Source organism: Amphibalanus amphitrite, unplaced genomic scaffold (assembly GCF_019059575.1).
Source record: "Amphibalanus amphitrite isolate SeventyFive unplaced genomic scaffold, NRLGWU_Aamphi_draft 000007F_arrow, whole genome shotgun sequence".
NCBI lineage: Eukaryota > Metazoa > Arthropoda > Thecostraca > Balanomorpha > Balanidae > Amphibalanus > Amphibalanus amphitrite.
In genome coordinates this window covers 1,277,431-1,349,173 of record NW_024881503.1, presented here as the reverse complement: position 1 = coordinate 1,349,173, position 71,743 = coordinate 1,277,431, and the positions used below count along the sequence as shown (strand labels likewise).

The following is a 71,743-nucleotide window of genomic DNA, read 5'->3' as shown; positions in this document are numbered from 1 at the left end:
ACATTACCACAGCTCACTGGGACCGGTAAACACCGGCAGGACAATGGTGCATTACCACAGCTCACTGGGACCGGTAAACACCGGCAGAAGGACAATGGTACATTACCACAGCTCACTGGGACCGGTAAACACCGGCAGAAGGACAATGGTACATTACCACAGCTCACTGGGACCGGTAAACACCGGCAGAAGGACAATGGTACATTACCACAGCTCACTGGGACCGGTAAACACCGGCAGAAGGACAATGGTACATTACCACAGCTCACTGGGACCGGTAAACACCGGCAGAAAGACAATGGTACATTACCACAGCTCACTGGGACCGGTAAACACCGGCAGCAGGACAATGCTACATCACCGGCCACCCAAGATATCCAACGAATACACATGTTTGATTATAAATAAGACAAGCAGCGCTGGAAACTATCATTCTAGCAGGACTTACTTAGTGCAGCTTAGTGTGTTAAGTTTAGCAATTACTCCGCTGTCTAATATCGGAATGCGGAAGGCCGTGGCGCGGTACTCACTCGAACTTGACGACGCGTTTCCGGATGAATCTGTTGGGGATGATGTTATCCGGCGAGACGTCCGTCTGGTGGCACTCGGGGCATTCGCTGTTCTCCGACTCGACCAGCGCCGTGCGCAGACCTGAGGGAAGGCAGAGGTAGGGGGTTATAACGGGGTGATAGTGTCGGACGTCCACAAACCGGCGGCGGGTCTGGCACTTACTGTTGCGGCAGGGAGGGGTTACTCTACATAGTGTCAGTAGGGCAGTCAGACCGGTTGTTTTACAATTTCCCGACTCCCGAGTCCAATTTTGTGGGTGTACAGCTCAATGAACGCGCGATTAAGGGCTTACATTACAAGCAAATTGATCCTAAGGAAATGTATAATGATGAAATATATAAATGAAATATTTATAGACTGATCGTGTCAGTACCGAAAGCAGTCCTGTTGTTAACAAAAGCACAACAAAACGCAGGCTTGTCCACCAAACTTATGCCTGTCCCTTCGCGTCCGTCAGTCGAAATAAAACAATACCGTCATACGAGTCATGCACTCACCACACCCGGCCAATCACCCGACACAAAACACTCGTCACATACGCTCCCTCAAACACACTACAACACTTACATTCGTCGCAGAAGTTTTCGCCGCAGCACGGCGACATGACGGCCTCGCGGATCAGGTCCTTGCAGACCTTGCAGCAGAGGTCGTCGGGCACCTGGGGACGCGTGCTCGGAGGCGGCGTGTCCATCCGACCCTGCTGTTTATCCTTGTACGTGGAGCTGACGAGGACGGAAACGAACGGGTGCTGTTAGATGACAAACTCGGGCGTATGGTGACTAAGGCTGGCCCGCTCAACAACAGTAAATACTAAAATAGCGTACGATAAATTAACTTAAACTTAGAGCTCCCCAAGGACAAATAATAGAGTCTACTAATTAATTTAGCAAAGTCAGAAAAAAACTCGCCTCGTTACTTGGGCTTCTGAATTAATTATGAAACATTTCGTCAGCCAGTTTCCATAAAATATAAGATACCTTCCTTGGCATTCAAATAAGTTAAACAAACTACCACGCTAAAGCCCTACCAAATCTAGGATATTCCTCTAACAACCTCCAGCAACTACTTGTATCAATCCCATTTATCAGAGAATCCTTGAATTTTGAATGAACGACTTGACGCCCTGGCTTATGCCAGCGCTACGTGACATTGGCAACAAATGGACTAGGAATGCTATATCAAACGCCAGCGTTGGCGAAAAAAAAAACTTCCCAAAGACATTTATAAAGAGTGACACGACGAAAACACATCACAAAACACTCTGCGACAGCGTCGCCCGGCGACGAGCGCCGGTCGATCGCGGTACTCACTAGTCGACCCTGTGTACAGCCAGACTGCCGTCGGGCGCTATCATGGCGCCCGGCATCTTGGGGTCGTTGACGGGCACCATGAAACTGCGCGGGATGCCGGTGGCCTTCTTGACCTCCGCCTGCGGGGACAGGAGCACACGGGGTCAGACAGGCGGCCAATGAGAAACAAAGGAGAATAACATGCAAACGAGTTCAAACTATAAAGAACCAAAACAAAAGCTAGTTCAATGAAAGTTCACATTCACTAGGACTAGGCATTGGACTAGGACTTGGCGTCATATATATTTACAGTGGTCTGTGGCCCGGCAGATGCCAGAGGTGGAATAAGTAAGTTTCTTTGTTTGGGGACTCCCAGCTTTTACGAAATGTTGAACTTCCAGAGCACGACTCCTGCACAGCGTAAAGGCGAACTGCCCCGTCCAAGCAATACATCAGCTCCAATTCCTATCCAAGGCAGCGCACGAGCACTGCCGGCCTGTAGTTTATTAAGTCAGTAGTAAAAAAAAAAATATCGTATCTGCACCCACGGCCACGGCGGGCAAAACGCTGCTGATATACGGGCACCCGGCTACGAGTCCGATTGGACGGTATATACTTACCGCCGCGAGCGGACAGTTTTGTGCGTAGTGGCCGAAGTTGAAGCAGCGGTAGCACTTGTGGCTGGAGGGCGCCGGCGTCAGCAAATGGGCGCCCTTGTACTTGACGTATCTGTCGGACAGGAGGCACAGTGTTCAGTCACAAACAGTCACAGACACAGTGTTCAGTCCGCGCCAGGCGCCGGCCGCCAGCCACACGTGGTGACCGACGGCCGGCGCAACTCCAGTTACGTAACACACGATAAAGTGGTGGCGAAATGACTGAGCATACACGAAATTCTGCGACTCGAACAGTCAGCAAAAACGATAAATCACAGCTTCTACCGACACCTTACGGGTATTCGGGGTTTCTTACCTGGAAGGGTCGTACTGGCTGGTCGACTGACTCATCATGTGCTTGATCTTGTCCTCCTCTGAGCCGCCAATCTTGGTGAGATCACTCTGTCAAAGCGAAAACGCACATGTAAATGAAAACGTTGATGTAGAAGATTGGCAGCTCGCATGTATTTATATCTCACAGACAATACAACCAGTAAAACGCCTTTTGGGCGAACAGCGAGCGAGCGAGATAGTGAGCCCTGCACGTGGCGAAGGGCGAGAGGGTACTTCCAACGGGCATGTGCAAAGCACCCTTCTAACCGGTCGCTAGCGGTGTGCCCAATTTGAACGCAATCGGCCCAGCCGTTCCTGAGATCTGGAAGCGGCATTCTGCACGTGCGCACGTGCAAATGGGGTCCAAAATGACTTTTGCACTGCACCCTACTAACCGGTCTCCAACCGTGTACCAAATTTGAGCTCAATCGGCCCAGCCGTTCTCGAGATCTGGAAACGCCCCCTGCACGTGCGCACGTGCAGTAGCACCCTAACCGCAACACATGGGAATGCATTGCCTGGTGGGTGCCTACCTGTATGCCAAGTTTCAGCGAAATCGCCCCAGTAATTACCGAGTTACTGAAATGGGAACAAATTTGGCACCTCTTCTTTTTGTATTTTGCACGTGCAGTGGGGGTCACTCACATAGATCAAGAGTATCCGACCTTTGGTAGAAGGGATGCAGCTACACTATAAAAATTACCGCAAGACAATCGCTCAAGCCGCTGCTGAGATATGGGCCTATCAAAATCATTACTTTTGCAAAACTGCTTGAACACCTTTGACTTTTCACGGTCACTGAGATGTATCAAAAGTAGTCAATTACGGGGTAGAAGGGATGGGGCTACCCAGCAAAAAAGACCGCAGGCCCATCGGTCCAGCGGTTGCTGAGATATAAGCCTCTCAAAAGCGTTACAGGCCGGGCCGGGCCGGGCCGGGCCGGGCCGCTCATACTGAGATTTTTCCGTTATATTGAAAAGACTTCGCTTCGCTCGCTGCGCTCGCTCGCTCGTAATCAGCCATGAGGACGGTTATTTGTTTTGTGCCACAAAACTTAAATACCGAGTACTTTTCATGACTTGCCACGGTGAAACCTGTGTCCGACGGAAGTTGGTTGTGTCTGATAGTGTCGTCGTCCGTCGACGCGGGAAGTCCCCGACGGTCCCCACTCGGGCCCGTCCTATCCCCCACCCTACCTCAGCCGCCCATTACTCACCCCCGAGAACACAGCCGAGCCGGAGACCGCGTCACTGCTGGGCATCTGTGGCGGCTGAAACACACACAGACAGCAGCAGTTAGACGCCACGTTACGGTTCACCGACGTACTGGGACATACATCCCGTCCAATCACCGGAGTGTGCAGGTCACTTTCAGTTACAAAGCGCAATTTCTGGACGAAGAACAAAATACGATAAAATGACACCCCCCCCCCCTCCTCCCGCCCAGAGAAAAACTACAACTGCTTTGATAAACATGTTCCGTTCCAGCTTTAGGTAGAGCTGAGAGAGCTCTCTCCGCTTTCTCTTTAGCACTGGAATAGCTGATAAGTTGCTTCACCAGAGCCCCGACCGGAAACCTTGAGCGTGACGGTTTTTACTGTGAAAGTATGCTGCGGAACAGCCGGGTACCGGTTTGACCGACCAACCGACCCACCTACGGGCCAACGAACTGACCGGGACCGCACTCACCAGCACGGCAGCAGCGAACGACGCCGAAATGGTGGGCGTCTTGTTGGCGTTTGGATCCCTGTAACAGCAAAGTCAACATCAGTTGTCGTCACAAAGCCAATTTCTCCATGCACATGTATGTATATTGTATGTGACTACGAAAATTATCCGATTTCAATTACCATAGTAAGCCATCACTTTTCGAGCAAGATTGAACAGGACATTTGACGGCTAATCTGCAAATGAAAGGCTATGGTCCATGTCAAATAATGATTATATCATCCGAAGATCAGAAGCTCTTTACGTACCAGAACTTTTGACAGGTGCTCAATTGGTGGCCGGAACACGCTTTACCACCAGAGAGGTGTTCTTAGGGATCGCGTGTCGTTCTTCTTGTCCTCTGCAACAGAGGAAAGCAGGCCCCGTCGTCAACCACACACACACGGCTGCTGGACCCCGAAACACGTCACTGGATGTCGGTGGGGTCCGGCTCCAAGCAGTGGCGGATCCAGGGGGGGGGGGCAAAATGGGCATTTGCCCCCCCCCCCCAAAACGGCATAGTTTTAACATTAGCCTATTGACGATGCATGGAAAGAATCGATAGATTGTTATGGTTTGCCCCCCCCCCCCGCAAAAAAAAAACTCTGAGCTGGATCCGCCTCTGGCTCCAAGTGGGGTCCAGTGGGTGGGGAAAGTAGTCGTCTCTGTGCAAAGGTTATACACATGAGTAACTGTTTTGTACGATTGCCAGTGGAACTGCGAAGCAGATTTCAAGTACTTCAGCACGATAACATTTGTTATCATTAGTGGTGTGTAAAGTGGTTAGCAAATATGTAGAATGTTCTTCGTCCTGTTGTGAGTGTAAATAAAGCGGTACCGTAAGGTGGGGCTATTTGAGACAGTGGGGCTATTTGAGACTGTATTTAAAATCGCTATAAAAGAAGATCTTGATTTTTATGTATTTTTTGCTCAGGGAGGTGTGGAATCGAGCAGTAAAAAGCCTGAGCAAAAAATTAAGCATTAATTTCAAGTGGTTTTTCTTTTATAGCAATTTTAAATACTGTCTCAAATAGCCCCACTGTCTCAAATAGCCCCACCTTACGGTACCGCTTTATTTACACTCACAACAGGACGAAGAACATTCTACATATTTGCTAACCACTTTACACACCACTAATGATAACAAATGTTATCGTGCTGAAGTACTTATGAAATCTGCTTCGCAGTTCCACTGGCAATCGTACAAAACAGTTACTCATGTGTATAACCTTTGCACAGAGACGACTACTTTCCCCACCCACTGGACCCCACTTGGAGCCAGAGGCGGATCCAGCTCAGAGTTTTTTTTTTGGGGGGGGGGGGGCAAACCATAACAATCTATCGATTCTTTCCATGCATCGTCAATAGGCGTAATGTTAAAACTATGCCGTTTTGGGGGGGGGGGGCAAATGCCCATTTTGCCCCCCCCCCCCTGGATCCGCCACTGCTTGGAGCCGGACACCCACCGGACATCCAGTGACGTGTTCGGGGTCCAGCAGCCGTGTGTGTGTGGTTGACGACGGGGCCTGCTTTCCTCTGTTGCAGAGTACAAGAAGAACGACACGCTGATCCCTAAGAACACCTCTCTGGTGGTAAAGCGTGTTCCGGCCACCAATGGAGCACCTGTCAAAAAGTTCTGGTACGTAAAGAGCTTCTGATCTTCGGATGATAATCATTATTTGACATGGACCATAGCCTTTCATTTGCAGATTAGCCGTCAAATGTCCTGTTCAATCTTGCTCGAAAAAGTGATGGCTTACTATGGTAATTGAAATCGGATAATTTTCGTAGTCACATACAATATACATACATGTGCATGGAGAAATTGGCTTTGTGACGACAACTGATGTTGACTTTGCTGTTACAGGGATCCAAACGCCAACAAGACGCCCACCATTTCGGCGTCGTTCGCTGCTGCCGTGCTGGTGAGTGCGGTCCCGGTCAGTTCGTTGGCCCGTAGGTGGGTCGGTTGGTCGGTCAAACCGGTACCCGGCTGTTCCGCAGCATACTTTCACAGTAAAAACCGTCACGCTCAAGGTTTCCGGTCGGGGCTCTGGTGAAGCAACTTATCAGCTATTCCAGTGCTAAAGAGAAAGCGGAGAGAGCTCTCTCAGCTCTACCTAAAGCTGGAACGGAACATGTTTATCAAAGCAGTTGTAGTTTTTCTCTGGGCGGGAGGAGGGGGGGGGGGTGTCATTTTATCGTATTTTGTTCTTCGTCCAGAAATTGCGCTTTGTAACTGAAAGTGACCTGCACACTCCGGTGATTGGACGGGATGTATGTCCCAGTACGTCGGTGAACCGTAACGTGGCGTCTAACTGCTGCTGTCTGTGTGTGTTTCAGCCGCCACAGATGCCCAGCAGTGACGCGGTCTCCGGCTCGGCTGTGTTCTCGGGGGTGAGTAATGGGCGGCTGAGGTAGGGTGGGGGATAGGACGGGCCCGAGTGGGGACCGTCGGGGACTTCCCGCGTCGACGGACGACGACACTATCAGACACAACCAACTTCCGTCGGACACAGGTTTCACCGTGGCAAGTCATGAAAAGTACTCGGTATTTAAGTTTTGTGGCACAAAACAAATAACCGTCCTCATGGCTGATTACGAGCGAGCGAGCGCAGCGAGCGAAGCGAAGTCTTTTCAATATAACGGAAAAATCTCAGTATGAGCGGCCCGGCCCGGCCCGGCCGGCCCGGCCTGTAACGCTTTTGAGAGGCTTATATCTCAGCAACCGCTGGACCGATGGGCCTGCGGTCTTTTTTGCTGGGTAGCCCCATCCCTTCTACCCCGTAATTGACTACTTTTGATACATCTCAGTGACCGTGAAAAGTCAAAGGTGTTCAAGCAGTTTTGCAAAAGTAATGATTTTGATAGGCCCATCTCAGCAGCGGCTTGAGCGATTGTCTTGCGGTAATTTTTATAGTGTAGCTGCATCCCTTCTACCAAAGGTCGGATACTCTTGATCTATGTGAGTGACCCCCACTGCACGTGCAAAATACAAAAAGAAGAGGTGCCAAATTTGTTCCCATTTCAGTAACTCGGTAATTACTGGGGCGATTTCGCTGAAACTTGGCATACAGGTAGGCACCCACCAGGCAATGCATTCCCATGTGTTGCGGTTAGGGTGCTACTGCACGTGCGCACGTGCAGGGGCGTTTCCAGATCTCGAGAACGGCTGGGCCGATTGAGCTCAAATTTGGTACACGGTTGGAGACCGGTTAGTAGGGTGCAGTGCAAAAGTCATTTTGGACCCCATTTGCACGTGCGCACGTGCAGAATGCCGCTTCCAGATCTCAGGAACGGCTGGGCCGATTGCGTTCAAATTGGGCACACCGCTAGCGACCGGTTAGAAGGGTGCTTTGCACATGCCCGTTGGAAGTACCCTCTCGCCCTTCGCCACGTGCAGGGCTCACTATCTCGCTCGCTCGCTGTTCGCCCAAAGGCGTTTTACTGGTTGTATTGTCTGTGAGATATAAATACATGCGAGCTGCCAATCTTCTACATCAACGTTTTCATTTACATGTGCGTTTTCGCTTTGACAGAGTGATCTCACCAAGATTGGCGGCTCAGAGGAGGACAAGATCAAGCACATGATGAGTCAGTCGACCAGCCAGTACGACCCTTCCAGGTAAGAAACCCCGAATACCCGTAAGGTGTCGGTAGAAGCTGTGATTTATCGTTTTTGCTGACTGTTCGAGTCGCAGAATTTCGTGTATGCTCAGTCATTTCGCCACCACTTTATCGTGTGTTACGTAACTGGAGTTGCGCCGGCCGTCGGTCACCACGTGGGCTGGCGGCCGGCGCCTGGCGCGGACTGAACACTGTGTCTGTGACTGTTTGTGACTGAACACTGTGCCTCCTGTCCGACAGATACGTCAAGTACAAGGGCGCCCATTTGCTGACGCCGGCGCCCTCCAGCCACAAGTGCTACCGCTGCTTCAACTTCGGCCACTACGCACAAAACTGTCCGCTCGCGGCGGTAAGTATATACCGTCCAATCGGACTCGTAGCCGGGTGCCCGTATATCAGCAGCGTTTTGCCCGCCGTGGCCGTGGGTGCAGATACGATATTTTTTTTTTACTACTGACTTAATAAACTACAGGCCGGCAGTGCTCGTGCGCTGCCTTGGATAGGAATTGGAGCTGATGTATTGCTTGGACGGGGCAGTTCGCCTTTACGCTGTGCAGGAGTCGTGCTCTGGAAGTTCAACATTTCGTAAAAGCTGGGAGTCCCCAAACAAAGAAACTTACTTATTCCACCTCTGGCATCTGCCGGGCCACAGACCACTGTAAATATATATGACGCCAAGTCCTAGTCCAATGCCTAGTCCTAGTGAATGTGAACTTTCATTGAACTAGCTTTTGTTTTGGTTCTTTATAGTTTGAACTCGTTGCATGTTATTCTCCTTTGTTTCTCATTGGCCGCCTGTCTGACCCCGTGTGCTCCTGTCCCCGCAGGCGGAGGTCAAGAAGGCCACCGGCATCCCGCGCAGTTTCATGGTGCCCGTCAACGACCCCAAGATGCCGGGCGCCATGATAGCGCCCGACGGCAGTCTGGCTGTACACAGGGTCGACTAGTGAGTACCGCGATCGACCGGCGCTCGTCGCCGGGCGACGCTGTCGCAGAGTGTTTTGTGATGTGTTTTCGTCGTGTCACTCTTTATAAATGTCTTTGGGAAGTTTTTTTTTCGCCAACGCTGGCGTTTGATATAGCATTCCTAGTCCATTTGTTGCCAATGTCACGTAGCGCTGGCATAAGCCAGGGCGTCAAGTCGTTCATTCAAAATTCAAGGATTCTCTGATAAATGGGATTGATACAAGTAGTTGCTGGAGGTTGTTAGAGGAATATCCTAGATTTGGTAGGGCTTTAGCGTGGTAGTTTGTTTAACTTATTTGAATGCCAAGGAAGGTATCTTATATTTATGGAAACTGGCTGACGAAATGTTTCATAATTAATTCAGAAGCCCAAGTAACGAGGCGATTTTTTTCTGACTTTGCTAAATTAATTAGTAGACTCTATTATTGTCCTTGGGGAGCTCTAAGTTTAAGTTAATTTATCGTACGCTATTTAGTATTTACTGTTGTTGAGCGGGCCAGCCTTAGTCACCATACGCCCGAGTTTGTCATCTAACAGCACCCGTTCGTTTCCGTCCTCGTCAGCTCCACGTACAAGGATAAACAGCAGGGTCGGATGGACACGCCGCCTCCGAGCACGCGTCCCCAGGTGCCCGACGACCTCTGCTGCAAGGTCTGCAAGGACCTGATCCGCGAGGCCGTCATGTCGCCGTGCTGCGGCGAAAACTTCTGCGACGAATGTAAGTGTTTGTGTGTTTGAGGGAGCGTATGTGACGAGTGTTTTGTGTCGGGTGATTGGCCGGGTGTGGTGAGTGCATGACTCGTATGACGGTATTGTTTTATTTCGACTGACGGACGCGAAGGGACAGGCATAAGTTTGGTGGACAAGCCTGCGTTTTGTTGTGCTTTTGTTAACAACAGGACTGCTTTCGGTACTGACACGATCAGTCTATAAATATTTCATTTATATATTTCATCATTATACATTTCCTTAGGATCAATTTGCTTGTAATGTAAGCCCTTAATCGCGCGTTCATTGAGCTGTACACCCACAAAATTGGACTCGGGAGTCGGGAAATTGTAAAACAACCGGTCTGACTGCCCTACTGACACTATGTAGAGTAACCCCTCCCTGCCGCAACAGTAAGTGCCAGACCCGCCGCCGGTTTGTGGACGTCCGACACTATCACCCCGTTATAACCCCCTACCTCTGCCTTCCCTCAGGTCTGCGCACGGCGCTGGTCGAGTCGGAGAACAGCGAATGCCCCGAGTGCCACCAGACGGACGTCTCGCCGGATAACATCATCCCCAACAGATTCATCCGGAAACGCGTCGTCAAGTTCGAGTGAGTACCGCGCCACGGCCTTCCGCATTCCGATATTAGACAGCGGAGTAATTGCTAAACTTAACACACTAAGCTGCACTAAGTAAGTCCTGCTAGAATGATAGTTTCCAGCGCTGCTTGTCTTATTTATAATCAAACATGTGTATTCGTTGGATATCTTGGGTGGCCGGTGATGTAGCATTGTCCTGCTGCCGGTGTTTACCGGTCCCAGTGAGCTGTGGTAATGTACCATTGTCTTTCTGCCGGTGTTTACCGGTCCCAGTGAGCTGTGGTAATGTACCATTGTCCTTCTGCCGGTGTTTACCGGTCCCAGTGAGCTGTGGTAATGTACCATTGTCCTTCTGCCGGTGTTTACCGGTCCCAGTGAGCTGTGGTAATGTACCATTGTCCTTCTGCCGGTGTTTACCGGTCCCAGTGAGCTGTGGTAATGTACCATTGTCCTTCTGCCGGTGTTTACCGGTCCCAGTGAGCTGTGGTAATGCACCATTGTCCTGCCGGTGTTTACCGGTCCCAGTGAGCTGTGGTAATGTACCATTGTCCTGCTGCCGGTGTCTGCCGGTCCCAGTGAGCTGTGGTAATGTACCATTGTCCTTCTGCCGGTGTTACCGGTCCCAGTGAGCTGTGGTAATGTACCATTGTCCTTCTGCCGGTGTTTACCGGTCCCAGTGAGCTGTGCTGACCGCGGCCGTCCCCCGCCAGAAAGGAGACTGACTACTGGGAGGTGGCGGCCCGGGAGCGGGAGGCGGCCGCCGCGGCGCCGCCGGCTGCCGGGACACCCCCACCGGCCGCGGCCACCCCGCCACCGGCCGAACTGCCGCCGGCTGTGGAGCCGCCGGCCGCCCCCGCCCCCGCTCCCGCTCCCGCTCCGGCTCCCGCTCCGGCTCCGGAGGTCGCCGCCGCCTTCCAGACGCCGCCAAAAGAGCCGATTCAGGTGAGGAGCGATACACTGGTGGACTGTAACTGGAGGAAATTGATGGGGCTGTGACATTCGTGTTTTTGGATCCGTTGGAAGTTCATGCTACGAACGTCTTATTTTAACGTCCAATTAATTTTCGGTAATACCCATTTGGAACTATCATCTAAGCGGACGATAGATGTTCACAGCGAAAGACGATCTGATTTATTGCTGAAGCCACTAATTATGTGCATGTTTCGTTTCTGTTCATTATCAGTAACGTGCCTCCGTTGGTTCGTGTTTCAGGCGTCGCCGGTGAGACAGTCTCAGCCGCGCTCTCCGTCTCCGTCTCCGGCGTCTCCGCCGCCGCCGCCGCCGCTGCCAGAGAAGGTCCGAGACCGCGAGAGGGAGCGAGTCGCCTCGCCGGCCGGCGGCAGCCCGCAGCGGCCGGCCTCGCCGCCCCCGGCGCGCCGGCCGCCGGCGCGTGCCGCCGCTCTCTCGCCGCCTCCGCACCGCTCGACACGATCTCCTCGCTCAGGTAACGGTATGGACGGCTGGCAGCGGCCGCCCGCGCCGCTGCGCCGCGCCTCCCGAGCCCCGGCGCCGGCCGCACCCGCCGGCCGTCTCTGACGCCGCCGTCGCGCCGCCCGGCAGACGCCTCCTGCGCCGACGCCGAGCTGGAGCTCATCTCCCCGTCCCGCATCCTGTCCGGCTCCTGTGACTCCTGTCCGCCGTCGCCGCGCCGGCGCCGCCCGGTCGCCGCCGCCTGCCGCCGCCGCCACGGCGTCCTGTGAGTACCGGTGGCCGCCCGCGGTGGCCGGCCCGCCGGCGCGGTCGCCCGGCGCCACCTGCGACCGGCCGGCCGGCCGCTCTGTGAGCCGTACCGTATGTGTGTGCACGCCTAGCGCCGGCCACTGAGGCCGGTGGCATCTCTGGTGCCGAGCTCGTAGATGTAGATGAATATGTGTCTTGCTCGTTGCTGATTTGAGAGCGTCGATTGAAATGTGTGGATTCCTTGCCGCTGTGATATAATCGTAATCCGTCTGTGATAGGGGGATATAGTCCTGTGATAGAGGGGTCGGCAGTGCCGACTGGCTGTGGCTGGCGGGCGCCGAGATGTGCACCGATCAGAGCCAATAAACGTCTGGGTGTGACGTGTTTGCCATCGGTCCTGCTGCGTGGCGCGAACGGCCCGGCGTGCGTCCGGCTGCAGGCGCCTTCGACTGCGCTCTACACCTCTCAAGAAGGGTCTCAACGGGAGTTAGCTGAGAGGATTTAGCGAGCCCTTTGTCCGTTCGAAGTCGAGGCGATTTTTTCGTAAATCGTGCGCAGGAAGAAAACAAACGGCGGGCTTATTTTCGGAGAACATTTTATGATACACCGGGCATGCCATTCACTAGGCACACAGGTGGTTATCCGTTATCCGCAGCTTTTGTGCACCTTGCATCTTCAACTTTCACAATAGTTCACGTGAAAAAATAATGAAGTCAAAATGAAGTGTTTCTGAGCGCCCTTCGGCGATCTTTGAGGGCAATACCGGCTTCTGAGGGCCTTCGTCATTCTTCGATGGGCCACACGTCAGCCTGAGGGCCCTTCCCCGCCTCAGATTGATCAACGCTGGTCTGAGGGCCCCACCTAGGTTCTTGAGGGCCCCTATCGCTTTTTTAGCCCGCTGACTTCTTAAGGCCTCATGTCGAGGGCCCCGCATATGCCTTTGGTGAACCACATGGGTCTCCGTGGGGTCCACGCCTGAGGGCCCCCGCCCTCTTAGGACCTACGTCAGCCTTTTACCCAGCCAGCGAAATTGGTCTGGGCCGCATCTGGTTGTACTCTGGGTAGATTCGGCAATTACCCCGGCTGAAGTACGGGTAAGGTCTGGAGCTCTACTGGAGCTGACACACGATCCCGGAGCTCGCCCACAACACAGCCGGACTTATGCCGCATCAGCCGCAGGGATGCGGAGCCGTGGAAATTTCAGACAGCTCCGGCTCCGGCTCTGGCTTTGGAGAAAAAATCGGCTCCGGCTCCGGGCAAAATGTGTCGGCCCCGGCGGCTCCGGCTCCAGCTCCGGCTCCGGCTCCGCACCTCTGATCAGCCGTGCCGTGCCTCAATCGTACTTCAGTCACAATAACCTAGCCCGCGCCCCGCTGGGGGGGGGGGGCAGAATCTGCCCCCCCCCTCCCGTTTTTCGCCAATAACTTCTAAACGCGTTACGCCAGCGACGTCAAACTTTCAGTACCTTATCATACATCAATTTGACACGTTCCCTGAAAATTTGAACGAAATCCGTCGGAAATTTTTGAGAAATTGACGTTTTAGTGACGTCATGTTCGCCATTTTCGCCTAAAAAACGGCAAAATTTCAAACGCCGCTAACATCTTCATTTTTAAAGGAATCAAGACGTAACATAAAAGGTTATACGTGATTCCACGTTGTCTATCAAATGGCTATCTCGGTTTTTTGAAAATTTTGGATTTTGGCCCAAAATTTTTCAAAAAACTGATTTTTTTGGAAAAATAGTTATAAAATCCAAAATTTTGAGTGTATCGAAAAAACCGGAATATATATCAGAAGTGGTCAATGTGCATCTACATACCAATTTTCAGAAGAATCGGTTCAAAAATGTGGGAGTTATTCAAAATTTTATGACGTCACGACACACAAATTTTTTGAAAAATGATTTTTTTGGAAGCTCTAGACCTCGTACGGAAACAAAAATAGCACCATTCGATTCGCCGTGAAAAACTGCATCAGATAGACACCTTTTTGGGCCTTAACAACCAACTTCAAAATTTGATCTCACTTGACCTGACCTTGACCTGACCTCGACCTGAAATTCATCCAGAGGTGGTCCATATCACTTATTGAGTGTGCCTATTGAATTCTATGAGTAAAATGAACCATAAAACATGTGTCGCACATGTCCTTTTCTATATTTTGTTTTTGGTGACCTGACCTGACCTGACCTGACCTTGACCTTGACCTTTGAATGACATTGTATGCAACGAATATTGTCTTGGTAGTCTAAGAACACGTTTTGGGCAATCAGTCTCAGTCCATTCTTCGGCAACTACGGTGCAAGGCCGATACTGTAGAAACTTGCATTTTGTACCCTTGACCTGACCTTGACCTGACCTCTGACCTACTTAAGCAAAAAATTTTGGGCTCTTAAGATCCGCCTTGTTGAGAGCTTTCGATTGCCGTTTTCCCCGTCTTTCTACGACCATCGGTTCGGAAGTTAGACAGGGGGGGCAGAATCTGCCCCCCCCCCCCAGCAGGGCGCGTATGGCTGAATAGCCCAGCGGGGGCGGGCTAGGGTAGCTACGAGGCAGCCGGACCTGGCCGTAGCACGCCTTGGCAGGGAGCCGGTCTTTATCCAGACTTGGCGGTCCGAAACCATACCAACTCCGGAGCGCTACGGCAAAGGCTGGCTAACCGGAACAGAGCCATATCGACGCAAACCCCCTGTTATGACGGCGTTCCGTTTACACTGCCCCAACTCTGGCATGTCGGAGCTGCCGGGGCAAAACGGACTTGAGCCGAACCAAATTGCTGCTGGGTAGAGGCCATGCCGCTAACCTTTCAAACGGTATTTTTTCAAGTCTGATGGCGGGGAACCAGAGACCCTTAGTGGTAAGCGTAGCCCCTCAGGGACCCCATGCTGGCTTTATATGGCCCAGTTGCCAGTTATCACTTGTGAGGCGCGTTCCGGACACCACCCAGCTGGGCCTACGGTCACCCACAACGGGAGCATGCTCCAATAGGAGCTATTCTCACATAACGGTAGCTGCCCAGCCAGGCACCAGGTGTTGCATGGTGGCCGTGGGGATGACAATGGAAGGCATTTGAGCATGCCCCGAGGATGGGCACAACATATTAACACGCGCCCTGGTGTTGGTGAGGGGGGGGGGGCTATTTTTCGCCCCCCCTCCAGATTTTTCGATACCTATATCTCCAGAACCGCGGCGCCGGTCGTCACCAAACTTTCAGTACCCTCCCGGGCATCAATTTTACACATGGCGACCAAAAATATTTTCTAAAGGTTATGATAGTTTGATCGCAAGAGTGACGTCATGTTTTGTCATTTTCGAACCAAAAAAAAAAAAATGTTTCGCGGGAAGAGTCGTGAGGCCTAGCTTTGAAGATACATAAAAATGTTTAAGTCATAAAAGGTGTAGAATTACCAGGGCTACTAAACCGCTGTCTCGAAATTTTGAAATTTTTGGATTTTGACCCTATAAAATCAAAACAATTTTTTCGGCCAAGCTATAGCTAAAAAACTTCAAAATTGATTCCGTCAAATTTTCAAGCTCAATTTTAGCAATCCTAGACAACGTAGCGCAAAACAAAGACCACCATTAGACTCGCCGTGACGAGCTGCATCGAATCAATACCCATTATATGCAAAAATATCAACTTTGAAATTTGACCTAATGTGACCTTTTGACCTTTAAATTTGGTCTTTGACTCAGCAAGGGTGGGGGATTGGGGGTGAGGCATACCCCCTGGCCTAAAGGTTTCTCCCCCCAAAAAATATTGGGTTTCGACTTTTTATTGCTGTCTGCATTCCAGTTTAAAGAAAGTTTTTGTGGATTCGTACTACTGCTGAAAGCGAAGACACTTCTTTATTGCAGCACTATATTATTCCTCGCCGTGCTGAGGGCGTTTTTGCACCCCGTACTTACTCAGTTTCTTATGCCGGCTACTCAAACTATCATCAAACTATCAGTACCTACCTGTTGGGGCATAATGTCTCCAGCATGTGCTAAAATTTCAAGCTCAGGTCATGTAAGGTCAGGTCAATAGGTCACTTGGATTCACCCAACCTCAGATAAATATTGCAGTCTCACCGCAGCGAGAGTTGTGAACAGATCAAGCTGGAAACTTTCAGGGTCTCATTAGCTATTGCTTACATTCTGTGTGTCTTTTATTGTTGTCCTAAAGTCAGGTCAGTTTTGCCACCTCCCCATCATAAGTAAACGGGGGGGGGGGATTTAACTGCTTCTTTTGGACGAAAGTCCAAAAGCACTCTTACAATTAGGCTGGAGACTTCCAGTTTGCGGTTAACTCGCGTTTATTTTGGTGGCTAACTTCCTTACACGCGTGTAGCTGCCCACCAACTTTTACCCGGGGACTTCCATCCGCGGTTAACTGGTGGGTAGCTACACGCGTGTAAATATTTAAATGCCGACTTACACGCCAGTTTAAAGGGCTTCCCGATCAGCTGATCGGGATGCGGCGATCAGCTGGTCCAACGAACAAGTGCGTAATTCCGTTATTTATGGGACCGGTGGCCCCCAATCAGCGTTTTTACACATGCAATGAGTACAGCCGTAACAATGGGATGTGGTGATGCATTAACCTAACCAGAACAGCGTTTGAAGCCGTGCCAATCAGCATCAATAATGCTAATCGCCTTGTGTTATTTCACTCTGTATGGCCGACCGCCAGTCTACTGCATGATCTTGCAACAGCCGTATCTCAGATTACTCGTCTGCCCTCGTCGGTTCGTCTCCGTCACCCCCGTCCCCACCCCGCCCCGTCACTTCACCGGTGAGGCGTCGTCGGTGTCCAATTCAATGCCACAAAGGACGATTATTACCGAGTGATCAGTTTAATATGTGCGTGTCGCGGGGGTGGCTGACGTTCCAACGGCGCAGGATCCGGTCCACCACCAGTGCCCATTTGCTGCCGTTTAAACCGCTAATGGTTCTTTTTGGCCGTCCTTTTCATATCTCTCCAGAGCTGTGTCAGCTGTTTCTAGTCCCATTTTCTTCTGACCTTGCATTACAGGCTGTAACAATGTTCTTCCAAGACCGTTTTCGTTCTTCATTACTCCTTCCATCGTGTCGCTTATTTTCGATGACTTTTACTTCAGTGTTCATGACATCGGCTAACAAATGCATGTCTCTACTACTGAAATTTCTGCTCCTCTTCTTCCTGTCCATGGTTGTTGACCGGACACTCGTATTGTTTCCACTGAGCTGGTCCTCGCCCCACTGACACGTAACGCGAAGTGCGACGACAGGGGCCCGACACTAGCCGGCTGGCTCGACGATCACATTATTTCGGATGCGATACGAATCCCATCTCACTATCCCGAAGATTACGAAATAGCAGCTGGTGGCAAGGAGATAGGTGCGATGGAAATAGACTAATACCTCCGTATTTGAAAATTTGAGTCCTACATCCTCAATTCTGTCAACTCAAATATTGCTCTGATTACTCATGTATGACTTGTCGAAAACATCTGGATACTTGCAGTGATGAGATACGTATTTGTAACCCCTCAACAAGCACAGAGGACAGTTTAACCAACAGAAAAATAGCCGCCTGGCGGAATTTTTTGCCTAAAGACCGTTTCACATACGGAGTGTAAACGCGATAAGCACGTAAGCGGATAGGGCTTTACCGCTCTCGATCCGTATGTGAATCGGCCTTTAGGCGAAAAATTCCGCCAGGCGGATATTTTTCTGTTGGTAAAACTGGCCTCAGTACTATGAAAAGGTGACCTCAAATTCGTCTAATCTTAACAGCCGAACGGCTAGGCCGAACTGGCTGAAAAAGCCAGAACTAGATGATTGCACTATTGTCTATCACTTGCACATAAAATTTGCACAGAAATAAACTTTTAAAACCCCTAAGGACCAAAAAAAGCACCACCGAAAAGATACCCGCGAACTTAATACATGGGGTGGCTCGCGTGTAAGTTCGTTCGCTAACTTAGCGAACAAACTATTTACCCGCAGATGAAAGTCTCCGGGCAAAGTTACCCGCCGACTTAAACGCGAGATAAACGCCAACTTACCCGCAAACCACTTACACGCGACTTACCCGCGTGTGGAAGTCTCCAGCCATAGGGTAACAGGTAAACATGACGCATTGAATTGGAAATTGCGCCGTGCCCCCTCTATGTCCCTGAGGTCATCTCAGGTCATGAAAGGTTTCCGGTAGTTTTTGAACAAAACTTTTGATAGAGACACTAGAGCGATGAAGAGACGTTCGGTGTGTTCAGCTCAGCGATACTGGCATGATCGAACATGCTTTTCCGCGGCGCTCAAGCTTTATTTGTTCCGGAGTTCCCTAGAGAAGATGACATCGCCAGGGTACACAAAGCCGATTTTCTCACACTGTCGCAAAACTTTCTTTGGGGAGGGAGGGCTAACCCTCGCTGTACGGGCTCTAGGGGGGGATCAGATTTGCTTTTGTAGTTTTTGTAGTTTTGCTTGCTATGTTCATCCATGGTCTACTCTTCAAATTCTCAGGAGACATCTTCAAACGTTAAGACGCCTTGGTTACATTAAAAAGCAGTTAAGTTTTTACAAATTACTAAAGATTTCACACTTTATTGGCGCTATGAACGGAGGCGGTTTCCCGATCATGTGTGAGTGTGGATTTCGGAGTGACTGGTTGACCAATAAATGGTTTGATGAATGTTGCCTTTTCTCCCTCTCTCCCTTTTCCTTCTTTCGGGGGCCGAAGGGGATGGTATGGTAGACAGTGTGACTGAGTTTAGCGCTGCAGCCGACTGCCACTGCCATTCTGGTCCGTCGTATGTGCCGACTCGCTCTGTATGCCTCTGATTGTATGCGATATGCGGTATGCATTGATGCGACGCCCATTTGGGCAAACGATATGTATGCACTCGTTTTTAATGTGTGTCAATATTGTTCGCGCTGCCATGGATATTAGTGCTTTGATTCATAGAGAAACTTTGTTTTGTTTGCATTTAGAGTCGCTATTTACCTAATATGAAACACTTGCCTGTCCTATTCATGACGAAACGTAAGTTGTTGAGCTGCAAAGATGAAAAACGTAACGAATCGCCAATTCTGCTATAGATTAGATTATTTGCTTGCCAGTTTTGAATTAGCAATGTTTTGGCTTGCTTCGACAACTGATTTTAGAAATGGGTTAGATCTAGGAAAAAATTAAAAGCTGTTGACTGCCACATGACTATTATTTGTTGTTGTTGTGTATAAGTTCGTATGTTTTGCGAATGTTTGTTCCCCATTGTCCCCCTCCGCTCATGAGGATTCTCAATAAACTGGAGTTGTGTGTTGACAGCACCCAGTGTCCTTTTTCAGTGACGGCAACGGCCTTGTGTAATAGTTGTGTAATGCTCAAAAGTGCAGCCATGTTGTTAGAATTTTTATATTTAAATTGTTCTTACTTTCATTATTCCTCAAACACAGGTAACATAATTCATGTTGTCTATGCCTCGATTTATACCTACCTACCATCAGCATTACCTACAAGCTTGGAAATAACCCCCCCCCACACAACACACACGTGCATATTTAGATAGCACATACATATTCGCCGAGCTGCAAAAATCGTCTACACCGCAATTACTTTCCTACCTTTGAAATAGCTTTACTTTTACATGTACTTTCAAACTCAAGACACGAAAGTTCTGTCACGCTCGTTGGAGGTAGTGAGTCACTTTCCCGTTCATTCGAATGCAGGGCTGAGCTCTGTGTTGTGTTTCAACTGCTATATCTTCGAGGGTGTTTATCAAGTCACCTATCATTCTCAGCATATATTACACAATACACATGGCCGTAGCTGATAAAGGATGACTTCTTATCGTTACCTCGTCACATTTAACGCCTTTTTCAGGAACTCCTGTGCCTCTGGAATCGTCGAAATGTTTCAGTCTTTGTGTTTTCCGGTGATTCTTCTACGGATAGCTCTCATACTATACCTTCTGGCATGCGATGCACGGTCCATACCTTCAGAGGGATTCAAACACCTTCAAAAAGAGAGAAATCGCCATAGATATTTCAATTTCCGCTATTTCACCGTGTGATGGTTGACTCGAACTATAACTGCATATAAGTGATGCTTGCCAGTTGCCCCATTGGATTTTAGCGTTGTCAAAGTATCTAAGAGGGGCAACTCGCACCAATGAGATTAAAATCACCGATAACACACGGTTTCCTGAACAAGTAAATGCGTATATTGTGCGTGTCTGCACTTATTACTGATGTCCTGGTCTTCAAAGCCCTAAGATATTCTTGCGAAACACATTTTGAAGCACCTGCATGCCACTGGCGGATCCAGAAAGGCGGTCTTGGACCCTGCATACGCCGAAAAAGTTAATCCGATTTTCAAAAACTCTTCGGCTTTCGATTTCTTACACACTGCAGCGCAGTTTGAAATCAAAGTTTCCCTTATAAAAGTTTTGTTTTCTTTTTATTCCGAAGAAAAGTATTCGTCGATTTTGGGCGCCGCGGAGGGGCATTTGTCCTATAATGTCTCCCTGCATCTGCCAGTGCATATGCATACCCAATTGCATGCATATGCCTAAGCAAACACAATACACCTTACACACTTAAGCATTACCTACTTGTAATCATTCATTGAAGCGTCAGTGCGCAAAGGAGGTTTGGATGAAAAAAAATAAGTTGCATTACAAAGCTTTATTACCTGGAAAAAGGAAGTTTGTGGGGTCCCACTAGGTACAGACTTCGTCTCACTGCGTGGTAACTGGTAGGTGTTCCTTCTATTTCAACAAAACAGGATAATTCGATGACTGCTATCGATCACTAAGAAATCAGTATACCAAGACGCGCGAGCCCCCCCCCCCCACCACCTTAACCCGTGCCCTGCTGGGAGGGGTAGGGGTGTTTGAACCCCCCTGTGGTTTTTCGTGATCTATATACTCCTTATCCTACATCGTTTTACACATGTGAAAATTTCAGACCAGTCTTTCAAAATAAATTCCAATGCTTGCTGTAGCTACACCGAGGGACAGATCGCTCTGAAGCTTTTATCGGTTCATAAGGGGACCCGTATATATAAATATATAAATGTATATATGTTACAGGCAAAGTGAAAAAACGGGCATTTTGCAAAATGCCTAGGCATTTGCAAAATGCCTGACCCGCAGGCATTTGCAAATTGCCTAGGCAATTTGCAAACTGCCTGACCCACCAGGCATTTTGCGAATGCCTAGGCATTTTACAAAATGCCCGGTTTTCACTTTGCCTGTAACATATATACATTTTATATTTTATATATACGGGTCCCCTTATGAACGATAAAAGCTTCAGAGCGATCTGTCCTCGGTGTAGCTACAGCAAGCATTGGAATTTATTTTGAAAGACTGGTCTGAAATTTCACATGTGTAAAAACGATGTAGGATAAGGAGTATATAGATTCACGAAAAACCACAGGGGGGTTCAAACACCCCTACCCCTCCAGCAGGGCACGGGTTAAGGTGGGGGGGGGGGGGGGGCTCGCGCGTCTTGGTATACTGATTCTTAGTGATCGATAGCAGTCATCGAATTATCCTGTTTGTTGAAATAGAAGGAACACCTACCAGTTACACGCAGTGAGACGAAGTCTGTACCTTAGTGGGACCCCACAAACTTCCTTTTCCAGGTAATAAAGCTTTGTAATGCAACTTATTTTTTTCATCCAAACCTCCTTTGCGCACTGACGCTTCAATGAATGATTACAAGTAGGTAATGCTTAAGTGTGTAAGGTGTATTGTGTTTGCTTAGGCATATGCATGCAATTGGGTATGCATATGCACTGGCAGATGCAGGGGGAGACATTATAGGACAAATGCCCCTCCGCGGCGCCCAAAATCGACGAATACTTTTCTTCGGAATAAAAAGAAAACAAAACTTTTATAAGGGAAACTTTGATTTCAAACTGCGCTGCAGTGTGTAAGAAATCGAAAGCCGAAGAGTTTTTGAAAATCGGATTAACTTTTTCGGCGTATGCAGGGTCCAAGACCGCCTTTCTGGATCCGCCAGTGGCATGCAGGTGCTTCAAAATGTGTTTCGCAAGAATATCTTAGGGCTTTGAAGACCAGGACATCAGTAATAAGTGCAGACACGCACAATATAGCATTTACTTGTTCAGGAAACCGTGTGTTATCGGTGATTTTAATCTCATTGGTGCGAGTTGCCCCTCTTAGATACTTTGACAACGCTAAAATCCAATGGGGCAACTGGCAAGCATCACTTATATGCAGTTATAGTCGAGTCAACCATCACACGGGTGAAATAGCGGAAATTGAAATATCTATGGCGATTTCTCTTTTTGAAGGTGTTTGAATCCCTCTGAAGGTATGGACCGTGCATCGCATGCCAGAAGGTATAGTATGAGAGCTATCCGTAGAAGAATCACCGGAAAACACAAAGACTGAAACATTTCGACGATTCCAGAGGCACAGGAGTTCCTGAAAAAGGCGTTAAATGTGACGAGGTAACGATAAGAAGTCATCCTTTATCAGCTACGGCCATGTGTATTGTGTAATATATGCTGAGAATGATAGGTGACTTGATAAACACCCTCGAAGATATAGCAGTTGAAACACAACACAGAGCTCAGCCCTGCATTCGAATGAACGGGAAAGTGACTACCTCCAACGAGCGTGACAGAACTTTCGTGTCTTGAGTTTGAAAGTACATGTAAAAGTAAAGCTATTTCAAAGGTAGGAAAGTAATTGCGGTGTAGACGATGTTTGCAGCTCGGCGAATATGTATGTGCTATCTAAAATGCACGTGTGTGTGTGTGTGGGGGGGGGGTTTTCCAAGCTTGTAGGTAATGCTGATGGTAGTAGGTATAAATCGAGGCATAGACAACATGAATTATGTTACCTGTGTTTGAGGATAATGAAAGAACAATTTAAATATAAAATTCTAACAACATGGCTGCACTTTGAGCATTACACAACTATTACACAAGGCCGTTGCCGTCACTGAAAAAGGACACTGGGTGCTGTCAAACACACAACTCCAGTTTATTGAGAATCCTCATGAGCGGAGGGGGACAATGGGGAACAAACATTCGCAAAACATACGAACTTATACACAACAACAACAAATAATAGTCATGTGGCAGTCAACAGCTTTTAATTTTTTCCTAGATCTAACCCATTTCTAAAATCAGTTGTCGAAGCAAGCCAAAACATTGCTAATTCAAAACTGGCAAGCAAATAATCTAATCTATAGCAGAATTGGCGATTCGTTACGTTTTTCATCTTTGCAGCTCAACAACTTACGTTTCGTCATGAATAGGACAGGCAAGTGTTTCATATTAGGTAAATAGCGACTCTAAATGCAAACAAAACAAAGTTTCTCTATGAATCAAAGCACTAATATCCATGGCAGCGCGAACAATATTGACACACATTAAAAACGAGTGCATACATATCGTTTGCCCAAATGGGCGTCGCATCAATGCATACCGCATATCGCATACAATCAGAGGCATACAGAGCGAGTCGGCACATACGACGGACCAGAATGGCAGTGGCAGTCGGCTGCAGCGCTAAACTCAGTCACACTGTCTACCATACCATCCCCTTCGGCCCCCGAAAGAAGGAAAAGGGAGAGAGGGAGAAAAGGCAACATTCATCAAACCATTTATTGGTCAACCAGTCACTCCGAAATCCACACTCACACATGATCGGGGAAACCGCCTCCGTTCATAGCGCCAATAAAGTGTGAAAATCTTTAGTAATTTGTAAAAACTTAACTGCTTTTTAATGTAAGACCAAGGCGTCTTAACGTTTGAAGATGTCTCCTGAGAATTTGAAGAGTAGACCATGGATGAACATAGCAAGCAAAACTACAAAAACTACAAAAGCAAATCTGATCCCCCCCTAGAGCCCGTACAGCGAGGGTTAGCCCTCCCTCCCCAAAGAAAGTTTTGCGACAGTGTGAGAAAATCGGCTTTGTGTACCCTGGCGATGTCATCTTCTCTAGGGAACTCCGGAACAAATAAAGCTTGAGCGCCGCGGAAAAGCATGTTCGATCATGCCAGTATCGCTGAGCTGAACACACCGAACGTCTCTTCATCGCTCTAGTGTCTCTATCAAAAGTTTTTGTTCAAAAACTACCGGAAACCTTTCATGACCTGAGATGACCTCAGGGACATAGAGGGGGCACGGCGCAATTTCCAATTCAATGCGTCATGTTTACCTGTTACCCTATGGCTGGAGACTTCCACACGCGGGTAAGTCGCGTGTAAGTGGTTGCGGGTAAGTTGGCGTTTATCTCGCGTTTAAGTCGGCGGGTAACTTTGCCCGGAGACTTTCATCTGCGGGTAAATAGTTTGTTCGCTAAGTTAGCGAACGAACTTACACGCGAGCCACCCCATGTATTAAGTTCGCGGGTATCTTTTCGGTGGTGCTTTTTTTGGTCCTTAGGGGGTTTTAAAAGTTTATTTCTGTGCAAATTTTATGTGCAAGTGATAGACAATAGTGCAATCATCTAGTTCTGGCTTTTTCAGCCAGTTCGGCCTAGCCGTTCGGCTGTTAAGATTAGACGAATTTGAGGTCACCTTTTCATAGTACTGAGGCCAGTTTTACCAACAGAAAAATATCCGCCTGGCGGAATTTTTCGCCTAAAGGCCGATTCACATACGGATCGAGAGCGGTAAAGCCCTATCCGCTTACGTGCTTATCGCGTTTACACTCCGTATGTGAAACGGTCTTTAGGCAAAAAATTCCGCCAGGCGGCTATTTTTCTGTTGGTTAAACTGTCCTCTGTGCTTGTTGAGGGGTTACAAATTACGTATCTCATCACTGCAAGTATCCAGATGTTTTCGACAAGTCATACATGAGTAATCAGAGCAATATTTGAGTTGACAGAATTGAGGATGTAGGACTCAAATTTTCAAATACGGAGGTATTAGTCTATTTCCATCGCACCTATCTCCTTGCCACCAGCTGCTATTTCGTAATCTTCGGGATAGTGAGATGGGATTCGTATCGCATCCGAAATAATGTGATCGTCGAGCCAGCCGGCTAGTGTCGGGCCCCTGTCGTCGCACTTCGCGTTACGTGTCAGTGGGGCGAGGACCAGCTCAGTGGAAACAATACGAGTGTCCGGTCAACAACCATGGACAGGAAGAAGAGGAGCAGAAATTTCAGTAGTAGAGACATGCATTTGTTAGCCGATGTCATGAACACTGAAGTAAAAGTCATCGAAAATAAGCGACACGATGGAAGGAGTAATGAAGAACGAAAACGGTCTTGGAAGAACATTGTTACAGCCTGTAATGCAAGGTCAGAAGAAAAATGGGACTAGAAACAGCTGACACAGCTCTGGAGAGATATGAAAAGGACGGCCAAAAAGAACCATTAGCGGTTTAAACGGCAGCAAATGGGCACTGGTGGTGGACCGGATCCTGCGCCGTTGGAACGTCAGCCACCCCCGCGACACGCACATATTAAACTGATCACTCGGTAATAATCGTCCTTTGTGTGGCATTGAATTGGACACCGACGACGCCTCACCGGTGAAGTGACGGGGCGGGGTGGGGACGGGGGGTGACGGAGACGAACCGACGAGGGCAGACGAGTAATCTGAGATACGGCTGTTGCAAGATCATGCAGTAGACTGGCGGTCGGCCATACAGAGTGAAATAACACAAGGCGATTAGCATTATTGATGCTGATTGGCACGGCTTCAAACGCTGTTCTGGTTAGGTTAATGCATCACCACATCCCATTGTTACGGCTGTACTCATTGCATGTGTAAAAACGCTGATTGGGGGCCACCGGTCCCATAAATAACGGAATTACGCACTTGTTCGTTGGACCAGCTGATCGCCGCATCCCGATCAGCTGATCGGGAAGCCCTTTAAACTGGCGTGTAAGTCGGCATTTAAATATTTACACGCGTGTAGCTACCCACCAGTTAACCGCGGATGGAAGTCCCCGGGTAAAAGTTGGTGGGCAGCTACACGCGTGTAAGGAAGTTAGCCACCAAAATAAACGCGAGTTAACCGCAAACTGGAAGTCTCCAGCCTAATTGTAAGAGTGCTTTTGGACTTTCGTCCAAAAGAAGCAGTTAAATCCCCCTCCCCCCGTTTACTTATGATGGGGAGGTGGCAAAACTGACCTGACTTTAGGACAACAATAAAAAGTAGACACACAGAATGTAAGCAATAGCTAATGAGACCCTGAAAGTTTCCAGCTTGATCTGTTCACAACTCTCGCTGCGGTGAGACTGCAATATTTATCTGAGGTTGGGTGAATCCAAGTGACCTATTGACCTGACCTTACATGACCTGAGCTTGAAATTTTAGCACATGCTGGAGACATTATGCCCCAACAGGTAGGTACTGATAGTTTGATGATAGTTTGAGTAGCCGGCATAAGAAACTGAGTAAGTACGGGGTGCAAAAACGCCCTCAGCACGGCGAGGAATAATATAGTGCTGCAATAAAGAAGTGTCTTCGCTTTCAGCAGTAGTACGAATCCACAAAAACTTTCTTTAAACTGGAATGCAGACAGCAATAAAAAGTCGAAACCCAATATTTTTTGGGGGGAGAAACCTTTAGGCCAGGGGGTATGCCTCACCCCCAATCCCCCACCCTTGCTGAGTCAAAGACCAAATTTAAAGGTCAAAAGGTCACATTAGGTCAAATTTCAAAGTTGATATTTTTGCATATAATGGGTATTGATTCGATGCAGCTCGTCACGGCGAGTCTAATGGTGGTCTTTGTTTTGCGCTACGTTGTCTAGGATTGCTAAAATTGAGCTTGAAAATTTGACGGAATCAATTTTGAAGTTTTTTAGCTATAGCTTGGCCGAAAAAATTGTTTTGATTTTATAGGGTCAAAATCCAAAAATTTCAAAATTTCGAGACAGCGGTTTAGTAGCCCTGGTAATTCTACACCTTTTATGACTTAAACATTTTTATGTATCTTCAAAGCTAGGCCTCACGACTCTTCCCGCGAAACATTTTTTTTTTTTTGGTTCGAAAATGACAAAACATGACGTCACTCTTGCGATCAAACTATCATAACCTTTAGAAAATATTTTTGGTCGCCATGTGTAAAATTGATGCCCGGGAGGGTACTGAAAGTTTGGTGACGACCGGCGCCGCGGTTCTGGAGATATAGGTATCGAAAAATCTGGAGGGGGGGCGAAAAATAGCCCCCCCCCCCCTCACCAACACCAGGGCGCGTGTTAATATGTTGTGCCCATCCTCGGGGCATGCTCAAATGCCTTCCATTGTCATCCCCACGGCCACCATGCAACACCTGGTGCCTGGCTGGGCAGCTACCGTTATGTGAGAATAGCTCCTATTGGAGCATGCTCCCGTTGTGGGTGACCGTAGGCCCAGCTGGGTGGTGTCCGGAACGCGCCTCACAAGTGATAACTGGCAACTGGGCCATATAAAGCCAGCATGGGGTCCCTGAGGGGCTACGCTTACCACTAAGGGTCTCTGGTTCCCCGCCATCAGACTTGAAAAAATACCGTTTGAAAGGTTAGCGGCATGGCCTCTACCCAGCCAGCAATTTGGTTCGGCTCAAGTCCGTTTTGCCCCGGCAGCTCCGACATGCCAGAGTTGGGGCAGTGTAAACGGAACGCCGTCATAACAGGGGGTTTGCGTCGATATGGCTCTGTTCCGGTTAGCCAGCCTTTGCCGTAGCGCTCCGGAGTTGGTATGGTTTCGGACCGCCAAGTCTGGATAAAGACCGGCTCCCTGCCAAGGCGTGCTACGGCCAGGTCCGGCTGCCTCGTAGCTACCCTAGCCCGCGCCCCGCTGGGCTATTCAGCCATACGCGCCCTGCTGGGGGGGGGGGGCAGATTCTGCCCCCCCTGTCTAACTTCCGAACCGATGGTCGTAGAAAGACGGGGAAAACGGCAATCGAAAGCTCTCAACAAGGCGGATCTTAAGAGCCCAAAATTTTTTGCTTAAGTAGGTCAGAGGTCAGGTCAAGGTCAGGTCAAGGGTACAAAATGCAAGTTTCTACAGTATCGGCCTTGCACCGTAGTTGCCGAAGAATGGACTGAGACTGATTGCCCAAAACGTGTTCTTAGACTACCAAGACAATATTCGTTGCATACAATGTCATTCAAAGGTCAAGGTCAAGGTCAGGTCAGGTCAGGTCAGGTCACCAAAAACAAAATATAGAAAAGGACATGTGCGACACATGTTTTATGGTTCATTTTACTCATAGAATTCAATAGGCACACTCAATAAGTGATATGGACCACCTCTGGATGAATTTCAGGTCGAGGTCAGGTCAAGGTCAGGTCAAGTGAGATCAAATTTTGAAGTTGGTTGTTAAGGCCCAAAAAGGTGTCTATCTGATGCAGTTTTTCACGGCGAATCGAATGGTGCTATTTTTGTTTCCGTACGAGGTCTAGAGCTTCCAAAAAAATCATTTTTCAAAAAATTTGTGTGTCGTGACGTCATAAAATTTTGAATAACTCCCACATTTTTGAACCGATTCTTCTGAAAATTGGTATGTAGATGCACATTGACCACTTCTCTGATATATATTCCGGTTTTTTCGATACACTCAAAATTTTGGATTTTATAACTATTTTTCCAAAAAAATCAGTTTTTTGAAAAATTTTGGGCCAAAATCCAAAATTTTCAAAAAACCGAGATAGCCATTTGATAGACAACGTGGAATCACGTATAACCTTTTATGTTACGTCTTGATTCCTTTAAAAATGAAGATGTTAGCGGCGTTTGAAATTTTGCCGTTTTTTAGGCGAAAATGGCGAACATGACGTCACTAAAACGTCAATTTCTCAAAAATTTTCCGACGGATTTCGTTCAAATTTTCAGGGAACGTGTCAAATTGATGTATGATAAGGTACTGAAAGTTTGACGTCGCTGGCGTAACGCGTTTAGAAGTTATTGGCGAAAAACGGGAGGGGGGGGGGCAGATTCTGCCCCCCCCCCCCAGCGGGGCGCGGGCTAGGTTATTGTGACTGAAGTACGATTGAGGCACGGCACGGCTGATCAGAGGTGCGGAGCCGGAGCCGGAGCTGGAGCCGGAGCCGCCGGGGCCGACACATTTTGCCCGGAGCCGGAGCCGATTTTTTCTCCAAAGCCAGAGCCGGAGCCGGAGCTGTCTGAAATTTCCACGGCTCCGCATCCCTGCGGCTGATGCGGCATAAGTCCGGCTGTGTTGTGGGCGAGCTCCGGGATCGTGTGTCAGCTCCAGTAGAGCTCCAGACCTTACCCGTACTTCAGCCGGGGTAATTGCCGAATCTACCCAGAGTACAACCAGATGCGGCCCAGACCAATTTCGCTGGCTGGGTAAAAGGCTGACGTAGGTCCTAAGAGGGCGGGGGCCCTCAGGCGTGGACCCCACGGAGACCCATGTGGTTCACCAAAGGCATATGCGGGGCCCTCGACATGAGGCCTTAAGAAGTCAGAGCGGGCTAAAAAAGCGATAGGGGCCCTCAAGAACCTAGGTGGGGCCCTCAGACCAGCGTTGATCAATCTGAGGCGGGGAAGGGCCCTCAGGCTGACGTGTGGCCCATCGAAGAATGACGAAGGCCCTCAGAAGCCGGTATTGCCCTCAAAGATCGCCGAAGGGCGCTCAGAAACACTTCATTTTGACTTCATTATTTTTTCACGTGAACTATTGTGAAAGTTGAAGATGCAAGGTGCACAAAAGCTGCGGATAACGGATAACCACCTGTGTGCCTAGTGAATGGCATGCCCGGTGTATCATAAAATGTTCTCCGAAAATAAGCCCGCCGTTTGTTTTCTTCCTGCGCACGATTTACGAAAAAATCGCCTCGACTTCGAACGGACAAAGGGCTCGCTAAATCCTCTCAGCTAACTCCCGTTGAGACCCTTCTTGAGAGGTGTAGAGCGCAGTCGAAGGCGCCTGCAGCCGGACGCACGCCGGGCCGTTCGCGCCACGCAGCAGGACCGATGGCAAACACGTCACACCCAGACGTTTATTGGCTCTGATCGGTGCACATCTCGGCGCCCGCCAGCCACAGCCAGTCGGCACTGCCGACCCCTCTATCACAGGACTATATCCCCCTATCACAGACGGATTACGATTATATCACAGCGGCAAGGAATCCACACATTTCAATCGACGCTCTCAAATCAGCAACGAGCAAGACACATATTCATCTACATCTACGAGCTCGGCACCAGAGATGCCACCGGCCTCAGTGGCCGGCGCTAGGCGTGCACACACATACGGTACGGCTCACAGAGCGGCCGGCCGGCCGGTCGGCAGGTGGCGCCGGGCGACCGCGCCGGCGGGCCGGCCACCGCGGGCGGCCACCGGTACTCACAGGACGCCGTGGCGGCGGCAGCAGGCGGCGGCGACCGGGCGGCGCCGGCCGGCGACGGCGGACAGGAGTCACAGGAGCCGGACAGGATGCGGGACGGGGAGATGAGCTCCAGCTCGGCGTCGGCGCAGGAGGCGTCTGCCGGGCGGCGCGACGGCGGCGTCAGAGACGGCCGGCGGGTGCGGCCGGCGCCGGGGCTCGGGAGGGCGCGGCGCAGCGGCGCGGGCGGCCGCTGCCAGCCGTCCATACCGTTACCTGAGCGAGGAGATCGTGTCGAGCGGTGCGGAGGCGGCGAGAGAGCGGCGGCACGCGCCGGCGGCCGGCGCGCCGGGGGCGGCGAGGCCGGCCGCTGCGGGCTGCCGCCGGCCGGCGAGGCGACTCGCTCCCTCTCGCGGTCTCGGACCTTCTCTGGCAGCGGCGGCGGCGGCGGCGGAGACGCCGGAGACGGAGACGGAGAGCGCGGCTGAGACTGTCTCACCGGCGACGCCTGAAACACGAACCAACGGAGGCACGTTACTGATAATGAACAGAAACGAAACATGCACATAATTAGTGGCTTCAGCAATAAATCAGATCGTCTTTCGCTGTGAACATCTATCGTCCGCTTAGATGATAGTTCCAAATGGGTATTACCGAAAATTAATTGGACGTTAAAATAAGACGTTCGTAGCATGAACTTCCAACGGATCCAAAAACACGAATGTCACAGCCCCATCAATTTCCTCCAGTTACAGTCCACCAGTGTATCGCTCCTCACCTGAATCGGCTCTTTTGGCGGCGTCTGGAAGGCGGCGGCGACCTCCGGAGCCGGAGCGGGAGCCGGAGCGGGAGCGGGAGCGGGGGCGGGGGCGGCCGGCGGCTCCACAGCCGGCGGCAGTTCGGCCGGTGGCGGGGTGGCCGCGGCCGGTGGGGGTGTCCCGGCAGCCGGCGGCGCCGCGGCGGCCGCCTCCCGCTCCCGGGCCGCCACCTCCCAGTAGTCAGTCTCCTTTCTGGCGGGGGACGGCCGCGGTCAGCACAGCTCACTGGGACCGGTAAACACCGGCAGAAGGACAATGGTACATTACCACAGCTCACTGGGACCGGTAAACACCGGCAGAAGGACAATGGTACATTACCACAGCTCACTGGGACCGGCAGACACCGGCAGCAGGACAATGGTACATTACCACAGCTCACTGGGACCGGTAAACACCGGCAGGACAATGGTGCATTACCACAGCTCACTGGGACCGGTAAACACCGGCAGAAGGACAATGGTACATTACCACAGCTCACTGGGACCGGTAAACACCGGCAGAAGGACAATGGTACATTACCACAGCTCACTGGGACCGGTAAACACCGGCAGAAGGACAATGGTACATTACCACAGCTCACTGGGACCGGTAAACACCGGCAGAAGGACAATGGTACATTACCACAGCTCACTGGGACCGGTAAACACCGGCAGAAAGACAATGGTACATTACCACAGCTCACTGGGACCGGTAAACACCGGCAGCAGGACAATGCTACATCACCGGCCACCCAAGATATCCAACGAATACACATGTTTGATTATAAATAAGACAAGCAGCGCTGGAAACTATCATTCTAGCAGGACTTACTTAGTGCAGCTTAGTGTGTTAAGTTTAGCAATTACTCCGCTGTCTAATATCGGAATGCGGAAGGCCGTGGCGCGGTACTCACTCGAACTTGACGACGCGTTTCCGGATGAATCTGTTGGGGATGATGTTATCCGGCGAGACGTCCGTCTGGTGGCACTCGGGGCATTCGCTGTTCTCCGACTCGACCAGCGCCGTGCGCAGACCTGAGGGAAGGCAGAGGTAGGGGGTTATAACGGGGTGATAGTGTCGGACGTCCACAAACCGGCGGCGGGTCTGGCACTTACTGTTGCGGCAGGGAGGGGTTACTCTACATAGTGTCAGTAGGGCAGTCAGACCGGTTGTTTTACAATTTCCCGACTCCCGAGTCCAATTTTGTGGGTGTACAGCTCAATGAACGCGCGATTAAGGGCTTACATTACAAGCAAATTGATCCTAAGGAAATGTATAATGATGAAATATATAAATGAAATATTTATAGACTGATCGTGTCAGTACCGAAAGCAGTCCTGTTGTTAACAAAAGCACAACAAAACGCAGGCTTGTCCACCAAACTTATGCCTGTCCCTTCGCGTCCGTCAGTCGAAATAAAACAATACCGTCATACGAGTCATGCACTCACCACACCCGGCCAATCACCCGACACAAAACACTCGTCACATACGCTCCCTCAAACACACTACAACACTTACATTCGTCGCAGAAGTTTTCGCCGCAGCACGGCGACATGACGGCCTCGCGGATCAGGTCCTTGCAGACCTTGCAGCAGAGGTCGTCGGGCACCTGGGGACGCGTGCTCGGAGGCGGCGTGTCCATCCGACCCTGCTGTTTATCCTTGTACGTGGAGCTGACGAGGACGGAAACGAACGGGTGCTGTTAGATGACAAACTCGGGCGTATGGTGACTAAGGCTGGCCCGCTCAACAACAGTAAATACTAAAATAGCGTACGATAAATTAACTTAAACTTAGAGCTCCCCAAGGACAAATAATAGAGTCTACTAATTAATTTAGCAAAGTCAGAAAAAAACTCGCCTCGTTACTTGGGCTTCTGAATTAATTATGAAACATTTCGTCAGCCAGTTTCCATAAAATATAAGATACCTTCCTTGGCATTCAAATAAGTTAAACAAACTACCACGCTAAAGCCCTACCAAATCTAGGATATTCCTCTAACAACCTCCAGCAACTACTTGTATCAATCCCATTTATCAGAGAATCCTTGAATTTTGAATGAACGACTTGACGCCCTGGCTTATGCCAGCGCTACGTGACATTGGCAACAAATGGACTAGGAATGCTATATCAAACGCCAGCGTTGGCGAAAAAAAAACTTCCCAAAGACATTTATAAAGAGTGACACGACGAAAACACATCACAAAACACTCTGCGACAGCGTCGCCCGGCGACGAGCGCCGGTCGATCGCGGTACTCACTAGTCGACCCTGTGTACAGCCAGACTGCCGTCGGGCGCTATCATGGCGCCCGGCATCTTGGGGTCGTTGACGGGCACCATGAAACTGCGCGGGATGCCGGTGGCCTTCTTGACCTCCGCCTGCGGGGACAGGAGCACACGGGGTCAGACAGGCGGCCAATGAGAAACAAAGGAGAATAACATGCAAACGAGTTCAAACTATAAAGAACCAAAACAAAAGCTAGTTCAATGAAAGTTCACATTCACTAGGACTAGGCATTGGACTAGGACTTGGCGTCATATATATTTACAGTGGTCTGTGGCCCGGCAGATGCCAGAGGTGGAATAAGTAAGTTTCTTTGTTTGGGGACTCCCAGCTTTTACGAAATGTTGAACTTCCAGAGCACGACTCCTGCACAGCGTAAAGGCGAACTGCCCCGTCCAAGCAATACATCAGCTCCAATTCCTATCCAAGGCAGCGCACGAGCACTGCCGGCCTGTAGTTTATTAAGTCAGTAGTAAAAAAAAAAATATCGTATCTGCACCCACGGCCACGGCGGGCAAAACGCTGCTGATATACGGGCACCCGGCTACGAGTCCGATTGGACGGTATATACTTACCGCCGCGAGCGGACAGTTTTGTGCGTAGTGGCCGAAGTTGAAGCAGCGGTAGCACTTGTGGCTGGAGGGCGCCGGCGTCAGCAAATGGGCGCCCTTGTACTTGACGTATCTGTCGGACAGGAGGCACAGTGTTCAGTCACAAACAGTCACAGACACAGTGTTCAGTCCGCGCCAGGCGCCGGCCGCCAGCCACACGTGGTGACCGACGGCCGGCGCAACTCCAGTTACGTAACACACGATAAAGTGGTGGCGAAATGACTGAGCATACACGAAATTCTGCGACTCGAACAGTCAGCAAAAACGATAAATCACAGCTTCTACCGACACCTTACGGGTATTCGGGGTTTCTTACCTGGAAGGGTCGTACTGGCTGGTCGACTGACTCATCATGTGCTTGATCTTGTCCTCCTCTGAGCCGCCAATCTTGGTGAGATCACTCTGTCAAAGCGAAAACGCACATGTAAATGAAAACGTTGATGTAGAAGATTGGCAGCTCGCATGTATTTATATCTCACAGACAATACAACCAGTAAAACGCCTTTTGGGCGAACAGCGAGCGAGCGAGATAGTGAGCCCTGCACGTGGCGAAGGGCGAGAGGGTACTTCCAACGGGCATGTGCAAAGCACCCTTCTAACCGGTCGCTAGCGGTGTGCCCAATTTGAACGCAATCGGCCCAGCCGTTCCTGAGATCTGGAAGCGGCATTCTGCACGTGCGCACGTGCAAATGGGGTCCAAAATGACTTTTGCACTGCACCCTACTAACCGGTCTCCAACCGTGTACCAAATTTGAGCTCAATCGGCCCAGCCGTTCTCGAGATCTGGAAACGCCCCCTGCACGTGCGCACGTGCAGTAGCACCCTAACCGCAACACATGGGAATGCATTGCCTGGTGGGTGCCTACCTGTATGCCAAGTTTCAGCGAAATCGCCCCAGTAATTACCGAGTTACTGAAATGGGAACAAATTTGGCACCTCTTCTTTTTGTATTTTGCACGTGCAGTGGGGGTCACTCACATAGATCAAGAGTATCCGACCTTTGGTAGAAGGGATGCAGCTACACTATAAAAATTACCGCAAGACAATCGCTCAAGCCGCTGCTGAGATATGGGCCTATCAAAATCATTACTTTTGCAAAACTGCTTGAACACCTTTGACTTTTCACGGTCACTGAGATGTATCAAAAGTAGTCAATTACGGGGTAGAAGGGATGGGGCTACCCAGCAAAAAAGACCGCAGGCCCATCGGTCCAGCGGTTGCTGAGATATAAGCCTCTCAAAAGCGTTACAGGCCGGGCCGGGCCGGGCCGGGCCGGGCCGCTCATACTGAGATTTTTCCGTTATATTGAAAAGACTTCGCTTCGCTCGCTGCGCTCGCTCGCTCGTAATCAGCCATGAGGACGGTTATTTGTTTTGTGCCACAAAACTTAAATACCGAGTACTTTTCATGACTTGCCACGGTGAAACCTGTGTCCGACGGAAGTTGGTTGTGTCTGATAGTGTCGTCGTCCGTCGACGCGGGAAGTCCCCGACGGTCCCCACTCGGGCCCGTCCTATCCCCCACCCTACCTCAGCCGCCCATTACTCACCCCCGAGAACACAGCCGAGCCGGAGACCGCGTCACTGCTGGGCATCTGTGGCGGCTGAAACACACACAGACAGCAGCAGTTAGACGCCACGTTACGGTTCACCGACGTACTGGGACATACATCCCGTCCAATCACCGGAGTGTGCAGGTCACTTTCAGTTACAAAGCGCAATTTCTGGACGAAGAACAAAATACGATAAAATGACACCCCCCCCCCCTCCTCCCGCCCAGAGAAAAACTACAACTGCTTTGATAAACATGTTCCGTTCCAGCTTTAGGTAGAGCTGAGAGAGCTCTCTCCGCTTTCTCTTTAGCACTGGAATAGCTGATAAGTTGCTTCACCAGAGCCCCGACCGGAAACCTTGAGCGTGACGGTTTTTACTGTGAAAGTATGCTGCGGAACAGCCGGGTACCGGTTTGACCGACCAACCGACCCACCTACGGGCCAACGAACTGACCGGGACCGCACTCACCAGCACGGCAGCAGCGAACGACGCCGAAATGGTGGGCGTCTTGTTGGCGTTTGGATCCCTGTAACAGCAAAGTCAACATCAGTTGTCGTCACAAAGCCAATTTCTCCATGCACATGTATGTATATTGTATGTGACTACGAAAATTATCCGATTTCAATTACCATAGTAAGCCATCACTTTTTCGAGCAAGATTGAACAGGACATTTGACGGCTAATCTGCAAATGAAAGGCTATGGTCCATGTCAAATAATGATTATATCATCCGAAGATCAGAAGCTCTTTACGTACCAGAACTTTTTGACAGGTGCTCCATTGGTGGCCGGAACACGCTTTACCACCAGAGAGGTGTTCTTAGGGATCAGCGTGTCGTTCTTCTTGTACTCTGCAACAGAGGAAAGCAGGCCCCGTCGTCAACCACACACACACGGCTGCTGGACCCCGAACACGTCACTGGATGTCCGGTGGGTGTCCGGCTCCAAGCAGTGGCGGATCCAGGGGGGGGGGGGCAAAATGGGCATTTGCCCCCCCCCCCCCAAAACGGCATAGTTTTAACATTACGCCTATTGACGATGCATGGAAAGAATCGATAGATTGTTATGGTTTGCCCCCCCCCCCCCGCAAAAAAAAAAACTCTGAGCTGGATCCGCCTCTGGCTCCAAGTGGGGTCCAGTGGGTGGGGAAAGTAGTCGTCTCTGTGCAAAGGTTATACACATGAGTAACTGTTTTGTACGATTGCCAGTGGAACTGCGAAGCAGATTTCATAAGTACTTCAGCACGATAACATTTGTTATCATTAGTGGTGTGTAAAGTGGTTAGCAAATATGTAGAATGTTCTTCGTCCTGTTGTGAGTGTAAATAAAGCGGTACCGTAAGGTGGGGCTATTTGAGACAGTGGGGCTATTTGAGACAGTATTTAAAATTGCTATAAAAGAAAAACCACTTGAAATTAATGCTTAATTTTTTGCTCAGGCTTTTTACTGCTCGATTCCACACCTCCCTGAGCAAAAATATCACATAAAAATCAAACGATCTTCATTTTATAGCGATTTTAAATACAGTCTCAAATAGCCCCACTGTCTCAAATAGCCCCACTTTACGGTACTTCTTCTTTCAAAATCAGACTGATGGCTCATAATCTTGTTATTTCGTCGCCAACCTGACGACTGTATTAACACGCACCGGGTCGGGATGTTTGAACCCCCTCCCCCCGTCTAACTCGCATCCTGGGCCACGCAGCGACACGCGGTAAGCGGCGTTCGAAAGAGCGTCAAAAGTCATGAAAAAGTAGCTAGGTCAATTGGTCAGGGTAAATGTCAGGTCACCAGAAGTTATCAAAGATCAAATTTCGCCTGTTTCAACACTCTGCCAAATCAGTGAAGAGCTTGGGAAAGAATAGTTACAGCACCACACCACGGTCATTCGATAGCTCTTTCACAGCTCCTTCTGGGTAACATTCTGATATCTGACCTTGAGGGAAAAACTCTTGAATTGAGGATTTACGGAACGTTTTTTTTTTTTCAAATAACTTTGGACACCAAGTTACCATTACGTTTATTATAACGGCATCAAGCTTCTCTCCTGAGATACGTAGAATGAACAAAATTGAACATTAAAAAGCAAAAAGTTGAGCAAATATTACTCAAGGTCGTGAACAGACAGGAAAAGGTCATGTCGCACACCTGTCAATCCGTATCGTCGAGCTGAACACATTCAAGATGCTTTTATCCCTTTAAAGTGTCTCTAGTAAAACTTATTGCCTGGTTCTAGAGATACGCACCCAGTTGTGAAAATTTGTCAAACTCGCAAAGATTTGCATTTAATGACCTGAAATGACCAGAGCTGCCTAAGTGCAAAAAATACCTCATACTTCTGAAAGCACTGATGGAGAGCTATCGATTGCTTTTATTCCCGCGTCTTTTCTAACATTTTTAGCATACGGGATAAACCGTATGGTCAAATAATAATTAAAAAAAAAACGATCCGAGGGAAAAATGATAACTCGGATCGAAGAGTTGGACCCACGTTGGACCCCTATACCATCGCGAAGTTGGCTGAGGTCCCCAACAGGGGCGTGTTGACCCGCGCATGACTGGGGGGCTCTACAGAGCCCCCCCCCCCTCCAGTTTTTCGGCAATATCTTCTGAACCGTTTGACGGATCAACACGAAACTTGCGGTACCTTCAGAGGCATCAATTTGACACCTGGTGTTAAAATTTCAACTTTCTAGCTACCATAATTTGGCCGGAAATGCCGTCAGAGTGACGTCATGTCGGCCGATTTTGATGCAAAATATTGAATTACGGCAAACGCTCCCAAAAGTTCAGTTTTAAGGCTAGATCCAGTTTCTTTGCATGAGTGGACTACAAATACACGTAGCTATCAAACTGCTATCTCGAATTTTCAATTCTTTATTTAAATTTTGAAAAACGTATTTATAATAACAAATATATTTATAATAACGAAAATATGTTTTGATTTAAAAAAAAAATTAACCGGAATATATGATAGAACACACACTGATAAACCCCTCTAGCAAGTGTTAGCCCAAGATCTTCAAAAATAGCCAAGTTATTTGCATTACTGTCAAAATTTTATAAATCATATATTTTTCAAAACCATTTTTTAGTACGTTTTTGAGACCGTACAGCAATATAAAGGGGCAACATCGTGTTGCTGAGCTCAAACTGCATCTGATGGGCACCTTTTTTTTTGTTGAAAAAAAATTGTTATTTTCAAAATTTTACCTTTTCTGACCTTAAAGTGACCTGACTAACGGTAAATTCAGCTGAAAATGACCTCAAATGACACAGACGACATTGTTTTCTAAATCTAGGAGCAAAATGGACCAAAAAACAAGCGTCACGTGACCGATACATGATATACATACAATTTTCGTGACCTAGGATGACCTGACCTTGACCTGAAAAAAAAATCGACTTAAAAGTTCAGTACCCTCAGGAGTACTGAACTATCTATGGCATATATTAAGGAGTACGTAAACCAAAAATGAGCCTGATCGGATTTGTCAGCCGGCGGTCAGAGCCTAAATTGTGAATAAGCAAAAATACTGATAATTTTTTCTTTGATCTGACCTGTGACGTCATCGGTGACCTCGAGGTCAATGAAAATAAGCTTCGCTGGACAGTTTTTTCAGGGCTATCAGACGCCGTTTGAATTTTGACGATAGGCCAAGTAGTTTCGGAGATAGGAGGGGGGCTCTGGAGAGCCCCCCACCCCCCCCCCCCCGTCACTCGCGTTATGCAAAATACCCCAGTCATGCGCGGGCTAACTGACTTCTTCCTTGAAGCCCAAATGTATCGAAAGCGATAAGGCACAATGATGAAATGACATTCGCTCCTCCTACAAAATATTTCTGGAAATTCTGAGATACTTGAATGAAGAGGCAAAACAATTAACGTCAAAACTACCGAAAACGCCCAAGTGCTTTCCCGTGCAACTCACAGCGACCTGGGAATAGCAGCTAACAGCTTGCTTTCTGCGTTTGGCACTGTTTTCAGTAGTGACCAACGGAAGGGTTTTTTTTACAAGTTATATTGACGTTGTAAGTGCTATTGCTCATAAGCATTCAAAGCTCGTCTAAATATTAGGCATTTACCAATTGAAATATATTTGAAAGCTCCGCTTAGACCAACTCCAAAGAGAAATCGGGCCTTATTTAGGCCTACATTGAAATGAAAGTAAGTGATGTTCTTGAACACCAGTAAGATTATAGTCCAATGAATATCACGGTTCGTATTTTCTCGAGTTCCACGTCAACATCCTATTTTAACAAAATTCTAATGAATACAGTTTAGGTCTGACATTCATTTCGAAAGACACAGGACGGATATTGGAGCGCTCATATAACTAAATCCAGGAGGATGTTTCACTAACTATAGAATGGCGAACCGAATGAAGTCTTGAACTTGAAGCAGGATTTTTTTTTGGGGGGGGGAACTTTAAACTGGAAAAACTGAAAACTTAATCTGAAACTGAAAACTGGAAAGGGGAAACACGTTCTCGATTTACGCTGAGAGCCCGAACTCTGAACTTCAGTATGAATCATACCACTGACGTTTATTTCTTTTGACTTTTGATAGCACAAACTTCATGGGCTGTTTTCGTCCTGATAGGGATTGTCAATAAGAGTGATGCAGCACGGTGGTTTCGCATGCTGATGAGCCTCACATCGTGCTGGTCCTCAAAGATGATTTTCTTCGAATGATGTAGCGAAACAGTTTTAGTGTCACGCTGCCTACTTGGTCCAAAGTATTCTGACACTTCCGGATAGATATATGTTGAGTAAAAAAAACACATACAGCACACGTGTGGACGCGTTTCGTCAAACTTTAACACCCGAATATCTTGATATTGTTTGTGATTGTTTGAGATTGTTTGTGAATATCTTGAGATTATTGGTGTGTTCGTACTGTTTTGTCTCAAGATATTCGGGTGTTAACCCGCGCCCCGTTGGGCTCTGCCGAGCAACGCGCCCTGTTGGGGGGGCCAATTTGCCCCCCCCCCCCCCCCTAAGATCTCGAGAACCACGCAACTAGCGACAAGCGGCAAACGGTGTTGGATAGCCCTATCAGGGAACTACCTTGTGACCCAATTTTATTGACCTAGGTCAAACCGATGACGTCACAGGTCAGGTCAAAGGTCGAATTTTCACCGTTTACAGGAATTTCAAGAAATGCGTTGTAAAATCGAGTAAAATGCATTTCATGGAAAATCATTGATGGGGAAACGTTCTTCAAACACATATTTTGCTATTTGAGGTCACTGATACCAGGTCAGGTCACAGAGGTCAGGTCACTGGGGGGTCACAATATGAAAGTGTCGTGTAATCAGACTGGTTTTTTATTCACCTTTTTTTGGATCGGTTCAATCATTGATTCATTTGATTTTTGTTTGATTCAATCACCGTTTGATTCATTCAAAAAAATTGGTGAATCGATTCCTTTTGATTCAGAGAATCAAAAAACAATAAACGGAATGATTCACGTTTGATTCAGCCAAAATTTTTTGAATGATTCTTTTTTGATTCAATTAAAAAATAAAATATACAAAATATCAGGGACAGTATTGTATCTGTTGTGTTCTTTTTGTTGTCATGTAATGGCAGTAGTGTTAATATTTGTTGATGTTCGTTCACTTCAATTTTTTAAGTTCATGGATCATTATTTTTTTTGATTCAATCAACCCTGATTCCCAATGCGTTTGATTCTATCATGGCTTGTGAATCAAACAATCCTGACGGTGAATCAAACCTTTTTAATTTAACAAATTTTGTTTGATTCAATCCAATCGATTCAATCAAAGATGAATCAAACACCAGTCCGCGTGTAATACATGTTTTATGGTCCATTTTACATGACAAATGCGATTATGTGGGTCAGGCAGCCTTTGGGGCCAGCTTAGGTACCGTTTTGGTCAAGGTCAGGTCAAGGTCAGGTCAAGGTCAGGTCAAATTTCAAAGTTGATATTTTTGCATAAAATGGGTATCGATTCGATGCAGCTCGTCACGGGGAGTTCAATGGTGGTCTTTGTTTTACCCTACGTGGTCTAGAATCGCTAAAAATAGAGTTCAAAAATTTGACGTCATCATTTTTGAACAGTTTTTTCGCTATAACTTGGCCAAAAGACGATATCGATCTGAAATTTGGTATGTATATAGAAGAGCGCAGGGACTATCAAATATATTCCGTTTTTTTCGAAATTCGGAAATAATTGGATTATTTTGAGTTTTTCTAAAAAATCAATTTTTTGAATTTTTGGGGGTCAAAAACCCAAAATTTTGAGAATCCGAGATTGCAGTTTTGTAACGCCGCTTTTTGTCTATTAGACCATATAAAGAACTTTGAAATTGCTTGGTAACTGTAGATTTGGTGAGCGTTTCAAGATTGCATGTTTTTTGCTCATTTTTGCTCGAACATGACCTCAGTTTGACCTCAATAACTCCTGACCTAAGGTGACCTAAGACTTGAAATTTGGTGTGAAGGTGTCAAATTGATGCCCGGGAAGGTACTATAAATTTGGCGGCGCTGCGCGCCGCCGTTTTCTTGCTATTTAGGAAAAACCACAGGGGGGGGGGCCAAATTGCCCCCCCAACGGGGCGAGGGTTAAAAAAGTATCTGACGAAACGCGTCCACCATTGTGCTGTATGTATATTGATAGAGACAAGTAGAAAAACACGGAACAAATAGTGCATGGACGCGTTTCGATTATTAAATCTTCTTCAGCATGACATAATCACAGAGAAAACAAGATATAGCACACAAACATTCGAGCTCGTCACAGTGCGTCTTGATTTTAAAAATTCATGCATATGACATACAGGGTGTCCCATAAGTTCGTTCTCACATTATGTTTGCATGTGAAACAGAGTACATTGCGTTTTGATATATTTACGACCCCTCAACGTGCTCCCCATTTAATAGGCAAACACATGAATACATGCTGCGGCATGCCAACCGGCATGTTTGGCTGCATAGCAGGCTTAAAGTTAACCCAGACTGACTTGACATGCGCCGTGAGCTCCTCGAGGCTGGAACAGCGCTACGCTTCGACGAGCCTCAATTTCAGCATAAACAACAAATTTTTATGAAATTTTGATCCAATGAGGTGCCTGGCATGTGATCTTGCCAAAAACGCCTGTCACAGTCTCCTTGCACCGCTTTTAAGCTTTGCTTGACCTATGCACTGATGCACTGTCTTGCCTGAAGATGGGTCTACGACCTCCCGGATGCCATTCTCTCCTCTATAAATATGTTCATACTCGCGGTTCGAGTTCAGCTTGAGGGCTGAAACTCCTCCTAGATGTTCTTGGAAAAGCATTCTGCTTCCCAAAACTGTTTCTGGGTTGCCACTTGCAACTTGGTCAACTCCAGAACGCCTATAACCCCACAACACAGTGACCCTGTCCTTTTGCATAGAAACATAACGAGACGAAACGGAGGCCTCCTCCTTCGCCCTTATGGGGTTGTTTTCGGGTTTGGACGGGTGTTTCATCTCGAACGTGGACTAGTTAGTCCTGATGACCTGGTTGATGTCATCAGCCCTCTGTTTTGTTTAGCCTCAGGCATTACGAAACTCATGTTTGGCCATTTATAGACGTTTTTGACTGTTTTGTGCCCTCCGGTAAGCAAAGCTTAAGTCACCTTGAGTTATGTACCCCGAAAGGACACTCTTAGACAGCTGGTAATCCATCCTGAAAAGTCTGCTTGCCAACTTTGTAACCCTTTGACCTTTTTGATGGCCACTTTGGCGCGACACAGTTTTGGCCACTTGGCTCACTCCTGAGGGCTGACTGGAAAAAGGATAAACTTGCAATGACTGACTCCCGACAAATCATCGGCGTCACTTGCTGACTGTGCGTTTAGTTAGCGATGGACATTGGCTACAGACTGGTAGGCCTCAATCAACCTCAATCGTCGCGAATGGTCACGTGCTGACTAAATACTGAGACGTACCCGTATCGGAGACCTCTATGTTGCTGCGTTAGCCGTCTCTGTAGGAAGCGGGCTCTATAGCAAAAACTATTTTGTCTACAGAAATTAGCTACTGTGGAGCATATTTCTACCAGCCATGGCAACCACGTAAGCTCAGTTACGAACCAATTTCAGCGTGCCTTTAAGCAAGAGAGCCTAAAAATGTAAAATTTAGGTGAGAACGAACTTATGGGACACCCTGTATTCACTACTAATCCACCTGTAGGAGAATATCCACGAAAAATGATAGCAAAATAGATCACTGACATATGACACATGGATAACAACAAATTTATACAGAACGATCATGAACAAGTAGGTATTTATACAAACTAATGACGCGCCTCACATTCTGAGACCTGGATCTGAGACTTTCACATGTGCAGAAAAGATGTACGTACATGTGTAGGCAACGCATTGACCTATAATAAGTATAGACAGACTACACTGGCTTAATCAGCGCCTGAAGGCCGTTCCCGCTGAACGACACTAGCGCCATCGTACGTGTAAGGGCACGAACTAATGACACAATGCTTTGTCTATGGGAAAAACGCAAAAGTTTATCAACTTCTTTCGCGTAAATAACACGACGGAACGGAACGAGACTGCATCTACAATGAAGAAGCGTCCAAGCTTAATCACTTGAACATAGCACAAAGTCATAGGGTGAGGGACACGGCACGCGCCACGTGCCAACTAAGTGGTGACAAATTTGTTCAATCAACTATAACTTTACAACGACTGGGTTGATTGAGCTGAAACTTGGCATGTCGTTGGACATGCAAATGATGATGCATTTCCACGTGTCACGGTTTGGGTGCTGGTGCACGTGCGCACGTGCAGGGTACGCTTCCAGATCTCGAGAACGGCTAGGCCGATTGCGCTCAAATTTGGTACGTCGTTAGGGACCGTTTGACAGGGTGCCGTGCACAAGTCAGTTTGGGTCCAGCTTGCACGTGCGCGCGTGCAGGGGTCGATTCCACATCTCGAGAATGGCTGGGCAGATTGTGCTCAAATTTGGTACACCGTTAGGGACCGTTTGGCAGGGTGCCGTGCACAAGTCAGTTTGGGTCCAGCTTGCACGTGCGCACGCGCGAGGGGTCGCTTCCACATCTCGAGAACGGCTGGGGAGATTGCGCTCAAATTTGGTACACCGTTAGCGACCGTTTAGGAGGGTGCCGTGCTCAAGTCCATTTATTTCCAGTTTGCACGTGCACACGAGTGGGGCCACTTTCACATCTCGAATGAGCGGCTTTGCCATTGCGCTCAGAATCATCATTTCTAGATCCGTTAAAGGAGCTTCACTATCACGTAGTTTTGCAGGTCTCATGCGCGTTTCTCTTCATGATTGCGAATTCGATTAATACAGGTTGTTTATCTCTAAGTGCTTTGGCAAGGAGCATAATATTTAAGTAGTATTGTTTTTTATCTCGACCTTCTCCTTGTTGATAGATAGCCAAATATTAATGTTATGTCTTTTAATATTTGGCTATCTATCAACAAGGAGAAGGTCGAGATAAAAAACAATACTACTTAAATACAGGTTGTTAGTTGATTTAACATTATGTATTGTGTATTTAAGATGAAGCTCAGCAGTAACATTCATAACATCATCAAAGCATCGCCAAAGCATATGAAGACATAAAAATAATGTTCATGGTAGTAGAGACTGTAGGATGAGTGGCGATATACTCATACCAATCTGAGTGCACATAATGATGCATCATTTTATTCACCCATGAGCCTCTTTAGCCCGCGTCCGGGTGGGCCTTTCAGCCAACTTCGCCATAGTGATGGGAGGAGGGGGGACGTATTTGTCAACGCCATATTATCTCGCAAAGGAAGAAAGATAGAAAGATGCGGAAAGGGCAGTAGGTAGCTCGCTATAAGAAATTTGAGAATCATCTTGATAATTTTTCAATCAGGTCATCGCTTAAGGTCACTGGTGATCACCAAAAGTTCACGAATTCTGGTTTTCGATTTTAACAACGTTCCACAAATCAGCGCACACACAAGTAAATGAGGGGCCTTCTGCTCTTGAGCACTTATGTTGAGCCACGCAAGAAATAATTAAGCCAGTCATTAGCAGGTCACACTTGGTAGGCATTTCGACTGTTGCAGTCTTGCTGAGCTTCCATTCAGTTTTCTTGACGGCTCCAGCCTACATCGTGTTTAATTGCAGTAGCAACTTACAACTTAAGTTCTTCAATCTTTTTTACTTTATATGTTGGCCATAAGTCGGGCTATGTCTGGTTCAGTTGGCAGATGAATTTCAGCACACATCAGAAGCCTTCCAGCAACAAGAACATAGGCCTGTGCCTTCTTAGGTAGACCTTGGGTAGACCTCTTCCAAACCGTTTCTTATGACATTTGTTAAGATTGCAAGTGTCTCTCAGTTTTTTTTTCTTCTCTTGACTAGCCATTATGATGAAATTATCAGTGTCTGACTGCTCTAGCAGATAAACAGGATAAATTTAAAGAAAATGAAATAAAATGCTTTAATTACATAAATACCAAATATCTCAGATCACACTGCTTGAAATGCTTGCTGTAATAACGTAAGTCAATTTTATCGCCTTGAAATGATTCACTTATCACGTGCAATATGTGCTTGATATTTGTTTTGTGCTCTTTATTGGTGACAAACTATCTTTTCTTGTTTAATATGCACAGGACTGTCAACACACCTTACGCAATTTGCAATGCGGCAACAATAAATGATGCCGAGGACTTTGTTTATTCCGTTACCATGGAGACGATTTCGTGAGGCTTGACTTCAAACCTTAAACGTTTAAATAAATGTTTTGTAGTAAATGTTAGCGTTCTGATACACATTTTAAAATAAATTAACGTTAAATATTTAACAAACTTTTATTTCTACGTCCGTGCTAAAAGGTTAGGATTGCCCTTCACGGTTCGTCGGAAGGTCATCTCAGGCTCAAAAGAAACGGTATATACCATTCGAAAGCCGACGGTGAGCTGAATCCAAAAATGTAATTTTTATCAAAATCGATCGATGGCCTTTTTTGAAAATTGCGTTTTTGTCAAAACTTAATAATCTTTTATTTAACGGGCTGTCCCGGACATTCTTGAAAACATAAACAGGTATTTTTTAGTTCCAGTGAAAGCTAAACGCCAAAAGAACAATATTTAGCGAAACAATATTTCCAAACATTAATATGCGTCTCCCACAGCCGACAATAAGGCGCAATCACACAGCTCAGTGTCACGATAGACCAAAGTCAGCCACACAGAAGCGTGAATTGACCCTTATCGACTCGCAGACCCGGCGCTCTCGGCGCGCCTGACCGGTCACGGAAAGAACGTTCGGCTCCCGTTCTACTAAACAAATGTCATATTTGTCACTTTAACTGTCCACATCGCTATTAAAATTATTCAGGATACCTGTGAAGAAAATTCATTGTTCTGCTTGATTTACAACATGCTTTAATTTACATTTTTCTTATACATGTTTTGTTCCATCCAGCTGCGATCAGTGCCCGCGCAGGGGAAGTGAGCGGGGTTTCACTGTCAGAGGCTGTACTGGTGACAGCTGCTCGGCCGTGCGACCGGTCAAAGGTTACCCTACCCCGCCGGGCGCTACCCCCACTCCACCCGAGCTGAGGCCGGTGCAACCTCTGACATTTCAGCGCGGCCAATTTTCCTTATATGGGCATGATACCAAGCTCAACTGAGCAAAGTAGACATGAACAAATGCAAATTAATGCATGATGTGAAGATGACAGAACAATGAATTTTCTTCACAGGTATCCTGAATAACTTTAATGGCGATGTGGACAGTTAAACTGACAAATATGACATTTGTTTAGTAGAACGAGAGCCGAACGTCCTTTCCGTGGCCGGTCAGGCGGGCCCAGAGCGCCCGGTCTGCGAGTCGATAAGGGTCATTTCACGCTTCTGTGTGGCTGACTTTGGTCCATCGTGACACTTGAGCTGTGTGATTGCGCCTTTTTGTCGGCTGTGGGAGACGCATATTAATGATTGGAAATATTGCTTCGCTAAATATTGTTCTTTTGGCGTTCAGCTTTCACTGGAACTCAAAAATACATGTTTATGTTTTCAAGAATGTCCGGGACAGCCCGTTGAATAAAAGATTATTAAGTTTTTACAAAAACGCAATTTTCAAAAAAGGCCATCGATCGATTTTGATAAAAATTACATTTTTGGATTCAGCTCACCGTCAGCTTTCGAATGGTATATATCGTTTCTTTTGAGCCTGAGATGACCTTCCGACGAACCGTGCCTTATCCTGCGCTGTAATTTCATAAAACAATTTGCTTCTTTGGTCGACGAGGAACGCCGCAAAGACGCGAGTAGTTCGTCTATACTTATTATAGGTCAATGAGGCAACGTGTGCCAAAAAAATTATCGACGCTCCGCGCCCAAATTCTTAACTCCTAAATTCAATTTTCTTCAAGTATAGGTAATCGTTAAATCCGAGCACGGATTAACGGGCGAGCAAATGCAGGAAGCGAGTGAATTTGTTGCTTTAAAACAGAAGAGCAGCCCGACCCGCCCCTGCTTCGTCTTTTAGCAGCAACATTCTCCAGCCACTGCTAGACCGATCAATAGGCGGTCAGCTCACGGGTGGCGGAACACCTTCAATTAACCCGCGCCCTGCTGAGGGGAGGGGGGTGTTTGAACACCCCCCCCCGTGGTTTTTCGCGAATATCTCAAAAACGGCGGCGCCGAGCAACGCCGTTTTTGGTACACCTTATCATATATCAATTCTACACATGTTGTGAAAATTTCAGACCAAGGTCATTCAAGGTCAGGTCACCAGGTCACTTGAAGTGACCTCACCTCATAAAAACTTTCAATGTCTGCCATAGCTACACCGAGTGACCGATTGCTTTGAAACTTCCAGCGATTGCTAAGAGCAATAACATGTACAAAACGTTTATCTCAGAATTTTGATATCGATGACCTAAGGTCAGGTCAATTTTGAGACCTCCCCATTATAAGTCAATGGGAGAAAATTAAAAAGCGCCTCTTTTGGACGAAAGACATTATAACCACTTCAAAACACTGAATTACAAGTAATTTAGACACACTGAACATGAAAATGGTGTCCGTGACCCCTGTTTATGCCCCTGAGGTCATCTCAGGTCACGAATGGTATCTAACAGTTTTTCGCAAATAACTTTTGATAGAGGCATGCTAGAGCGATGAAAACGCCTTAGATGTGTTCAGCTCGACGATACGGATCGACTGATACGTAACATGACCCTTTCAGGTCAGGTCATGACCTTGACCTGAGGTCAAATTTTCAATTTGACCTTTCAAGGTCAAGTTATAGTTCATTCGATGCGTCCTGACGAGAGGAGCACGATGCCGGTAAAAGTAAGCTCGTACAAGGCTTGCGTCAAAAGTCATTGCAGAAAAACAGTTTCCGAAAAAATCGGTTAATTTTGCAGGTTTTGCCCCCTGCAGGCAAAACCGTTGACGTTAGGTGAAATCTGAGAGAATTACTCAGAAAGGGCGTTAAAAGGGCTATCGAATGCCCTTTTCCGCAGCGCTGTAGCTCTATTGGTTCCCGAGTTATGCGTTGGCTTCTTGGAAATTGTCGACATTCGACCTGGAAATCGGCGAAATTTTGCCTTCAATGACCTCTGGTGACCTGACCTTTGACCTGACCAAAAAGTGACCGAAGTGATTTCGTCATTATTTTTGACGCTCTTTCGAACGCCGCCTTCCACGTATCGCTACGTGGCCCGAGTTAGAAGGGGGGTTCAAACACACCCCTCCCCCCCCCCAGCAAGGCGTGGAAATCCAGGACCCCCAGCCGGGCGCGGGTTAAGGGGGGGGCACTGCCTGCCGACTTTTGGTCCCATTCTTTCCATGCAACGCCCATAGGGCCAATGTTAAAATGCCAAAATCAAGGGGGGGCTCGGTGCCCCCACCCCCGTTCCGCCGCCTATGGGTCAGCTGCATTAAATATCCAGCCTTTCAAACGTGAATTTAACTACTGTTGGTGAGTACAGGTAACCGTCACGGCATGTGCCATGCACCATATTAGAGGTGTAAAATGGTCCCTAACAGGAACTCCTAAATGACGGGCCCGATGGCACTGAAACTTCGTGTTTTATGACTAAACAGGAAGATGCCAACGAAGAAATGTTCATCATCAGTATCGATCTCAAATTTGGTATGTGGATAGAAGGCGATAGGGACTATCACATATATTCCGGTTTTTCGAAATTCAAAAAACTTGGATTTTTCGGCTATTATATTCCAAAAATTTAATTTGTGATTTTTAGGGGTCAAAATCCAAGAATTTCACAAATCCGAGATAGCAGTTTTGTAGCCCTTTTGCTTCTACACCTTTTATGTCTTACACATTTTTCTGTATCTCTAAAGCTGTAGGCCTGACAGCTCTTCCCGCGAAACTTTTTTTTGGGTCGAAAATGGCAGAAATGACGTCACTCCGATGTCATTAGCGGCAAACCTATTATAGCCTTTGGAAAAAATGGTCACAATGTGTAAAAGCTATTCACGGGAGGGTACTGAAAGTTTGGTGACGATCGGCGCAGCGGTTCTGGAGATATATTGAAAAAAAACTAGGGGGGGGCAAAAAATACCCCCCCCCCCGCCTGGAAGGTTAATATTTGATAATATTTTTGGGTACATATTGTTCTTTAGGCGCTCAACTTTCACTAGGACACGAAAAAAACATGCCCATGATTTCCAGAATGCCCGAGACTTGAATAAAAATTATCGTTTTTACAAAAACGCAATTTTTGAAAAAGGCCATCGAACGATTTCGATAAAAACTACATTTTTGAAATCAGCTCACCGTCAGCTTTCGAATGTTGTATTTCGTTTCTTTTGTGCATGAAATGACCTTCCGACGGACTGTGACCTGGCTGTATTACTTTGACGGACACCAGCATCATTGAACGGGTGGTATGTCAATGCCCAGTTATGATCACTTCTTTAGTGGGAAATGACCAGCCTAAACATTCAAGACAAGACAATATTAAATCGGTTACTGTTGTAACGACTCGCTAGTCATGGATGTTCTCAAAAACTCGAGAAAGTTTCGAATCGAAACCATATCAAAGGTTCAACTTATTTTTAGTCTTATGGTGTGTCCAGGAAACCACTTTTACTTCAAAAAGAACTCTCTATTCCCTATAGTATTGCTCAAAGTTTTTGCTTCAGGTTCTCAGAGAGTAGATCAGGGCGATGTTTCAAGGCAAAGCGGTGCAGCGCTGCACGCAGCGGTGCATTGGGTTTGGAAACATCAACGAACTAGGACGCTCGCAACGCTGAAGGGTCGAGCCGAATTCGTCTCAAATGCTGCACCGATGCAGTAGCGCGCTTCAGCGCACTGCAGCGTCGGGCCGTGAAACACCGCCCAGATTAATCAAAGTGAGCTTAAGTTTCTCAGTGCTTGTGCTCCGTTTTTTTTTTTTTAGCTTTGTATTCTGATGAAGAGCTGTGCTCGAAATTATTAATAAACAAGTGTTTTGATCTAACTTTTTCAAACTACGAGGGTAAGGTCATTAATCATTAATCAAAGTGAGCTTAACCGAAACTGACATTCAACATGACAAAACTTATACTTATCAGTTATTTTCTGAAAGTTACTAAGTAAACCTGGTTAAAAACTGGACATTGTGGTGTTTTCCTTTTTTATAAAACACAAGCGTGGATGAAAACGTTTGCATGAATGAATACATCCGCACATTTCGAAGAGCATACTCACAAATGCATGCATGCTATGGGGTAAAGCAGTATGGGGTGACCCACCTTCATTGGTCTGGGCGTTGGTGACGATCAGGTCAAAGTCGGTGCCGCGGCCGAGCTTCTTCTGCTCCATGATGGCATGTTTGAGGTCTCCCACGGAGATGTGCACGCCGTCAAAGACGACCGTGCTGATGTCCGTGGACGAGGCGAACTTGTAGAACACAGACATGACGGCGCCCGCCGAGGCACCGCCGCACCTGCAACGCACAAATTATCAGCTCGTTATACCACAACATAAAGCATTTACTTTCGCTGGATAGCTCTGCTTACCATCTGATAATTCCACTTGAACCCTAAACCCTAAGTGACGCCACCCAATGAAGGATTTAGAAATGTAGGCAAGCCTACACAGTTACACACTACACAACCGGACACGGTCCATTCTCCACAACTGTCTTTACTCTTCACCAAACAACATTCCACAGATCTGTTTGGCTGAGGCTGCTCCACCCGCCGCAAACCATCCTCGTCTGGAGTATAACTGTATGTCAATTCCGGACTCTCACCACCAAGAGTACGATGTTTTATCAACAGAGCTAATAAACGAGAGTGGGTGTGCTGCAGACTATCGTTTTAATGATGGTTAACTAAGTAACCAACCTTCTGTGTCGGTTGACGAGTGACATGTATGCACTGCGTGCATATTTGACGTGATATTCGTGCTCTCTCCTAGGAACTAGCCAGCGTTGAACCTTCATTGATCGCTCTTCCCTGCTCAGCGCTAACGGTCACCCCACCCAGACAACCGCACTAATAAAGTTGCACTGTGTGGTAAAGTAATATGACTCGTCTTTAGGCAGACTGCGCCATCAGGCAAGGGCGATTTTCTGATTTTGCCGACAACAGCCGCGGGCCTGATAACAAACGTTCGTAATCGCCTACAGCGCTGAGCTGTTACCGACTTTTTCTGGCTGTTTGTCCCTGAACAACTCCTCTGGTTGTATTTTGCACTTATTGTGATGGCCTCCCTGAACAACTCCTCTTGATATATTTTGCACTTATTGTGATTAAAAGTTCAGAGGCCCTTTGAGCCCCGAAAGCTCAGCAGTAATCTGCTATTGGTTTGTTCTTCCCACCTGAGCTGGCAGCCCGACCATTTTACGGACATGCTGAGCAAAACCAATCAGAGGAGGTTTGGTCAATCGTTGTCATTTTCAGCACGTGCTATTTTTGTCACACGTGCCAAAAATGGCAACGATTCTGCTATTTTTGACAACGATGAAGCCGATTTCACTCCTCAACGAGAAAATCACGATTTTGGAAAGATAAGCACTGATTTCCGAAAAGAAGTGCTGCCACCTGGTGCAAGAAGAATAAACCAGCTTTAATACGCCCGTTGTTTGTATGGTGGTTTGTTTTGTGGCCTGAAGTTAAAACTTAAAATTGAAGCATCCGAAAATGATCGGTATTGATCGATAACATGATGTTGATGAAAAAAATAATATGTTAAGCTGAGAGAGGAGGTCATTTTATCCAGATGCGGTGGTTTACTTCTTGAAATTATTTTTGCTAATTGACGGCCGTGCATCATCCGTCATTACATGGCGGTCGTCATAAACAAAAATAATTTCAAGAAGTAAACCACCACCACATCTGGATGAAATCGCCTCCTCTTTCAACTCAACATATTCTTGTTTTCATCAAAATTATGTGTTCGATCAATATTGATCATTTTCGGATGGTGCAAATTGAAGTTCCAACTTCAGGCCACAAAAAAGGGGGATACGTCAACGTTGGACTACCATACAAACAACGGCCATATTAAAGCTGGTTTATTCTTCTTGCACCAGGTGCCAGCACTTCTTTTCCAAAATCAGTGCTTGTATTTCCAAAATCGTGATTTCCTCGCTGAGGAGTGAAATCGGCTTCATCGTTGCCAAAAAATAGCTGATAGCGTTGTCATTTTTGGCACATGGTTGCCAAAAATGGCATGTGCTAAAAATGACAACGATTGACCAAACCTCCCCCGACTGAAACCGACCAAATCACGGAGCCACCCGTGACAAAACTCAAGAGTTACAGTGAGATCACAAGAGCACTCGCTATCGCTATCAGTTCTTTGGAACTGCCGGTTTCCTCCGTTACTCAGTGCGTGGAAATACATACAATACAAAACAGAGGGTCAGCGAGGCACAGAGTCCGCTTGCAGCCACGAAAACCCAACTACCCTGACAGTGTCACATCCGGTAGCCAGATAAGTCGGAAAGAGGCCATCGCCAAAGCAAGAACCGCACGAGATCCGGACTGTACTCGAGACAAGTACCCTACTCCCGTCACTTGGTGACTTGCAAAGTGATAACCAATCTACGTCAGCCTGCGAAAAGGGAATATACAACTTTCCCTAAAATAGATTTTTGCTGCTGTTTCATGATATTTCATGCTCAAAATGATCAGAAAATAAAATAATTACCTAACATTTACAAAAGAACCTCTTTTTAATATAAAACATTAAAAGCCGCGGAAGTTTATTACGCGTTGACCAATCATATTGCGTAGTTCAAATCTACGCATGCTGCATTGGCTGCAAGCAGCATACTGATTGGCTGACAATGACGTGGCTGCATTTTTCTACCAGGCACACATTCCTCTACAAGGCACTCTTTCCGAAACGAGAAATGGAATATCCTTGCCTAGGGTGATCGTTGGGCCGTAAAAGCTTCTGATTTGTGCTAGTCTCAGCTCAAGCTACAAAAATGTTATTCCAGTTCAAAACCCCCATGTTAAAAGTGATTACGAGCGAGCGAGCGCAGCGAGCGAAGCGAAGTCTTTTCAATATAACGGAAAAATCTCAGTATGAGCGGCCCGGCCTGTAACGCTTTTGAGAGACTTATATCTCAGCAACCGCTGGACCGATTGGCCTGCGGTCTTTTTTGCTAGGTAGCCCCATCCCTTTTGCCCCGTAATTGACTACTTTTGATACATCTCGGTGACCGTCGTGGCACGTGCCACGTGAAAAGTCAAGGGTGTTCAAACTGTTTTGCAAAAGTAGTGATTTTGAGAGGCTCATATCTTAGCAGCCGCTTGGGCGATTGTCTTGCGGCAATTTTTTGTAGGGTAGCTGCATCCCTTCTACCAAAGGTCGGATACTCTTGATCTATGTGAGTGACCCCCACTGCACGTGCAAAATGCAAATAAAGGTCAGGTCAAATTAGGTCAAATTTCTAATTGGATATTTTTGCATAAAATGGGTATCGATTCGATGCAGCTGGTCACGGGGAGTCTAATGGTGGTCTTTGTTTTGCGCCACGTGGTCTAGAATTGCTAAAAATTGAGTTAATGGAGGTATGGAGCAGCTTTTTGCTGCTCTATACCTCCATTAGCTACAAAAGCTGCTCCCCTATGGAGCAGCTTTTTCGCTATAACTTGGCCATAAAAGGAGGTAACGATCTACATAAGATCTACAATTTGTTATGTAGATCGAAGAAAGCAGGGAATATCATATATATATATATATATATATATATATATATATATATATATATATATATATATATATATATATATATTTCATTGAGACAAGTTTCATTAAACAGTACTGCACTTTTTGCTTTGCTAAGTTTCTTGTTGAGTTTTTGGATCTTGTTAAAGTTATGTTTGATCACAGTTGGTAAGGTGCTCAAAATATCAGTGACACTCATATAATCATATTTTATCTTTCGACGCGTTTCGATTGTATTTTCACAATCATTTTCAAGATCTACATTATATGTTGATATAACACTGCCTATAGCTATTTCAAGTTACAGAGTCGCTTGAGATATAGCACTATTTAAATTATCATAAAACATGTGACTGACAGTATTCGAAACCTTCGTTTTTGCTAAATGTCTCTCGCATAATAGTTACGCTAGGGATACAGTTCACGATACTTTGCACACAAATACTACTTCTTCACATTTGTATCACCACATGCAGTAAAGAAACGCCGCAAAGAGTTGATGTTTGGTTTGAGGCATCTTCAGTTGGCATTGCAAGTTGCAAGCTTTCAACATCAGACACCCCATAGGGCCAGTGATACGTGCGTTTGCCTTTGTACGTTGAGTGTGGGCTTCAGCCTGTTGATATGCAGTGCTTCGTGAATGAACAGGCGATAGTGATCGTTTGCACTGTCTAGTATGTCTGTGTTGAGTTTGAGAAGTTTGTGTGTTGGCTTTTGTTCGTGTTTTTGTAACCAGTGCTCGACTGGGCCTGTCCCTTCCTGTAAGTGCATGGTGAGGCGACGAGATAGTGTCGTCGTGGTGGCACCAATGTGGCATGTGTCTCGAGGCCTACAATCCTCGTGAGGGCAAGAAAATTTGTACACTACATTGGTGCGGTTGGATGGCTGGACTACGGAAGGGCTGTTCTTCATGACGAGCTGACGGGTTTTTCTATTCTGATAGTATATGTTGACTTGAACACGTTCGTCGTCTCTCTTGCATTTGATGTTCTTTTTCAAGATGTTTTTCAAAATCTTTTCATCGGTCTTGTATTCAGAGTTCATGTAGTTCTTGTAGTAGAGTTGGTGTATCTTCGGCTTTGGTTCTGGTTCTGTCGGTGTTTGTACGCGTTGTTTGTCGAGTTGTTTGCGTATTTCAAGGTCCACCTCGGTGTTCTTGTACCCGTTGTTGATGAGAACCTGTCTGATTCTGTTGAATTCGTTGTTCATGAGTTCATAGGTGGAGCTGGTCTTGATGGCCCTTTGTACGAATGCACGTAAGACGCTGTTTTTGAATTTTGAGGGGCACTCACTTCTCGCATTCAGTGTCCTTCCTGTGTTGGTAGCCTTTACGTGAACACTTGTAATATACCTATCGGGTGTCCTCTCTATGCAAACGTCAAGAAATGCTAGTTTGTTGTCGTGGTTTTCATACGTAAACTTTAACACTGAGTTTTTCTCAAGTTCACGAATGACTCCGGAGAGGTGGTCCTGGTCCTTGACCTCCAAGAAGATGTCGTCCACGTATCGGCAGTACGTCGTCGGTTTAACATCGGCATTCTCAAATGTTTTTTCTTCCACATGCGACATGTAGAACTCCGCAAATAGCGGGCCAAGTGGGGACCCCATTGCCACTCCGTCGGTTTGGATGTATAGTTTGCCATCTGGACTGCGGAAGGGGGACTCTTTGGTGCAACATGACAAAAGATTCTTCAAAATTTCTGGTGCTAGTGCGAGTTTGTCGAGACCGTTGCTTCTCTTCCGGTATACTTCTTCGATGATGATCTCGATGGTTTCGTTGACCGGCACATTGGTGAATAAGCTTTCTACGTCTATGGACGCGATCTCACCCTGGGGTTTCTTAATCCGTAGTAAATCGAGGAATTCTTCGCTTGATTTGATGCTGTTTTTAGAAGGAACAAACGGCTTCAAGAGAGTATTTAGTCTTTTAGCTAGCTTGTACGTTGACGTGCTAACTTGTGAGATGATAGGCCTGATGGGATTGTTTTCCTTATGTGTTTTGATCGTGCCGTAAACGTACCCTGGCACAAAGACGAAACATCTGGTCATGAAAAACAACCCGATTGAGACTAAGCGGCTCATGCGTACCAACGTAGTGTACCAATTTGACTGTCCCTCTGAAGATTGCAGGCTTCAGAACATCAGCTACGTTGGATACACATGCACCACTTTGTCTCGTCGTCTGACCATGCACAAACAGGAGGGAGCAATCAAGACACACATGCTGGAGAAACACAACATTAGACTGACAAGAGAACACCTGGTAGAAAACACGTCGATCATCCACTCCAACCGTGACCCCAGACGCGTAGAGATCACAGAGGCCATACACATCAGAGACCACACACCAAGCATCAATGAACAGAAAAACGCACGCCTAGAAAAACTGGCTCTCTGGGGTACAATGCAGCACACATCACACCCACAAACACGCAGAACAACACCAACACAAGCAACCCAACCCGACTAGCGCTATGTGTGACGTGATCATATTTACTGTTGTAGTAGCGCGCTGAAACTGAAAGTGTTATTTATGATTTTACTCGTGACCTGTATATTGTTTTTCAATCGTGTCCATGTACGCATTATTTGAACGAGTGTCTCACAGTGTACTTGAAAATGAATGTATAATACATTCGAAACGCGTCGAACTTTAACGAATATTTTTACATGAACTTTGCCGATCTGATACATCGTATTGACGAAAACAGCAAGAAAATAGTCAATAAGATCATAAAAACACAGACAAAGCTTTCGAAATGTGAAAGTGCTATTACGTTTAATGGTCTTTGTCTAAAAGAAGATTTATTGCCGAAGTTTACAAACATATATATATATATATATATATATATATATATTATTCCAACGTTTCGTCAAACTTATGACATTATCAAGGAGCAAAATAATGAGTGATACAATGATGATGTTGATATGATACATTGCAGATCGGTCGGTACTAATCGTTACTCATAGTTGATTGCATTGAAAACATGATAACATTCGGTCGATACTAGTCGTTACTCATAGCTGATTACATTGATAACATGTAAGAAGCATATACCTATGTCGCATTCGTTATGAACACACGAAAATTCAAAATTAATGTCACGAAAAAAAATAGCTCACAAAAAATCATTACACACGGATAATCACAAGGAGTCCCTCCGGGCAGGTGACCCCAGTTTCAGGTCAGCGACAAATCAAAAAAGGTTCCACAATGTAAGTATGCCATCATGATCCTGTTGAGTGTTAATTAGGGGTTTTCGCATCCTGATGAGCACAGCTTCAGTAATTTGAAGTCTTTGGCGATTACTCTCATGAGCGAGGATGGTAGTATTGTCGGTGAGGTCAGTACGAGTAAGTTTCCGTTTGTGTGCATCTTGCATGTGCTGTAGGGGGGATCCCGATTGCAGGTGGCAGGTCATCCTACGAGAGAGGGAAGTTGTCGTGTGACCAATGTACACTGCGTCTGGACGGAGCTCACAGTCTCCGTAGGTACATTTGAAGGCGTAGACAACATTAGTTATATATATATATATATATAGTTATATATATATAGTTATATATATAGTTATATAGTTATAGTTATATATATATATATATATATATATATATATATATATATATATATATAACTCATATATATACGTTTTTAACTCGAAAACTTTTTTTGCTATTTTATAAAAGACCAATTTTTTTTAATTTGGGGGGTCAAAAGCTCAAAAGTTTGAAAATCCCAGATTGCAGTTTTGTAGCGCCGTCTTTTCTCTACACGACCAGATGGAGTTTTGAAATTGCTTGTTAACCCGCGCCCTGCTGGGGGGGGGGGGTGTTTGAACACCCCCCCTTGTGGTTTTTCGCGAATATCTCAAAAACGGCGGCGCGGAGCGCCGCCGTTTTTGGTACACCTTATCATACATCAATTCTACACATGTTGTGAAAATTTCAGACCAAGGTCATTCAAGGTCAGGTCACCAGGTCACTTGAAGTGACCTCACCTCATAAAAAGTTTCAATGTCTGTCATAGCTACACCGAGTGACCGATCGCTTTGAAACTTTCAGCGATTGCTAAGAGCAATAGCATGTACAAAATGTATATCTCAGAATTTTGATATAAGTGACCTAAGGTCAGGTCAATTTTGCGACCTCCCCATTATAAGTCAATGGGAGAAAATTGAAATGCGCCTCTTTTGGACGAAAGACATTATAAACACTCCCAAACACTGAATTACAAGTGGTTTAGACACACTGAACATGAAAATGGTGTCTGTGACCCGTTTATGCCCTGAGGTCATCTTAGGTCACGAATGGTATCTAACAGTTTTTCGCAAATAACTTTTGATAGAGGCATGCTAGAGCGATGAAAACGCCTTAGATGTGTTCAGATCGACGATACGGATCGACTGATATGCAACATGACCCTTTCCGGTCAGGTCATGACCTTAACCTGAGGTCAAATTTTCAAGTTGACCTTTCAAGGTCAAGTTATAGTTCATTCGATGCGTCTTGACGAGAGGAACACGATGCCGGTAAAAGTAAGCTCGTACAAGGCTTGGGTCAAAAGTTATTGCAGAAAAACTGTTTCCGAAAAAATCGGCTATTTTTGCAGTTTTTGCCCCCTGCAGGCAAAACCGTTGACGTTAGGTCAAATCTGAGAGAATTACTCAGAAAGGGCGTTAATAGGGCTATCGAATGCGCTTTTCCGCGGCGCTGTAGCTCTATTGGTTCCCGAGTTATGCGTTGGCTTCTTGGAAATTGTCGACATTCGACCTGGAAATCGGCGAAATTTTGCCTTCAATGACCTCTAGGGACCTGACCTTTGACCTGACCAAAAAATTGACCGAAGTGATTTCCTCATTATTTTTGACGCTCTTTCGAACGCCGCCTTCCGCGTATCGCTACGTGGCCCAGGAGCCGAGTTAGAAGGGGGGGTGTTCAAACACCCCCCCCCCCCAGCAGGGCGTGGAAATCCAGGACCCCCAGCCGGGCGCGGGTTAACTGTAGCTTTTGTGAGCGTTTCAAGATTTCATGTTTTTTGCTCATTTTTGCTCGAACATGACCTCAGTTTGACCTCATTAAAGGGACTATCCCACCTTTAACATGGGGTTTGAGTTGAGATAGCCAAGTTTGCGGCGAGGTTCAGAAACCACTATCTATCTAGGTTGCAACCCCCGCGGCCTCTTGGTGTTGAAGAAATTCGTTCCCTTCATTTGAAAATGGGCCTTGCGCAAGGCCCTATCTTCAACATGGAGCGACCGTTAGTGTGACGTCACCTCCTTTAGTCATTCTGATTTAAATGGGTTTGTTCGTTGAAAAATCGCTTAAAACTTGGTCTGAACTTTGTTGTGGTGCCTACAGAGTAAAAAGAATCAGCTTTATGACAGTAATGTGGCCTGGGGAAGGAGGTAATTTTGGGCTGCGACGTCACATATTTGAAAGTTTGTGTTTGGAATATGGGAAGCCTAAGATGTTTAATGAAAAATAAATGCCAGAACCGTGTTCCTGGTCATCAAATCTATAAAGTCGGGCACAATTTAACTGGTTTTAATAACATTTTAGAAGGTGGGATAGTCCCTTTAACTCCTGCCCTAAGGTAACCTAAGACCTGAAATTTTGTGTGAAGGTGTCAAATTGATGCCCGGCAAGCTACTGAAAATGTTGCGGGGCTGCGCGCCGTCGTTTTCTAGCTATTCAGGAAAATACACAGGGGGCTATATTAGCCGTTTTCACGACGGGCTGTCCGGCGAATGCACCTGATTTGACCAAATCTGCACCTAATTTCTTTTACAGCAAATATCTTCATTTTATGAGTTTATTTCAGTGTTTTAATCAATGATGCTCCCTGATAATATGACAAAGCAGGCCTATAAGCAATTCGTGCAACCCTAGCTGATAGCTGCTAAGAGACACACTGAACCTGATTTGACCAAATCTGCAACAATTAATAACACAGAGGTACAAGTAAACATGACACATTGAACCGGTTATATCCCTGACGTCATCTCAGGTCACAAAAAGTTTGCAACAGCTTTTTGCTAATAACTTTTGATAGAGGCATGCTGGCGAGATGAATGTGTTCAGCTCGACGATACGGATCGACTGATAAGCGGCATCACCTTTTCCGGTCAGGCCAAGACCTTGACCTGAGGTCAAATTTTCAAGTTGACCTTTCCAGGTCAAAGTATAGTTCATTTGACGTGTCTTGTCAAGAGGAACATGATGCCAGTAAAAGTAAGCTCATGCAATCACATCCTGAGCTTAGCAAAACACCTTAGTTCCATGCATAATGAAGGTACCTTAAATGGGTTTTCAGGTCAGGTTGCTTGACTAAATACCTTTTATCCCAAGTCAGGATGCCCACTGCTCAAAAATCCTGTTAATTGACAAATGAAAATACTGATTCAGATTGAACTATGCTGGTTTATATAGGCCTGTTTGGCTTTGCATCCCAAGCAAAATGTGCTGTAGCATGAATGCAGTCGGCAACTCATTATGCATGCATGCTAAATTTAAATATACCTACATTGGCTGGTCTACCCTCTCTAGTGCTTCTTAACCCGCGCCCGGCTGGGGGTCCTGGATTTCCACGCCCTGCTGGGGGGGGGGGGTGTTTGAACACCCCCCCCCCTTCTAACTCGGCTCCTGGGCCACGTAGCGATACGCGGAAGGCGGCGTTCGAAAGAGCGTCAAAAATAATGACGAAATCACTTCGGTCAATTTATTGGTCAGGTCAAAGGTCAGGTCACCAGAGGTCATTGAAGGCAAAATTTCGCCGATTTCCAGGTCGAATGTCGAAAATTTCCAAGAAGCCAACGCATAACTCGGGAACAAATAGAGCTACAGCGCCGCGGAAAAGCGCATTCGATAGCCCTATTACCGCCCTTTCTGAGTAATTCTCTCAAATTTGACCTAACGTCAACGGTTTTGCCTGCAGGGGGCAAAAACTGCAAAAATAGCCGATTTTTTCGGAAACAGTTTTTCTGCAATAACTTTTGACCCAAGCCTTGTACGAGCTTACTTTTACCGGCATCGTGTTCCTCTCGTCAAGACGCATCGAATGAACTATAACTTGACCTTGAAAGGTCAACTTGAAAATTTGACCTCAGGTCAAGGTCATGACCTGACCGGAAAGGGTCATGTTGCATATCAGTCGATCCGTATCGTCGAGCTGAACACATCTAAGGTGTTTTCATCGCTCTAGCATGCCTCTATCAAAAGTTATTTGCGAAAAACTGTTAGATACCATTCGTGACCTAAGATGACCTCAGGGCATAAACAGGGGTCACGGACACCATTTTCATGTTCAGTGTGTCTAAACCACTTGTAATTCAGTGTTTGGGAGTGTTTATAATGTCTTTCGTCCAAAAGAGACGCATTTCAATTTTCTCCCATTGACTTATAATGGGGAGGTCGCAAAATTGACCTGACCTTAGGTCATCGATATCAAAATTCTGAGATATACATTTTGTACATGCTATTACTCTTAGCAATCGCTGAAAGTTTCAAAGCGATCGGTCACTCGGTGTAGCTATGACAGACATTGAAACTTTTTATGAGGTGAGGTCACTTCAAGTGACCTGGTGACCTGACCTTGAATGACCTTGGTCTGAAATTTTCACAACATGTGTAGAATTGATGCATGATAAGGTGTACCAAAAACGGCGGCGCCGTTTTTGAGATATTCGCGAAAAACCACAAGGGGGGTGTTCAAACACCCCCCCCCCCCCCCCCCCCCCAGCAGGGCGCGGGTTAATAGGAGCAATGTCTCATATTGGATCTGATCCTATCCCTTAGGCCAAACACAAATATAGGTGCTGCAAGTGATGAACTTGCAATGATAGATGACCCTAATTAATTTCTCTTAAAACTAGATTTACTGTTTTTTAGCACCATAATTAATAGGTAGGTACCTATTGCATCACTTTTATGCAAAGTAAACCATATTTGACTAATTAACCTGAGCAGTTTTTCAATCTAAGTATGTTGTGTTCATTCTCACTGTAGCCTTCACAGAACCTAGTGTGGGTACGCAGCTCTTCAGGTCAACCTAGAATGGATAGCTGATCTCCCACAGGCCTGAACAAAGGCCTGTTAATCTGTGCAATTATGTCACTGCATGCATGCACAGTTAACTAGCCCACTTACTCGCACCCACACTGGGGCATTATTGTTATTGAAGCATTTGAAGGTAAGAAGTTACCTGCATCCTATACTGATACCCCTCTGCGCAGCATGAAAGCCAGACCATAGGAGATGAAAGCAACACAACTATGCTAATATCATCTCAATCTCATATTTTAGATTGAGGAGCTATCTGTTCTTCATGGGATATAATTACCAATGATTTTGACAGCATGATGTTAATAACCATCTTCAATCATTGTTGATTTGTGATTTGAACCAGTCGGTCCGCACCACACTGTCATCTCGTACAGGACATGCTGGTGATGTTCAACTCCAACATCATACAGGGGAACATGAGGGCTGTTCGGCTGCGCAGCCAAAATGAAATATGCTGCAGCACGCATGCGCAGTGAGGGCTACGGCTCCCATTAGTCCCGCCCACACCACTGCGTCACCGCCTGTGTGGCGTCACCTACTGAAGCATACTTCGTTTTCCTGCAGCACGAAATTTGGTGCTGCAGGAGGCGAAAGTGGTGCGGATTTAAGTTTACCGTCCGATACTTCTTATTGTAAGCGGTTTGTATGCTGTTTCGTGTATCATTATCACTCTTTATGGTGGCACATTGCTAGTAACCACATTTGAACGCAATTTAAACATTATTTGAGCGACAATCACCAGTCCACCCGTGCTACGGTTCGCCGCATTTGAAATAGGCTGCAGCGACGCTAGGCCGCGGCGTGCCGGCAGAGAGTGGGCGGAGCCGGGCGGTTGACATCACCCAAGTATGACGCATGCAGCACAGATCTATGCTGCAGGGACCCGAACAGCCCTATGGACACAGCAGACTGATGATACGGTCTCAAACAGCCCCCCCCCCCGGCCCTCAGTTCATGCAGAATGTGCATATGTTGGGCCAACTGAATCATGGTGCACTCCATTGATCCCATTCACTGATTCATTGATTCCATTGATTCCATCACATCTCAGGAAGAGTGAAGACATCTGCAACCAGAAATATATGTATTTCAAAATGAGTTGACAAAAAAGTTAACACTTACCCAATGGAGAAGTGCACTCAAAAGATGATCTCAAAAAGAATATTCTTGGAAAGTCCGGCGACCAACGAACACGCTCAGACGGACCGTCTGGAACAGCCCTCCAATCCCCTCACTTCCGTCACACAATCCTCCTCAACAGCATAAGCTTCCCAGAGTTACCACTATTTGCACACAATTTTCACGGTGCTCACAATTGTGTTTCACTTGTATTTCTTATCCGCTATCAATCCGCTAATACGCAACCCCGCTTCACACGTCCCAACGGACAAACGCATTTCCCACACTGCCAAAATGGCGGACTTGCGGATTTGACGAACGCGTGAGCGTTTTCGGCATGCAGACCGATTCCCGGCGTAGTAGGAAACTGCACATCAATTGTAGTAGAAACCCCAATAGGAATACACCGGAATAGGGGAATCGAGGTGTATGGAGAAATATTTCACCTATATAATATGAGGAAAGGGAATATGGGGGATATGGAATGTAAGGGGAATATGGGGAAATGGGGAAATACGGAGAAAGGGAATATTTACTGCCTGCCAATTGCTTTACTGGGAACTGGAGTATCATATTTGATATTTTGTTGAAATTCGTCCTATGGGAAGATATGGCCATAATGGGGCAATAAGTAGTAAGTACACCCATGGAAGCTTGAAAGCTGAAAATAGAGGTCGATCTGAAGACGCTCCTGGCTAAGAAAACATTCCAAAAGAAGCCAGACCAAGATCAGTATTCAGTAGGTAGTGTGTTATGCATAACAGTGAAAATTGGCCGCTCCAATTCATTTTGTCATGGCGTTGGTGGGCACTGAAGCGTACGTATTTTCCATCTAACTCGTGCGGCTCACCATGGCGGTTGTCCAATCGTAACACATCAAGGGCGTTTTATACCCCCACCCGCCACCTCTCACACCCCAGAACACCGTTGTTGGGCATGGTTGGACTAGGGGAAAGTGGGGTAAGACGGGCACCTTAACTTTGGAGCCATTTTTCGGCCGGTTAGAAACATCATAGAAACGGGAAACTGTGTGAACACCTTTTTTAGACATTTTACTTCCATTTGCCAGAAGATGAGGCTTAGACCTGACTCAACAAATGAACTGCAGTTATTTTTGCAAAACCTTGCAAAAACCCGTCTTACCCCACCCCATGGAGTAAGACGGTCACATGGGTAGGGCAAGACGGCCAGCTTCTTTCACCGACCAGCACAGCTCGCAACAAATACCCGATATTAGCCGCATTGATACAGTCGCTCGTTGGTCTCAAGTGCTTCGGAAATGGCAGTATACGAGATTCGTGCAGAAGGCGTATGCGCGTATATAGGCCCTAGTTCAGAAGCCATGTAGAACCGTTTTTCACATTCATTATTCGAGAATAAACTGTGCCGAAGGAATATTGCTAACATGTCTGTGAGTACCTATCGGAATCGAACATATTCTATTAGAAATGGTTCTTTTTTTTTGCTACAGTGTGAGAAAATCACGGTCGCGGTGGGCTGCGACCTGCATCACTGCCTCTGGTGGCGCAAGGCTCGCTGCAACACCACGCAGCGGCGGCGTGGACCGCGGCCGGTGCCGTGGTGAGACCGGACCGCCCACACGCACCGGCGAGGCGGCACGGTGTCGCAACCTACGCACTGGCCACTGACCGACCTTCGCCCGACCCCTCGGGACGTGACGGTGAACCCGGGACGGAGCGCGAGGAGATGACTTTCGCCCGACCCTGGGGGCGCGCTGGCGAGACCGGGCCGGCGCGCGAGGTCACGACTTTCACGCCGCACAGCCGTGCCACGTGAAGTACGCGTTTCTCCGACGTTTAGAACATGTAGTTTTTATATTTATGTAATTAGCCCTGCAATGGATTGGAACAGGCTTTTTCTCCTGTAGCTCTGTATAGCTAACAATGAATAAATAGGAGCAGACCTGGAATACGGATCGATCGCATTATTCCTTGTGTGAAATATATTACGACGTATTACGGTGAATACGTGCGTAATAACTTATTGCAGGACCGATTCTCACGCACTGCATGATTCATTGTACTTCAAAACGTTCGATATGCCAGGTTCTAAGCTGATGTATGTCACCCAATTTGATACGGGTGCATGGTCTATTGCACATATAAGATAAGATAGGTTAGAGACAAAACTGACTGTGTCACGGAATGTTCACTATTTTACGTGGTTTCACGGGTTTTCCCAAGCAGAAAACATAATGCTAGTTGCATTGTTTGTCGGTTACATTATGTACGTTTAAAATTGGCAATGTAACATTACGAGAAACAATACGGGCCTTCTGGTACAATAAACAGCGATGAGGTACCGGGTCGCATTGTTTATTGTAATGATGTTAACTGGTAACAAAAAGTGTGTGACTTCATATCCTATCTGGTATTCTATACGTTAATCTGACGTTCTGTGAGTTTGTGAGTTAGCACTTGTTTCGCATGTAGTTTCATTCGCGAATAAGGACGGATTCTTACGGCCATGCCTGTAGCGTGCGTGTATGTGTATTATTTCTATATGTTATACCTACTGTTGCCCTCGGATTGCGTGAAGGTGCGCGGGTTGTGACGTCACACTGCGTGGGACGGTATAAATACGCGCGCGTGGCGTAGGTCGGGGCTCTCGCTCTGCTGGCTCGCTTCTGGCTCTCTCTTGTTCGCCCTCGCTGGGACTCGTCCGCCCCGTCACGGACGGAGCGGTGCTCCTCCGCGGCCTCGCCACGCAGTGATGTGAGTACCGGTGGGTCGCCGGTCCAGTCAGGACCTGCACGGAGAAAAATAATTACTCCCCCCGGGAATCACGATCCCCTATTTGGGAATCAACTGACACCCATGGTGTAATCCGATTATGAAAAACAGTGTCCATACACCGTTTTTTAGTGTAAATTGATCTCTGTCAGAATCACATACCCAAGGGTCATTTGACTCCCAAAATTTTGACTCCCATTTTAGGTGTCGTGTCAAAAGATCCTGCAAGGTGTCAGTGTAAAATGACACATCTAAGCGTTTTTGACGCTATCATGAGGAGTTTTTATATCCTATAGGTGTCATTTCACACAGTTGAGCGTTTTCGCAATCCGCGACTCCCTTATTAGGTGTAATTTGATCCTCAGTGGTGTCATAATATTCCGTTCAAATGACTTATTGAGTGTAATTTGACCCTCGGTAGTGTCATAATATTCCGGTGTCATTTGAGCCCCATTGGGTTCAAATGACACCGGAATATTATGGCACCACTGAGGGTCAAATTACACCAAATAAGCGAGTCACGGATTACGAAAACGCTCAACTGAGTGAAATGACACCCATAGGGTTCAAAAACTCCACATGATAGTATCAAAAAACACTAAATTATTACAGAAATTGTTTTGACGTCACTGGTGGTAGGAACCAACACTGCAGAGTCAAGAGATTTTCGGTGAATCAGACTCCGAATCCAGCTCCGGCTTCCAATATCGACTCCGACTCCGACTACGGCCAGAACTGTCGTTTCCAACCGACTCCGACTACGGCCAGAACTGTCGACTCCAACGGACTCCGACTCTGACTCCGTAACCCTGGTGTAGGTTCAGTGATTTGAGTCAATGGGGACTGACGTCATGTGTGTGCTAGCCATATAGCTGGTCTGCCACGAAGATGAAATAGGCCAATCAGCAGGCTGCATTGTCTTGTGACGTCATTTGTGCTAGTCGGTCCACCACGAAGACGAAATAGTGCGACCTTGAGGAAAACCGTTAGAAAGCCGTTGGACTTCAGTTGCACGCGCGATATGCCACGTGGTGTGTGCGGTGTGAGTGAGGACAGGAATTATTTGAATTTACGTGCTTGTAATGTCGCCAAACGTTGTTTGAAGTGTAGTTTTGTTTCAAGTGATAGTGCATTAACGATAAAGTTCAGTTTTTATTTGTAACTTGCTCTGTACGTATTCAAATAAGGAGGCGCCCTGCACTCGGTGAAATTATGAAGTGAGGACGGTAAGATTGCGACGCACTATGGAAACGGAGGCAAGTTTGAACCATGCAGAACCATGCAGACAATGCAGAACCATGCAGGCAAGTCTGAGTATACCGATAATCGCCGCTCGATGGAACAGAGCAATTCCTCACGGTGAATGAACCCATGTGCTTTACGGTAAGCTTCCATTAGATTTCGCCATATATATGCATATTTTTGTACTTTATTGTTACATACAAAATTACGAATGCCATGCATGTATGCTTATATCTGCGTCACGTGGTTGCAACTGCAATTATGACTGGTGGATAGTGTATTTTAATCTCATAAGGTGTATGATTCCGGGAATCATTTGACAACATCTGGTATAAAATGCACTTCCCAACAGAGTCAAAATACCACGGCGGGTATCTGATTCCGGGAGTAATCGGATTCCTGGAAACTGCGCGTTTTTGGTACGCTTCAAAAAACACCCCTCGTAGGTGTCGTCCCACCGGTGCTAAATGACCCTTGAGATGGTTTTTCTACACCGGTTGAGAACCTGTTGCTGTTATAGCGTCACACATATAATATAGGCTAAAGCAATATTACGGTACCACAAAACATCGTGTACTTCTCAAACTGGTCATCCACGGCACCATCATGAAAAATTAAATACGTTAGTGAACGACTGCGCTATGTAGATTGCTCACAACTGCAATTGTAATCTCAGCTTTTCTCAGCTGTACATGCAAGTTGCATGCAGTTGTGAACAAAATACATTGCGCAGTCGTTAACACTGGTCACTGACGTCTTTAATTTTACGTGATTGTGTCGTGGATGACCAGTTTGGGAGGTACCCAGTGGTTTGTGCCTTCTGGTATACCGATATTATTGATTTAGCCGATGTATGACGCTATAGCGTCCTACATCGGCTAAATCAATGTTTCATGTTGTAACATGAAACATCCTCAACCGGTGTAGAAAAACCATCTCAAAGGTCATTTAACACCGTTGAGGTGACACCTACGAGGGGTGTTTTTTGAAGCGTACCAAAAACGCGCAGTTTCCAGGAGTCCAATTACACCCGGAATCAGACACCCCCCCCCCCCGAGGTATTCTGACTCTGGTGAGAGGTGTATTTTATACCACATGTCGTCAAATGATTCCCGGAATCATACACCTGATGGGATTAAAATACACCCCCATAATCCGATTACTCCCTGGAGTGACACCTAAAAGGGGTGTTTTTTGAAGCGTACCAAAAACGCGCAGTTTCCAGGAGTCCGATTACACCCGGAATCAGAGTATTGTGACTCTGGTTTGGAGTGTATTTTTATCCCTAAGGTGTCTGATTCCGGGAATCATTTGACGCCATATGGTATAAAAATACATCCTCAACCAGTGTCATAATACCCTAGAAAGTGTCTGATTCCGGGTGTAATCTGACTCCAGAAAACTGCGCGTTTTTGGTACGCTTCAAAAAACACCCCTTTTAGGTGTCATTATTTTTTTCAGTGTGTTGAGCCCGAGTGGCGCGGCAGTGTTTTCTTCACTGCGCGTGTAGCGGGTAACATTGCGCCTGTCTGCCCATTGCCTGGTAACTGTGCTATTGCTTTACTCGAATCTAATCTCATGTCATTTATAGCCTGTAATGTAATATACCTGTTCCAAGACAAAGCAAATTCTTTGTAGTTGGTAACGTTTACATCTGAAAGGGACGAATGCTTTAGAAGTTGGGCTAAAAATAAAACTTTCATACTCCTAGACAAACGACCTGCTCAGCAGACACTTCACGCGTGAAGCCAAGCTGGCAAAGTAAAACATAAAATTCACAACAGCAACAAATATATTTTCACCATTACAGACCCATTGGATTCATAGTTGCCCGTCTTACCCCAAACTCAATGTCAGAAGTTCAGCACGATTTTTCTGTGGACAATTTGATGCAGACAAAGCAAATCCGCGGTAAATGAACACTGGTGGCATATGAGTGTACCACAAGTGATTGAGAGTTTTTAACTCTATAGTGCTGCACACAAAAGCTTGCACAATACATTATGGATGTTTTCAATGAAATGAGTGTTTTAAAGAAATCAAAATAAAAGATGATCGACTGAACACAAATTCACCAGACTTCAATGGTGGTGTGTAGTGGGAAAGGTAATTCTGGTCCTAATTTTTCTCGCTCGTAGCGCGATTGGTTTGGTCTGCAGAAGGGGTGCCCGCCTTACCTACCCTGACCGTCTTACCCCACTTTCCCCTAAGTAGCGGTAATGGGTTTCAAAAGGCTTCAAAAATTATTTTTAAGTCATCTTGGCTCTTTCTCAGGTAAGTTCACCGAATCTGTTACATAGACGTTGATATCAAGGCCGTATATAGGAGGTAGAATGGTTAGCCGTTTGTTTACATCGGTGACCTTGACAGATGACGTCAGCGGGTGTCTACCAATCTTCGCCAATATTACTCTTCCGAGGATTTTATACTCTAAGGCAGTTTGATATTAACCTTTAGGCTCCCTTAGAGCCTAAAAAAGATAATTTACTGCACAGCAAAGTCTTAAAAATCGACAAAAACTTGACACCCTGTGGCGTCATCTGTCTCCTGAGCCCTCCCTATGTGGCAGCATAGAACCGTAACCCCCTGGTTGATATGGGATCGTTATTATGAAACAATAACTTGACAGGAACGATGTGTTGATACCTATCAAGTGCGGAACATCATTAGCCGTTTTCACGACGGGCTATCCGGCGAATGCACCTAATTCGACCAAATCTGCACCTAATCTCTTTTACAGCGAATGTCTTCATTTTATGAAGTTATTTCAGTGTTTTAATCGATGATACTCTCTGATAATATGACAAAGCAGGCATATACGCAATTAGCGCAACCCTAGCTGATAGCTAGGTACTAAAAGACACACTGAACCTAATTTGACCAAATCTGCACCTAATCTGCACCAAATGTGCATCAAAGGTGTACCAGATGGCCGTCGTGAAAACGGCTATAGGTAACCTATACATTTATCGGTAGACTCTATTGGCTAAAAAATTTAAGTGTCGAATAGGTAAATGCCGGTGACGGAAGTTAAATGCAACATTGACGGTATCGTTATGCCATTAGTAACTTTGATCAATTATATCGTTAATCGTTAACCATTGTTCGTTATTTTGTTATTAATTTATGCTAGATCCAAAAGTCCCAGACGTTTGCTGCATTTGCTTTCTCAATGGCTCGCCTTAAAAGTGTCCGACGAAACATCGTTTAAAGGGACCCTCCCACCTTCAAAAAAGTTAATGAATTGGCATGAAAGTGATGTCGCTAGGTTCAGAAAGAGCGAAAACGAATATCTACCAAATTCTATCGAAAAATATTCACCGGTTTTCAAGATATTAGACTTTTACTTTTGTTTACTTTTTGGGATCTCCGCTGTTCCTAGCGACTTTATTTGAAGGTGCGGCATTTGTTGCGCGCAAAGCAGCATATATATACCACCGCGTGCTACCAAACGTTTTAGTAAAAGATTTAAAAATCGTTAGATCTCCGCTGACGTCACACATTCAGAGGGGTATTCAAAAGCATTAGCCCCTCTGAATCAAAACGCTGCAATTTTGAAATTCAATATTTCCGATTTAAGGTATTTCTCGATGTTGTGAGTGCCGAAACCGGTAATTGTGAGCCAGGGACCCCATTTTGGCTATCTCAACTCAAATCTAATGTTAAGGTGGGAAGGTCCCTTTAGCAAAGAGACCTACCTACGATCCATTGAAAGGAAAAGCCCAGAGATATGTCGAGCGATTTATGCATCTATCAAATTTAACCTAA

The 71,743-nt window shown here is 46.7% G+C and overlaps 3 protein-coding genes across 3 annotated transcripts in view; 1 reads left to right on the top strand and 2 right to left on the bottom strand.

The window, feature by feature from the left end:
• The window catches only part of LOC122378491 (E3 ubiquitin-protein ligase RBBP6-like), a 6,110-nt gene extending 1,521 nt beyond the window's left edge, over window positions 1–4,589 (bottom strand). Inside the window, exons 1-7 of the mRNA XM_043359604.1 lie at window positions 4,537–4,589; window positions 4,065–4,118; window positions 2,832–2,917; window positions 2,480–2,588; window positions 1,881–1,999; window positions 1,138–1,292; window positions 531–651 (exon numbers count right to left, since the gene is read on the bottom strand). Coding sequence (XP_043215539.1) covers window positions 531–651; window positions 1,138–1,292; window positions 1,881–1,999; window positions 2,480–2,588; window positions 2,832–2,917; window positions 4,065–4,109 — 635 coding nt within the window. The 5' untranslated portion in view covers window positions 4,110–4,118; window positions 4,537–4,589. The remainder of the gene's footprint in view (window positions 1–530; window positions 652–1,137; window positions 1,293–1,880; window positions 2,000–2,479; window positions 2,589–2,831; window positions 2,918–4,064; window positions 4,119–4,536) is intronic.
• Window positions 4,590–5,238: 649 nt separating this feature from the next.
• On the top strand, window positions 5,239–10,474 carry LOC122378483 (E3 ubiquitin-protein ligase RBBP6-like). Its single transcript, XM_043359595.1, has 9 exons — window positions 5,239–5,242; window positions 6,100–6,193; window positions 6,422–6,479; window positions 6,898–6,951; window positions 8,094–8,179; window positions 8,422–8,530; window positions 9,009–9,127; window positions 9,711–9,865; window positions 10,350–10,474. The coding sequence occupies exons 1-9, from the start codon at window positions 5,239–5,241 to the stop codon at window positions 10,472–10,474; spliced, it is 804 nt and encodes a 267-aa protein (XP_043215530.1).
• A 19,568-nt stretch (window positions 10,475–30,042) lies between these two features.
• LOC122378477 (E3 ubiquitin-protein ligase RBBP6-like) lies at window positions 30,043–64,300 on the bottom strand. The gene is made up of 14 exons (XM_043359585.1): window positions 63,984–64,300; window positions 51,365–51,558; window positions 36,387–36,480; window positions 36,099–36,156; window positions 35,627–35,680; window positions 34,394–34,479; window positions 34,042–34,150; window positions 33,443–33,561; window positions 32,701–32,855; window positions 32,094–32,214; window positions 31,339–31,393; window positions 31,162–31,203; window positions 30,660–30,891; window positions 30,043–30,542 (listed from the first exon to the last, which is right to left on the bottom strand). Exons 2-14 carry the CDS (start codon window positions 51,528–51,530, stop codon window positions 30,292–30,294), a joined length of 1,542 nt encoding a protein of 513 aa, XP_043215520.1. The 5' UTR covers window positions 51,531–51,558; window positions 63,984–64,300; the 3' UTR covers window positions 30,043–30,291.
• Window positions 64,301–71,743: the final 7,443 nt, after the last annotated feature.

What these genes read in the sequence shown, in the direction of transcription:
- LOC122378483 (XM_043359595.1), top strand. An exon ending in GCACCTGTCAAAAAGTTCTG is followed by an intron (nt 6,194 to 6,421) that starts GTACGTAAAGAG and finishes TTGCTGTTACAG; the next exon opens with GGATCCAAACGCCAACAAGA. An exon ending in AAAACTGTCCGCTCGCGGCG is followed by an intron (nt 8,531 to 9,008) that starts GTAAGTATATAC and finishes CTGTCCCCGCAG; the next exon opens with GCGGAGGTCAAGAAGGCCAC.
- LOC122378477 (XM_043359585.1), bottom strand. Translation starts at nt 51,530, where the DNA reads ATGTCTGTGTTCTACAAGTTCGCCTCGTCCACGGACATCAGCACGGTC. An exon ending in AGCCAGTACGACCCTTCCAG is followed by an intron (nt 34,151 to 34,393) that starts GTAAGAAACCCC and finishes CCTGTCCGACAG; the next exon opens with ATACGTCAAGTACAAGGGCG. An exon ending in CGCCAAAAGAGCCGATTCAG is followed by an intron (nt 30,892 to 31,161) that starts GTGAGGAGCGAT and finishes TTCGTGTTTCAG; the next exon opens with GCGTCGCCGGTGAGACAGTC.